The 60,948-nt window shown below is 45.6% G+C and overlaps 2 protein-coding genes across 3 annotated transcripts; one reads left to right on the top strand and one right to left on the bottom strand.

Annotated features, from left to right (window-relative positions):
* Positions 1-6,267: 6,267 nt before the first annotated feature.
* LOC135273962 (melanopsin-like) lies at positions 6,268-16,934 on the bottom strand. 2 transcript variants are annotated; one of them, XM_064373717.1, is made up of 11 exons: positions 16,791-16,934; positions 15,421-15,568; positions 14,590-14,620; positions 13,664-13,797; positions 13,167-13,370; positions 12,402-12,573; positions 11,819-11,983; positions 10,552-10,659; positions 9,524-9,704; positions 8,205-8,348; positions 6,268-6,306 (listed from the first exon to the last, which is right to left on the bottom strand). In XM_064373717.1, exons 1-11 carry the CDS (start codon positions 16,932-16,934, stop codon positions 6,268-6,270), a joined length of 1,470 nt encoding a protein of 489 aa, XP_064229787.1. The 2 variants fall into 2 exon arrangements, with proteins under 2 accessions (XP_064229787.1, XP_064229786.1); XM_064373716.1 differs by lacking the exon at positions 14,590-14,620 and having other exon boundaries at positions 15,423-15,568.
* A 1,922-nt stretch (positions 16,935-18,856) lies between these two features.
* Positions 18,857-58,810, top strand: PTPN20 (protein tyrosine phosphatase non-receptor type 20). Its single transcript, XM_064373648.1, has 8 exons — positions 18,857-19,047; positions 19,868-20,022; positions 20,224-20,325; positions 24,156-24,235; positions 24,685-24,712; positions 39,672-40,027; positions 44,123-44,338; positions 57,440-58,810. The coding sequence occupies exons 1-8, from the start codon at positions 18,857-18,859 to the stop codon at positions 57,503-57,505; spliced, it is 1,194 nt and encodes a 397-aa protein (XP_064229718.1). The 3' UTR covers positions 57,506-58,810.
* Positions 58,811-60,948: the final 2,138 nt, after the last annotated feature.

The raw sequence follows: 60,948 nt of genomic DNA, 5'->3' as shown, positions 1-60,948 counted from the left end.
TCCTACCTCAGTCTCCCGAGTAGCTGGGATTACAGGTGCACACCACCGCACCCGGCTAATTTTTGTATTTTTAGTAGAGACAGGGGTTTCACCATGTTGGCCAGGCTGATCTCGAACTCCTGACCTCAAGTGATCTGCCACCCTTGGCCCCCCAAAGTGCTAGGATTATAAGTATGAGCACCATGCCCAGGCCGCTATCCCCATTTTAAAAGTGAGAAAAACTGAGGCTGAGCAGGTAAATGAGGCGACACAGCTGAGAGCAGCAGAGCCTAACAGAGCATGCTTCTCTCCCCAAAGCCTGGGCATAAGAGGCACAAAGGTGAGACCCTAGACCATGGCTCCACCCTCTGACCAGCTGCCAGGGCAGAGTCGGGGCTGGGCCTTTGGAGCTGCTCCCTCTCTGGGCTGTTCCCCTTCCCCACTTCCTGGAGAACTGGCTGGGGTGGGGTGAGAGGGCAGCTCATGTTGCCGGCCCAGCCACACCTGTCCAGGATAAATAAAGGCATTTTCCCACCACCCTCCGCTCCCACGCTACCTCTTGAACCCCCTTCTCTGTGGGTGGGTCTGCAAGCGGAGACCCTCTGAAGGGAGGCCTTGAGGGGATGCCACTGCCCCAAGGTTGCTGCCCTGGGCCCCTGGGAGCCACCACCCAGCCTGCAGGTGGCCTGTGTCCTTTCAGGAGGAACTGCAGTGCACACCTGCAGCTGAGAGGGGACAGGCCCCCCCAAGTGCTTCTCCAGTAGTCCCAGTCAGAGGGCTGAGCGGGCCAGCATGGGAGTTAGGAGTGACCAGGACACAGGAGATCCACCCATGGCCATCCCTGTCCTGTGAGCAAACTCGAGCCTCAGTTTGCCAGGCTCTGAAGCGAGGTGATGATCCCAGCCTTGCCTGCCTGCCTACCCCACAGGGTCGCAGACTCCTGCCTCCTATGACACAGGGGCCCTATGACACAGGCTCAGGTCCTGGCTGGGGTGGGAGTGGGTTTCCTCCAGAAGGCTCTGGCCCTGCCTCCCCCTTAGGGAGATGTCCCTCGTGCAGAAGGGCCTGGTGAGCCAGGAAATCCTACGGCCCTTGTGGGATGGTAGTGCTGTTTCCACAAGGACTGCCTGGCCAGTGGCAAAACCAGGACACAAGGCCAGGCTACCAGCAGCCCACCACCAGAATTTCTCAACAAGCTTCAAGCCCTGGGGAGGGCTCCAGCACTCAGTCCAGCCTGCTCCATGGTTCAAGTGATTTGGAGTATGCCCCTAAAGGAAGCTGAGATTATGCCCATCCCCCAGTGCCCTGCCTGAACTTCGGGTTCTATTATTAAAAGTCCCCCCAGTCACTGGATCCAGCACATCCCCACACACCCCCTCCCTGCAGTAAGGACATTCCTCCTGCTATCTAGCTTAAGGCCTCTGGACTGCCATTTAAGCCCCTGGCTGGCTGGGGCCAGGTGGCACATAGACCCTGGGTGAGGTCATTGACTATCCTGAGTGCCACTGGGCCTGGTGGCCAATTTGCACCCGTAGGGATAGGGCAGAGAGTGCCAGCAGGAGGCCTCGAGATGGTGGAGCTGGGGCAGATGCAGGCGCAGGCCCAGGCAGGGGAGGCCACAGGACCTGTGAGAGAGGTCCACCTTGTACAGGAACAAGGCCTGCAACCATGCGGGTGGGAGCTGTGCAGGGTAGTGGGGAATCCGCTGGGGCTCACATGCCCACAGGCCACCACATCATGCAAAGTGTGCTAGGCTGTGGGTGTCCAGGACCCTGTGGTCTCCAGGGCAGTCGGTCTGGAGGGGTGGAGTCTCCAGGTTAGCACAAGCCACATCTCCAGCTGAATGACGGAGGGCAGAGCCTGTTCCCTGTGCCAGAGCCAGGCCAGCACCCACCCTGGAAGCATGTGGCCTCTATGGCTATTATGAGGCTCTCACGGCACCCCGTGTGGGGCTTCTACTTCTGGGGTCCCCCCAAGTACCCACAGAACCCAAAGTTCCAAAACAGAGACTACTCCTCCAGTGGGGGTGTTGGCTCCTGACCCTCTGCCCAGGCTCCCTGGCACCTCTGCCAAGCACCTTCAGGCCTTACTCGCTTAAGTGCCTCCCCTCCAACCCCTTCCTCTAGCCCCCAGGCCCCAGCCAAGTCCCTAAGGCCCCGGAGAAGAAACTGTCTTCTTGTTCTCCTGGTAGGCAGTAGCCCTGATATCCCTGCCTACCCACTACCCTCCAGTGACAGCCCGGGGGCCTCCTCTTCCCTCCTCGTGCCCAGGCCAGCACCGCCAGGGGCTCAGCCACCAGGCAGGGTTGTCCTTGCCCTGTATGCCTCACAGTTCACCCTGAGCCTTGGGGCCTTCAGCCCTGTCTTCAGTGTCTACCAGTGCCTTGCTGGGGAGTCTCTGTTTGACAAATACTGACTGAGCGCCTGCTATGGTCTAGGTGCTGGTCTCCCATCAGTTCCTGCTCCTGAGTGCTTCCTCGGGAGCATGGCTAACTTTCTGCCTTTCTGGTGTTGCTGTCTCCAGCCAGGAAGTAGAGTTACTCAGACAATCCCAGTGTTCTGTGTCATCTGCATCAGGCCGTGCTGCTCCCCGTCACAGACATCACAGGACATGGGGCCATCTCCCCAGGCCCCAGTGCATGTGGGGAACAAGACGTGAGAAAGACAAAGCAGCCATGGTGAATGGGGAGGAGCTCAAGCAGGTGAGGGAGGAAGGCCCAGCCCCATGAGCCAGGCAGCTGGCATCTCGAGCTTGGGATGGAGCAGGTGCTGGAGCCCGTACTCAGTCCAGCCCAGCCCCACGCTCTCACAGCAGGGCAACCAAGGTCAACAGTCTGTCTGTCCATCTATCCAACTTACCCACCACCTGCCCTCTTCATGCTGAGAATCCTCCCTTCCCAAAGTGGCTGCCCACCTCTGGGGAAATGTTCCGGGCTTGGGGGCACCCAGAGCCCACCCTAACAGGGAAGGGATTAGGAAGACACTCTGTCCAGCTACCTGCCTGCCTGCCTGAAAACTCAGCATTTTCTTCTCTGCTGAAAACACCTAATACCTGTTCATGATGTCTCACACTCATAACAGGCCGGCAGGCTCCGGTGAGCAAACAGCTGTGGCTGAGAGCATAGGACCAGGCCAGTCCCAGGGGATGGGACATGCTCTGCTTTCTGAGAGCCTCAGAAAGGACAGACAGATAGACAGACGGACACACATGCCTTCCTCCAAGTGTGCCTGCCCCCTCGGGTGCACTCACCCGGGAGATAGTGAGGGGCATGTTGAAGTCCTTGCCCCCCTGCAGACGGAAGCCCCAGGGCCCAGGCCCGGTCAGGGTCACACTGTAAGACATGCTGGTGCTGTCAGCAGTCACCTCTGCGGACAAAAGGTAGAGAGGATTGAGTGAGACGGCACTCACACACTCTGCCTGCCCGGTCCGCACCTCTGTCCCTGCCCCTGCCCCCCGGCCTTGCCTGCTCTGTCCCTTGCTGCCCGGCAGGGCTGTGTGGAGCTCCTGAGAGGCTCCTAAGAATAGCTGGGAGCGAATGCCATCAACACTGATATCTGCCCTCGGCTGTGCCCATAAATGGACTGTAACCCTACACTGTGCCCGCCCGCCTGTGGCCTCCCAGCCGGTCCACCGTGACTCACATGGCTAATATAGCCCCAGGGGAGGGATGTCTGGCACCCAGCACCCCCCAGGGGGCAGGAAGGGGGACTGGCCAGGTTGGTGAGAATGCCCTGGTCTCCTTGCTCCTGTGTCCTCTGAAGAGCGCAGACACTCGCTCTTCCTGCTCTGAGGTACCCATTCTCTTGCTCAGAAGATGGGGGGAGCTGAGCTCTCTTGGGCAGGGCCTTTGCTGCCATGTGGTCCTCGCCCAGGATTCTAAGGTTGTGCTTTATCCAGTGTGGCGCCCTGGAAGTGCCTCAGCCTGAGCTGAGCCTCTAGCTGGTCTGGGACTGGCCCAGGGTTGTCCAGCCATAAAAATGATCGTAATAGTAGCAGCTCTGGGCATGGCCAAGCTCAGCATGGGCCCTTCACTCCCTGGGATCCTGAGAGGCTGCCACCTGGGCCTGCAGGAGACAAGCCTCAGGGAGGTTAAATGACTTCTCCAAGGTCATGCAAGGAGTGGACCCAGGCCACACTGAAGCCTGGGCCGATTCCTACAGGATGCATGCCAGATCATGGGCTCCCAGTGGCCACGGATGCCTCCCAAAGCCCTGGTCCTGGGCAGCTGGCCCTCTGCTTGCACCCCTTGGCACAGGGTCTGAAAGCAGGTCTGAGGCAGGCCCACCCCTTCCAGACCCCCTGGGGGCCCAGCCAGTTATTCCTGGCTCTCCTGTCTCATTTGTACTCTGGAAAACTTGACAGCAGCATGGAAAGCTCCAGCTGCCAGTGCCACACGCCAGGCCCTGTGCCCTTTGCACAGGAATGGCGGGGGCAGGGAGAAGGGAGGAGACGCCATTTGCTCAGCTGCTAGGACACAGGGCCAGGAGGGGCAGGGAAGGGAAGCATGTGTGGTATATTCAGCCTGTACCCCAGAGACGATGTGTTCCGGGTGGGGGCCTTGGTGCCTTGGGACTTCTGCCACTGTGGTCTTTGGGCCAACCCCTTCCCCAAGGAAGACCTCAGGTCCCTATGTGGTCTGGAGATAGATCAAGGCCCACCCCAGCTCCCTGGCTGGGGAAACTGAGGCTCAGGGGAGGCAACTGGATTGGCTGCTTGCTGGCCCTCTTGGAGGGCTCTGGCTTGGACCCTCAGGAGTCAGTGCAGGCCTGGGTATGAGTCATTTCTCAGCTTCCAGCCTTAAACCTGGGGTCTGGCACATGCAAAGCGCAAGGTAGGATCGCCCATATTACTGGGTTGTTTGGTCACTTGCCCGAGGTCACAAAACTATCAAGTGGAAGAAGCCAGGGAAAGACCTCTGTCCCTTCCCCACTTAATCACCTCCTTCACCCTATATCACGCAGCCCAGCCTAGGAGGCCAGCAGTCCATGGCCAGCGTCCCTCCCCCGTACCATTCCCTGACCCTCCCGGTAAAGCCCCATGCCATTCATCCCTAACTCCAGCCTTATTCCCTTTCCTAGGGGTGTCTGTCCATCCTGCCAGGCTGGGGAGGACCCAGCAGCAGGGCATAACCAGTGTGGGAGAAGGAAGGCACCCACCCTGCACAGGGCTGGGGAGCTGGGGGTGGCTGTACCTGGAGGTGCAGGCTCTTTCTCTGGCCTCTGGCTCCTGCCTGATGAAGCTTGCCTCTGGGGAAAGGGAGGGGTGGCAGGAGAATGCTCCTAAAGGCGAAGGCCGGCCTCCCTCCATCTGCCTCCCCCGGGAGACCTGAAGCCAGTCAGAGAGCAGCTGGTACCCATGGGCTGGGCGGAGCTCAGTGGCTCATTGGGGAGTGAGTGGGGATGGGGGCCAGCCTGGCCTTTGTCCCTTCTCTTCGGTGCTCCCTGCAGTTTGAGGTGGGCCTGCAGAGTGAGAGTCCCAAAAATGGGGACAGACGGAGGGGAGGAAGCAAAGTTGCTGGAAGCATCAGAAGCCAGGCCCTGGTTCTCGTTCCCATAACAGCACCAACAGGTAGAGACCATATTTGTCTGAGGACACCTTCTCCACTTTTTATTTTCCTATACCTGTCAGATCCACACAGCCCTGGGAGGAGCTGAGACCACTACACGAAATGAATCACAGATGCAGAGTGCACATGCATGTGCTTGGTGTGCATTCAGATAGGTAGCTACAGGAGAGCATGCTTACAAATGCCCGTATGCACAAGAATGTGAGCCACAGTGAGAACGATACGCTGGGGGAAGAAGCCAGAGGTAAGTAACTGTTCCAGTGTGCAAAGGGAGGTCTGTGCTCGGCTTCAGCTGTTGGCAGTGGGAGATGCGGGCTGGACTTCCTATGCCAGTGACAGGCCCAGCCTGGGTGCAGAGGCTCATAAATAGCTGGTGTGTTCCCTGGAGCCATCACCATTGTCATCAGCTGGACAATTGCAGCACACAGCATTTGAGGAGAGGCAGACAACTTGGGAAGCGGGAGGGCCTGGGCACACACCCTTCAGGCTGAGCCTGGGGTGCAGCTGCTGAGTTGGAAAGTGGGTGCGGAGGACATTGTGGGGCAGGAGTTTTGAAGTGTGGAGAGGGGACATGGGGGTGGGACTTTGAATTCCATGCAGCATGGGTGACAGGGCCCCTTCCAGAGCCTGCAGGCTCACAGGGTAATCCTGGATCTGTGTGTATGAGGGAGATGCTGGGGGGCTGGATGTGTCCCAGAAGAAAGGGAGAGCCAGTGGGCGTCCTACATCCTGGGGTTCAGGCTGTTAAGCAGCCCCTTGGTCTGCAAACAAACAGCACACATCTGTTTAGTGGAGGAGCAGTTCACTGGAGGCAGTCTCTCAATGACCCTCCACACACTGGGTCACCGAGGGCTAGGGGAGGTTGCATGGAAAGGCCAGATTGTGTCCTGGGTCAGGGATGGGCCTTCCCAGAGTCCACATGCCGGAGTAGGAAACAGCAATGCCTAGCGCTGCCTGCAGAGCAGCTCCTGGGATGCTCCTCGGGCTCTTGACTTCCGGGGTCACAACTGAACTCATCCTCACCCCACCAGCAATCCTCTCCTCTCCTCTCCTCCGCCTGCGGAGACTGAAATCACCCTTCACTCCTGCTGCCCTTAAATGTGTCATTCCTTGCCTGCCCTGCAGCACTGGTTTCCTCTGGTCTTCACCCTGCAAAGCTGACCAACCCCCTTCCGGGTCTACCTGTCCCCAGGTCAGGTCTGGAGACACCTCAGCCCAGTCCCTGATGGGGCCTTCCCACTGCTCCTACCACTTCCTGCCCCGCTTCGCTCTCCTTTGTCCCCCACTGCCAATCCCCAGGGTACCTCTGGCTGGTTTCTCCTGGAAAAAGAGACATCCTGTTCCAGGGCATGTTGAGCTCCCTCCCCTGTGCCCCTGTGCCCCTGTGCCCCTGTGTTTGCACAGTCACACAGGCTGTATCCTCATCCTGGACCACTCAGTGCTCCCCACACTCCCCGCCCCGGCTGCCTGCAGATCCCTGCTTCACCTCTACCTTCCTGGGGAGCGTTGGGGACTTGCCCCTGCTTTCAGTACCCTGCGTGCTCACACCTCAATGGCAGCACTTATCACATGTGTTTGGTGACTGCTGATGGCTGCCCAGCACCCCAGCCCAGTCCAGTATCCCTCCAACACAGGCACTGTGTCTTTCATCAGTGCCTGGTCAGCCTGGGGGTCACTGCCAGGCCTTTGTCCTGGTCTTTGTGGCATGCACAGTGCCTGGACTCCAGGACAGGGGGCAGTGCCCTTTGGGGGAATGCTGGGGGAGGCTGAGGTACCCCAACTGCAAGGACAGCCCAGGGCTCTAGTTCTTGGACGCACAGGGCACAGCACTCGGGAAAGAAGAAAGGCAGGAATGTGCCTTTGGCCTTTGACCAGCTAGGGAAGCCTGAGGAGCCCAGGAGCCGAGCTGGGGGTGTTGTGTGGGTGTGACAGGAGGGGCAGATGGGGAGCTGTCAGCTGGGGCGAAGGGCTGCCTGGGAGCCTGTGCACATGGCATTTCCAGTGTTCCAGAATATGGCCTTCTCTAATCGCCATCGACATTCCGTTCCATAGGCACTTGGGCCCACAGCTGGCCTTCTTTTAATAGCCACAAGTGTTCTGAGTGACATCCTGATCTCAGGACATTCATGGTGAGCACATACACAGCTTGCAGCCCCTTCCTCCCCAGGTATGTCCAACCTTGCAGTCACACAGAGAGGTACACATCACCCACACTCGGTCACATGCATAGCTTACAGCAGACACATTGGGGCACGCTCAGTCACGTGTCACTGGGTGTCAGAGTGACAGAGCATGCGCTGGGCACATGGCCACACACATGCTCGAGCTATGCTCTGCCGGCTGCAGACCCCCTATCCTCGTGGACACACGCATGTACACTCACCATGGCACAGCGCAGCCAACAGCACTGTGCAGAGGCAGAGTTACATGATTATACACAGACACGTGCAGACCACATGCAGGCCCTGCTTAGAGCATCTTGGAGTCACAGAAACCCCCCAGGCGGACAAGGAAGAGCTGGGAGGTGCTGGGAGCAGGTGATTCCTGGAGGTCATTGCCTCTGCACACGAGAACAAGGCCCCCTTTCCTGGCCATTCCCTGGGCTACTCGCCCCTAATCCCCACCCCTTTATGGATTGGCAGGTGCCAGGTCCAATCACCTTCCCTGGAGTCTCTGCTTCCTGTCCCTGGGGCCTGGGCGGTGCCTTGGCTTCCAAGTCCTCCAGACCCTGACCGTAGAGGGACCGCCCATTCGTTTGCTGGGCAGCTCCCCACACAGCTGCTGCCTCCATGTGTGTCCAGCCCTGGGGAAGGTGAGAGAGTGACTCTGAGGTGAGAGGGACAGTCCACAGCTTTGGTCCTGCCCCTCCCCCACCAAGCCCTCCTCCATCCTCCCCACAGGTATTCATTGCGGGAGGCCCCTGACACCATTTGCACGGTTGCTGGTCACCAAATAAACCCTGTAAATTGTGCGTGCCTGTGCCAGGGTGTGTGTGGGTGTGTGCGCGTGCGTGCAGGTGTGTTCCCTATCTGCACACCTGCACACTTTCCTAAGCACGTGGCTATTTATATTTGAATAGATGGGTGATCTTCACGAGTGTCTAGGCCTCCATTAACAGACTAGATTTTTCTTTGTTGTTCACTACAGTGGTTTACAGGAGGGACCCCTGACAGCTCCTCTCTCGGTCCCTCAACGGAAACCCCCAGGGTTGCTGGCAGCCCGAGGAGATCACTGGCTGATCAGTCAGCGGCAGTTCTTGCTGAGGCCCATAGAGGGCGCTGTAGGTAGAATTAAGGAGGAGCCCAGGTGTGTCGGGGCCAGGAACTGGTGGCACACGGAGCTTTCCTGGGGGCATCTAGGGGCAGCAGAGCTGCAGGCGCTAAGGAGGGCTGACACCCATCCCTGGGCACACCTGGCCAGCGTTGATGTGAGACGCTGTTTTCCCTTTCAGAGGAGGACGTGGAGCCTCAGAGGGGGTGAGTGACCTGCCCAGGCTCCCACAGCGAGCACGTGGTAAGCTGAGGCTCAAAGCCACGTCTCCCATCTCCAGGGCCCATGCCCATCCTGTGGGCTCTTCAAGGCTCCCAGGAGGGGGGGGCTTACTGCTGAGGAGCAAGGAGCTCCAAGCTAACTCTTGCCTTGTCTCTCTGGAGCCCTATCTAGGGCCAGATGCGCTGATTTCTTCAAGCTGCGGCTCTAGGGAGAGTGTCAGTGTGGAAAAGGACATGGCGTGGAGTTGGAAGACCTGTGTTCAATCCTGGCCCCGCTCCTGGGAACCTCCAAACCATCCCCTCTCTGGCCTTAGTGCTCGTCCTATCAGGGAGGATGATGAACTCCATGGGGGTGTTGGGAGGGGCTCTTCCTGCCAACCATCCTGAGGGTCCCTGAGTCATTGGGACTCATGTCCTTCCCAGAGCCCCAGGGCTGCCTGAGGAAGGGATGGCCAGGTGCAAGCTGGTGAGGGCCCGGGGTCCTTACCACCTCACTCTCTGAGCCCAGGGACTCCTGGTGCCTTCGTCCGGAGATCCAGCTGAGGTTGGAGGGGTGGCTGATCAGCGTGGAGCAGTGGGTGGAGCGGTAGCTGGGGTAGGGGTGACTGTGACGGTGTGATACACCCAGCAGCACCCCCAGGCAGGGCAGGTGCTGGGCAATGGCCACCCTGCAGGGGCCGCACATCTGATTAGGGCCAGGGGATGGGCAGACAGATGCAGGGGAGGAGATGGATGCATAGGCTAATACAGACCTAATGTACTGTTACAAGAGCCTTGGGGAAGTGGGGAGGCTGAGACCCGGGGAACTGTGGCAGGTGATGAGGACAGAAAGACAGACACTGGATGGGGAGATTGACAGGCTCACAGGGCTGGGGGGAGGGACGGACAGACTCTGGGTGGTAGGCATGCAGGGAGAGCCTGGGGATGTCAGTTCCAGCCTTCAAGTGGCTGGCCCAAGCCACATCTCTGGTAATGATGACGAGGGACACTCCTGAGCAGCCTCTGTGCTGGACGGGCTCAGGCCTGCCACTGGCCTGGGGAGGGCAGTGAGTGTCTGACGCCACCAGGCAAAAGGAAGCACGGAGGGAGAAGCGGCCTTGCTGTGTTGCTATCAGCACACACACTGGCCCAGAGCCACCCCAGGCCCCTGCCAGGCCCTGAGAGCAGAGCTGAGCGCTCCCTGCTGTGGTCTCTTCAGGATGACACTATTCGGGGGTGCTTAACTTCACAGGGCTGTCCTGGCTGCCCTACACCCCAGCTCTGAAGTCCCCATAGTTAGGATTGGACACTGCCCAGGGAGCCCTGACCTCCCCTGACACTGTGCCCCTGGGAAACCGGGGCAGGGGAGGGAGGCACACTAACTCCAGACCCCACTCAGTGTTACTGGCTGTTCCCAACTGCTGGTGGCCCCCATCCAACACACATACAAGAGACAGGAAAGGTGGTGGCCCCTGCCCGCATCTGCTGGCCAGGCCCTCAGAGGCCATGATGTGGGGTCCCAGAAAAGAGCCACACCTGTACTTGGGGTGGGTGATGGCATAAATGATGGGGTTGTGTATTGCAGAGGCCTTGGCGATGACGGCTGGCACCGAGCTCATGTAGGGTGTCAGGACGTGTGCGTACCTAGGACAGAGAAGGTGTGGTCCCCAAAGCTAGATGGCCCTCCTGACGTACCTTCTCCTCTGGGCCAGGCCCTGCCAAAGCCCAAATCCTAATCCGGCCCAAACCAGCACAGCTAAGTCAGCCCTACAGGGAAGAATTGACAGTGCCAGGATAATTATTTATTTTATTTTTTTGCTCTGTCACCTGGGCTGGAGTGCAGTGGTGTGATCTCAGCTCACGGCAACCTTTGCTTCCTGGGTTCAAACGATTCTCCTGTCTCAGCCTCCCGAGTAGCTGGAACTACAGGCGCCCACCACCACACTTGGCTAATTTTTGTATTTTTGGTAGAGACGGGTTTTATCATGTTGGCCAGGCTGGTCTTGAACACCTGACCTCAGGTGATCCACCAGCCTTGGCCTCCCAAAGTGTTGGAATTGCAGGCATGAGCCACCACACCCAGCCTGTGCCAGGAGAATTCTAATCTGAGTGAGTGGGATGGAGCAGCGGGTGGTTGAGAGTGCGGCCCTGGAAGGAAGATGTGCCAGGTTTGGGGTGGAGGGCCCCAGGTCCACTGTCCCTTGGAGCCTGTGCTGCTGGCGATACCCTGCTTCCCCCCATTGACTCTTGTCCTTGGAGCCCAGCTCTTCCCACATTCCACCCCAACCATGAGAAACCCCACAGTAGGGCCCCGCGGGGACCAGGCCATTCCTAGAAGGTGTCCTATCTAAACAGTTCCAATGTCTAATAGCCCTCACTTCTCAAAAGCACTTCTGAAGTTGAGCCTGCATCTGTGCTGCTGCAGATGTCACAATTCCCAGACTCTAGACACAAAGGGCTAGAAGGGCAGCTCTCAGGGACCCATTCCTGGAGATGGGCAGCACCTCTGGCTGTGTTGCGACAGCCCAGGCAGAGAGGGAAGAGAGGGAGCTGTGTGTTCCAAAGGGACTGGCAGGCCGTCTGCCCAAAGCTGTGTGGGGCCCAGAGCTCCTCTGCATGTGCCCTGGTGCCTCCAGGAACTAGGTGGCCCCCCACCCACCCCAGGACTGGGCACCTTACCCAGGGAGAGAATAAGCTGTGAGGATGGCTGGCCGGGGTTGGCTGGGAGGGAGAGGCTGCACAGACTTCTTGCTCCTGCCCCCACCCCTTCAGCCTCTTCCTCAACCTTTTAGCCACTGCTCACCCAGCAAAGGCCACCAGGGCCACAGCGGAATAGGGAGCCCAGGAGAGCACAAAGAGGAGGATGACCAGCAGCATGATCTTGGCCATCTTGCATTCGCTCTGCAGCCGCTGCCGCTGCCACAGGGACTCGCCACTGCCCTTGCAGGCCCCGAAGGTCTGGAGAGCCCTAGGAAAGACGCGTAGTCTGGGTCTGACCCCAGCCGGGTGGCAGTGAGCACCAGAGGCACGGCTGTTGTTAGGGAGCCTCCCTGGACTATCCTTGGGGGGCACTCAGGAGAGTGTCATTCTTTCCAGTGCAGGCAGCCCTGACTTCCAGAAAGTTTTCCATGACGTGAGGCCTCAGCTGCCGTCCATGATTCTGTGTGCCTTCTCTGCCCCCTCAGCCATGCCTAAAAGCCATCCCCAGAAGCCCTTGTCTCCTGAGGCTTCCCTAGACATCACTGCCCCATAAGCAGGTGCCCAGCCTGCCTTCACCCACTGGGCATGCTCTGGTGGGCTGGTGCAGGTGTGAGTGGTGGGGCAGGGGCTGCCTGGCCAAGGGGCCAGCCCCCTTCCTGTAGTCCCCCTCCATGCTTGGCTCTTACCGTCCTGTCTCCCGGATGGCCCTGAAGATGAAGATGTAGGAGTAGATGATGATAAGCAGAGGGAGAAAGAACACGAAGCAGCAGAGAAGCATGGTGTAGGCACGCACGGCCGGCGTGAAGCTCATGTAGTCCCAGGAGCAGGATGTCAGCAGCCCCTCAGGCACGTAGGCACCTGAGAGCCAGAGCAGGAGCTCAGCCTTTGGGGTGGCATTGACCTCGGCTCCTTATCTGGCAGGAGCTTTGTATGTGGCATTCGGGTCCCCATACATAGCCCTGGCCCCTGACCTGGCCTTGTCCAGTGCAGTAAGGAAGGAGGGAGTAGGGATGTCCCGCAAAGCCCACTGCCTCCCATTCCTGCTAGATTTGAGCAGAAACCTCACTGTAACTGCAAGACTGTGCTTGCCAGGGCTTTAGCGAAAGGCCTGGTCTTGCCCCAGGAAAGCTACTGCCTTGCTCTCCACCCCTCCACCTGCAGAGGCCTCATACCCCAGGCCCCTGCCTGGTCTGACTCAGCATCAGAAGTACCTGTCACTTTGCCCCATGCAGAAAGCCTCTGTATTTGGGGATCAGCTGCCCAGAAGATCCTCTGGCCCCTAATGGGGCAGTGTCAGTTTCCCTTGCTGAATGTCCATCTGACCTGAGGCTCAGGTGGTTCCTGGACACCCCTGCCCCCCACCAGCTGGCTGACCCAAGCCCACCTACCTCCCTTTGAATGTGCCCCTCCCAGCCTATCTGCCCCTCTTCCAGTTCCACCAGCTCACTTACTCCAGCCAAAGAAGGGTGGCAGACTCCAGGCCAGGGCATAGAGCCAAACGCCCAGCAGGACAAACGCTGCGCGCCTCTTGGACGCCACACCGATGGTGGCCAGTGGGCGTGTGATCACCAGATAGCGGTCCAGGGCGATGGCCATCAGGGTGATCATGGAAGAGATGCCAAAGAGAGCCCCACAGAAGGCATAGAACTCGCAGCCTGTGGGGAGGAGGGTCTGGGGACGGAGTGCACTCTGCTCCGGCCCTCGCCTCGCAGGAAGAGCAGGCCTGAGTGTGCTCCATCCCCTCCACCTGCCACATCTGGCCAAGGCTGGCAGAAGCCTCAGGACCAACACCGCGTTTTCCCTTCTTGCTCATTCACGGGACTGAGGGCAACTACCCATTCTCTGCCCAGGAGCAGCAAATCACCTCCTCTGGGCCACCCTCCGCCGTGGGCATTCCCAGGTCAAAACCATCCTCCTCCCTCCAGAAAAAGGGATCCCCAGTGTCTACCTGTCTCCCCAAAGAGCCACCGCTTATAGAGGCTGCTGGCGAAGAAGACTGGGGCCTGGGTGAAGGACATGAGGAAGTCGCTGACCGCAAGGTTGATAATGAACATGTTGGCAGGTGTCCGGAGGCCTCTGCTCCTGGGAGGGTCGGAAGCTGTTAGGAGGTATTTCCTGACACCTCCGGAGCTATGGGGAGCTTTCTGCACCCCCCAAGTACACATGTGCACACACATGCCAGACACTCACACATGCACACACACGTATGCCTACAGACAGGCATGAGCTGCTGGGCCACAGAGCTAGCCCACTGGCCGGCAGGGACCAGCCGAGCAGCTGGTGAATCCAGCAGTGTGGGCTGAATGAGGACCCCAAGACGGCTCCCTCAGAGTGAAGCAGGGGACAGTTTCTCTCCAAAACCTGAGGAGTGGCCCAGCACAGGCCGGTTCTTGGGTAATGTTCCTTTCCTCTTCTCGCCCTCTAAATCCCTCTTCATGACTCACACCATCTCCTTGGCCAATTTGCTGGTTTCGTTGAGTCCCTCCAGGCCAAGGTCTCCCTAGGGGCTTCTGCTCAGGCTCCTCCTCCTGCGTGCCCTGACTGTGCCTTCCCACGGCTTCTCACGCCTCCCTCCTCCCCCACCCTTTCTCCAGTGTCACGTTCTGCCTGCGCCCTGCCCTGCACACTGTCTCTCCGGTCCTCACCCTTGGGGATGGCAAAGGGCAGAGATGCTGACAGCTGTGCATCACGGCTGGGCCAGGCACGGCCACCAGCCTCAGCTCCTGTTGTCATCCTTCTTTCCATCTACCCTGAGGGAGGCCTTATTGTTCCCATTTTCCAGACAAGACACTGCCACCCATGAAGTGACTTGCTCCAGTGCACAGCACTCAACAAGTGGCTCATTTGCGGGGCAGTGCACATCCGTGAACTTACTGCATCATCGCAGTGACTGCATGAAGCACAGCTCCATTTTGCAGGTAAGAAAAGGCAAGCTCAAGGAGGAAAAATGAGGTGCCCAGTGCTTCAGCCACCGAGCCAGGCAGAGGGGCAGGTGGAGAGAGACACTGGGGATGGGTGTCAGGGGTGTTTGAGAAACTTGAGGATCCTGGTCCCCAGGGCTGCTCTTTTTTTTAGGGGGTGGTATGGAGATTTGCTCTGTTGCCCAGGCTGGAGGGCAGTGGTATGATCTTGGCTCACTGCAAGCTCCACCTCCCAGGTTCAGGCAATTCTCCTGCCTCAGCCTCCCAAGCAGCTTGGATTACAGGCACACGCCACCACACCTGGCTAATTTTTGTATTTTAGTAGAGATGGGGTTTCACCATGTTGGCCAGACTGGTCTCAAACTCCTGACCTCAAGTGATCTGCCCACCTCGGCCTCCCAAAGTGCTGAGATTACAGGCATGACCCATTGTGCCAGGCCTAGGGCTGCTCATCAAGGCAGAGGGAGGATACTCTCTGGGGCAGGTAATGGCAGAGGTGAGCTGAGAGCAGGGCAGAATGGTCAGAGACCCATCTCCACATATTCTGGGCACACACCGCCTCCACAGAGGATGCACCTGGGTCTCAACTGGCACCAGTCAGTCAAGCTTCCCTGGACCATTTTTGGCCCTTTCCCTGACCTTGAAGAAGATGTGGCCCTGCCCTCCCTGCCTACCCTCAACAGTGCCCTGGCCAGAGTTGGAGCCAACAGTCCTGCCAGCATATTCTTCCCTGTCTGCATGGCTGCCACCCTCTATGCCCTGGGCCCAGCACCACCAACCAGGCACCTGCAGAAGGTATAGATGACTGTCAGGTTGCCCAGCATCCCCGTTACTCCCACCAGCAAGATCACTGTGCCCAGGGTATAGTGGGCATGGTCTGGAACATCAACCGTGGGGAAGGGGATCCAGGCAGCAGCCCAAGTCCCAGCTGCCTGCAGAGAGACAGAGAAACAAGGGAATCACATTATTCCTTGTTACCTTCAAGTAGTCCTGAGAAGGAAGAGTTAGGATTCTCAACAGGGCAGGTGGGAAAACTGAGGCTCAGAGCGGCAAAGCCACTTGCACACACAGCGCGTAAGTGGCCAGGCAGAATAGAAGTGCAGGTCCTTTCTAAAGTTGAGCCCAAGCTCCTAGATCATGGCACAGAGGCCTTCCAGGAGTGGGCTCAGATCACCGGCTGGAGACTGGTAGGACAGACAGACATGCACCTGGCAAGCAGGGACGTGGTCTGGGTCACCCTATCTTTCCTTGGGGAGAAGGCAGAGCCAACTCGTGGGTGCATCCCTGCCTGCAGTATGGACTCCAGCCCAAGTGCCCAGGACAGTGTTTTAGGCCTCTAGATGCTGGGCTCGTGGAGTCGGGTGGAGCCCTTCTCAGGAGTCCCGTCCCCTTCTGAGCCTTAGAGGAGAAGCTGCATTGCCCTATAGCGTAACTCAGTACAGCTGACCTTGATGCCTGGCATAAGAATGAAGGGAACTCCCTTTAGAAAGAAAGCTTAGGCCTCCCAGGGTCACTGAAGGGAGGTCCTGACGGTATGAGGTCAGGACAAAGGGATGTAAAGACTCCTCCCACCCTAACCCCTTTCTGGAGAAGAGAGGGTGACTTGGTCTCTATCCTGCCCCAGTGGCCCCTATAGCTACTGGAGCCTTCTCAGCCTGTCCAGCACCTGGGCCAGCATCCCCAGGTCCTGAGGGGTGCCCTCAGCCCTCTCCAGGTAGCAGTGGTGTTGATGGAATGTGGGCCTGGGCTAGGATGATGGAGGTGGCAGAAGGCACCTGACGCTTCACTGTGGGCTGGGCAGATCCAGAGGCCCAGGATGTGCCCTCCTCCCTAGAGGGCTCCATGGGGTATCCGAGCAACCTCTGAAAGGAATGGGTGCAGCCAAGGACAGGTCTGGCCATTCCAGCCCCTTGTCCTCAGGGCTGGCCTTTCTGTTCCTTGAACACTCTTCATGAGGGAGGACATTGCTTGCACCCTCCTCTATCAGCCCGTTTATCAGGGAGTGGGTTTAGAGAGGTCCAGTAATGGCTCAAGGCCCCACAGCAGAGTTCAGACCTTTTCTATCTCCCTGTCAAAGCCCCTGTGTGTGGCCTGGAGGGGACCAGGAAGGGGACAGGGAAGGCTCCATGCATGCACATGCTCGCCCAGGCTTACCGTGGGGCTGATGGATGGAAGTTGGCTCAGGCTGGAGATGCTGCTCTGGGAGCTGTCCCACCGGCTTGGTGGAGCTGGGGTGGTCATGCAGCTAGGCTCCTGGGTTGGGCTCGGCAGGACTCTGGATCCTGTAGGAAGGTTCATCCTGAGCTGGGATAGTCCTTGCTGGAGCACACAGAGAAGTCAAGGGCACAGGGATCTCAGGTCTTCAGCTGTGCTCAGCCTCCCAACTTGCTTCCATCCTCAGCACCCCTGCTCAGCCTGCTGGCTGCTGGCTCCTGTGTCCAGCGCAATCCAGGCCTGGAGCTGCTCTTGGGGCTGGTGGCTGTGTCTGTGTCTGGTGAAGCGCAAAGGAGTGAGTGTCCCAATTATGGTGACTCAGCCATGGAGTTCATCCTCATCTTTATATAGTGGTGTGGGAGCTGCACATGCTCAGTCGCTCATGCCTCCAGCTCACTCGGACAAAGGTCCCTGGGTGTCTGTCTGCGAAGGTCTGATGATGGTGGCGTGAATGTGTGTGTGTTTCAAGGGAGATTTCCGGGATGATGGTGGCATGAATGTGTACGTGAGTGTGTGCAAGTGTTTCAAGAGAAATTTCTCGGATGATGGTGGCATGAATATGTGTGTGTGTATGTGTGTTTCAAGGAAGATTTCTGAGATGACGGTGGCATGAATGTGTATGTGTGTGTGTTTGTGAGAGTGTGTGTGTGAATGTGTGTGTATGTGTTTAGGTGTGTGAATATGTGTGCACATGTATGTGTGTGTGTGTGTGTGTGTATGTAGGGGTTTAACAATTCCTTATAGCTGGGAGCAGTTCTGAGTCAACACAATGTCCCATTCAATGTGGACCCCACTCTCCAACCTGCTAATTAAGAGAGGGTGCAGGTGAAGGAGCAGGCACAGGGGTTCCAGGGGAGAAGTTCTCGTCAGGTGGACACATGGCGGGGGGGTTGTCCACACACCCACAGGCCTCAAAAGAGCACTTCAAAGAAAGGTCAGAGGACTTGAAGCCCCCACCTTGGGGCCTTTGGAAGCCTATGTGTCACCTGACAGCATCCTTTCTCCTTGGCCCATGCACTGCAGCCCTGTGGGTGACACTGAGCTCTCCTCTGGGCCCCTACCCTTCACTCCTGCGCTTCTGTCCCACTGGGAAGGCCCCCCATGGTGCTCGTGCTCTCAACCTTTGCACCCCGTATCCACCTGGCGGCTCGTCTGCCCAGAGCTTGCCATCCAATGGAGCCAGAAGGGTCACGTGGGCAGCCTCAGCTTCCAGGTGTCCCCTGTGACTACTGCTGCCCAAGTTGTCCTGGCTGGAAGCTGCAGTCTGACGTGTGGGAACCCTGGCCTTCCATCACTGTCCTCTGATCAGGTGGCTCCTGCCCTCCCTCCCAGGTGCCCGGCTGTGTTCACCTTCCCTGAGCACTTCTCCTCTTTCACAGGCTTGATGCAGAAGGCGGGGTCGGACAGCCTCTCAAGATCCCTCCTGGTTGCCCACTGACGGTCCCAGGGGCCTGTGCCATCCAAGGCTCTCAACGCAGGGACAAGTGGGGAAGGGGTCCTCATTGTCCTCCCAGTCCCCACTCTGACTGGTGCCCACTCCCTTGGAGATGGTCCTGGGCATCTCCTCCTCCCCCAGTGCCATTCCTGGGGGCAGGCTGACCTCAGCACTTGGTGCCGGGGTTTCCAATGGGGCTGAGGTAGCCACCCACATCTCTCCTCCACGGCCCCACTTTGCTCTGGTTCCTCCCTTACAGCCCTTGCTTCCTGCTGCAGCCCTAAAGGCAGGTAGAAACACAAATTCCAGACAGAGAATCTCACACTTAATCCTTTGATGGCTTCCATAGCTCTTAAGACAGAGACAGAGCCTGAACGTGGCAAGACAGGTGGAAGGAGATACTACATCACCTGGTACGTGGGGATAAGAAGTGGGTTTTAGGGGGAAACACAGACTCTGAGGCTCAGCAAAAACAGGCACGATGTTTCCTCTGTATGTGCATGGGCCAGGCTGCTGTCACTGCATGGGGTTCAGTGTCCCCAGGGACCTGCCCTGTTCCTGCCCCTTTTCCATGCATGCTCCTGAGCAGCCTTGTTTTCGGGACAAGCAGTTGAGCTCAGGCGCCACGCAGTCTGTGTGTGGCTGCCAGCTGATTGGGGAGGTGTCTGAGAGCACCAGCTGCCAGCACCTGGAGACCTTGCTGGAAGCTGGATTAGGCCTTGCAGGAGGAGGAGGCCTGATCCCACAGGGAGCTGAGTTCGGGTGTGGCTTCTCTTGATGAAAGAGGAGGACCCACTGAACCTGCCTAGCTCCGTGCCTGGAGACCAGGCTGGCTTCCTCTCAGACCACCAAAGGCACACAGCCCCTCTGGTCACCCAGCCTCTGCTCACGCACTGCTCCTGGAACCTTCCCCTGTCCCCTGCTCTGGATCTCAGCTCAAATTCCACTCCTCCAGGCTTCTAAGTGCCCAGCTGTTCACCTTCTCCTGTCTGTCCCTCGGCGCATCCACTGATAGTGCCATTTGCAGTGACTGTTGTCTGACCATGTCTGTCTCCCTCCTTGGAATGCAAACAGGTCTGTTTTGTTCATCTTTGAGACCCACTGCCTAGCCGAGCGCCTAACACTTTGTATCAGGAAACCCAAAATCTCCCTGGTCCTTGCTTCTCAAAGTGTGGCTGGAGAACTGGCCGCGGATGTATACCCCTCCTGCAGCTTGTTAGAAACGCAAGGCTTCCCAGACCTGACTCAGCTGTGGTGTGTCCATCCTCACATTAAGTGGGTGAGATGCAGGTATAGGCTCTTAGGAGGACTTCAGGGGTTGGTAACAGGTGGTGAAAGAGCTGATCTGAGGGGACACTGAGGAGACCCAGAAATTAACTCCAGTGGGGCGCATTGCCATGGCCGAGGCTGGAAGGACCACAGGAGGAAGGGGCTGCTGTGATTCCAGGGGCTGGGGCTCTCCAGCTGGGTGCCACCAAGGCAGGACGTTCGCAAGGAGGCATGGCTCCTGGAGAGGTGCGTGGTGAGCAGAGCAGGGACGTGGGGCCCTCACTGCCCCACTCTGGCCTCCCATTTTCTGCAGGAGACTTGCCATGGTCAGGCCTACCCACAAGCCTGGGAAGGAAGCTGGGGTGATGCGATTCCTGCTACAGAGAGCAGAGCAGGGCAAGGTGATGGAGCACACGGCAGCTGTCCCCACACACGTGATGTCCTTCCCTCCACCCACCCCCACCTGCCGTCATAGCCAATAGATGGTGTGTCCCTAGCCCATGGCCTGTAGGTCAGCCTTCCCATGTAACCCACAGGGGCCCTTGGATGGGCAGCATTTGGTGGCTCTCTGCCTGGCCAGTCTCTGGATCAGCCTGAGCCACGCTTCTGCTTGGCCTGGCCTAGGAGTCTATGGCTGATCACCTCTGCTCCTCCCCTCACCGCTCCAAGGAGACCCAGAGGGCCGAGTGTGTGCAGTGGTACATGTAGCCCTGGCCCACAGCTCCACACTGACTGCTGCCTGCTCTTCAAACCTCGCTGGCATGGCTGGAGGTGGGAAAAGCTTTCTAGCCCCTCATCCTCAGGGGAGTAACAGGGCCACAGGAGCAGGAGGCCCGAGAGCTACCCTGGGGCTGCGCAGAGGGTCGAGGGCCAGGCTGGGGCAGCAGAGACAGGAAGTGCGCTATTTAGAAACGACTCAGCAGCAGGCCCTCAGCAGACACATAACCACGCTCTGGGGGACTGGAACCAACCAGCCATGCTGGCTACTGCCCACAACCCCCAACGGATGCTGACTTGACTTATGGGCCTAGGAGCACCATTATTCCTGTCCTCTGTAGGCATTTTCTGAAAGCCCTTGCAAGAAGAGCTGATAGAAAAGCCAGGAGCGCTGGAAGCTCCTGTCCTTTGCATTTCTGTATTTCTGGCCACAGCACCCACTGTCCAGAGAGGAGGCAGGGCTCCCTGCCCTCCGGCCCAGCCCAGTCCAGCCCAGCAAGCAACACTGCTGTGCCCCTCCCATGCCAGGCCCATCCTGTCCACTTCTGGGGATCAGTTTCCTCATCCCACAGCTGGAAGAAACTATTTGGTTATTCAGAGACTCCTGGGAAACTCCCAGGAGCTATTCCCAGGGGAATATTAAATGTCTTATTAAGTACAGTCCTGTAGGCATCTGGCCAACAGCTCACCTGGGGCCTCCCTCCCTCCCTCCCTTGGAAGCTGGCAAACCCCTCCAGGATGGGACCCTCCTCCCCATAGCCTGAGGTGAGGGGTTAGAAACATAGAAACTCAGAAAAACTCTTACTTTTCTGCTGCCTTACACCATAGAACCCTATGTGCAACTCTGACCTTTTACCTGCCCCTGGCCTGGGTTCACCACCCCCACCTCCTAAGTGTGGGCCTTCCTGCTGGGATCCAGCCACGTGACCCCATGGCCCTGCTAACGTTCCGAGGTCCCGTCTGTGGCCAGCCCTGCTCTCCATGGCTCCTCCCTCCCCTCACTCCTACTCAGGAGTGCTCCCACTCCCAACCCTGTGCAGCCTATCCTGGCCAAAGGAAGCTGAAAGAGACAGAGCCAGGGTTTCAAGGAGGACGTGATGATGGATAGAGTCTGCACAGCACAGTGAGGCCATTTCCTGCCCTGACAGGCACACCTGTCATACCACCTGATTTCTCGCTGATGGCACCCACATTTCCTGGCTGGGGTGCTGACCCTGGATGCTCAGTGTCCAGGTTTGCATGTATCATCTCAGCGAGTCCAGTCTGGGGGATTCCAACATCATACCCATCTGAGTGTCATGCATTCATTAAACTCCTACTGCACTGAGCCACACTCCTGTTTGCCTAAGACACCATGCCACCCCAGGCGAGCCTGATGTAGAATGGAGAGGGGTGACACAGCCATGCCCCAGAGTGGCCTGTCCCTCCCTTTGCTGGAGGCTTCTTTTGAGGGGATCAGGCAAGAGAGAAGACTTAGGAAACAGGATGACTGAGGAGAACATGAGGCCGGCTAAAAGAATAAACTTTTATGTGAAAATTTACTACTCCCAAGAGAGGCATGTGGATGTTAAAAAAAAAAAAAAAAAAAACCCAGCCAGTGGGTGGTCCTGTATTTCCCATGCTTTGGGACACACCCAGCAGAAATTGAGAGCTTGCTACCGAATTTTTAAAAAGAAATTCTTTCCTTAGCACCTTTGACATTTCCTTGTTTGCACACAGAGCACTCTAATTGGGTGCAGAGAGAGAGGCACCGAGACTCATGGATTGTACACTTTTCTGTCCTTTTGGTAACTTGTTGGAATGGTACTTTTCTTCCTCAAAATATTATAGCCGATCATAATCAAATGTCTGATTATGATGATAATGCCCCAAAAGTGGGGCATTTTTCTAAGAGAGAGAGTCACCCACTTTGATTTATAATAGCCCAGAGCAATTTCTGACCTCTCAGAGAGGAGAGGTGTAAAAGACAAATGAAGCAGGATGGAAATCCATAGGAAACATCAGAGATATTCTTAGTGAAGACCCATTCTGGCATAAATGTGTCTCTGGGTCTGTTCTGTGACTACCCGACAAGCCCTAGCTGATCTCAGCATTGCATGAGTGGCACTGAAAGACTCTGAATGAAAACCCTGCATCTGGGCTGGACACAGTGGCTCATGCCTATAATGCCAGCATTTTGGGAAGCTGAGGTGGGTGGATCACCTGAGGTCAGGAGTTCGAGACCAGCCTGGCCATCATGGCGAAACCCTGTCTCTCCTAAAAATACAAAAATTAGCCGGATGTGGTGGTGGGCACCTGTAGTCCCAGCTACTTGGGTGGCTGAGGCAGGAGAATCGCTTGAACCCAGGAGGTGGAGGTTGCAGTGAGCCAGGATCACACCACCTAACTCCAGTCTAGGTGACAGAGTAAGACTGTCTCAAAAGAAAAGAAAAGAAAACCCTACATTCCAATTTGTGACTGTAGACATGTCAGGCAAAACCCTAAGCTATAAAAATAGTGAAAATTTCATCTCCCCTCAGGCCCAGCACAATCAGGTCAACCTCGGCTGGCATCCCAGCCTTGCCAGTGTTTGCTACAGGGAGCTGGGAAGTGACGAGGAACTACACAGCTCCGAGACTCAGTTTCCTCACCCATAGAATGGAGATACTAACACCTGTCTGTCAGGGCTTCCGAGTGGCTTTATAAGAAAGCATACAGAGTACCCAGCTTACGCCTCGCCCAGAATCCAGGCTCCAACCTTGCAGGGGCTGCTGAAGTAGGAGAGGCAACATCCTGGCGCCCGTGGGGCTGCCATATTTGTACAGCATACCTCCCAGATGATTACCTGGGAATTAAAAAAGTTATGGCACCTGGATTATTAAGGGTAGCCCATCCCCAGAGACTCCCATTTAGTTGGCCTTGGGTGTAGCTTAAATACTGGGATTTTTAAAAATGCTGTGTAACATGAAGCCGTATTCAGCTTTCAGTCACATACCTGCATGAACCCACATGTGTTTCCCACTCCCCCGCCTCATTTGCTCCAGCTACCCCTGTTCCCAGGTCCATCTCTGCTCTGGAGGCTGCTGTTGTTTTGTGGCTGGGTCAGGGAGCAAACTCTCCTCTCTTCTACGACCAGCAGCATGGGGCTCATGCTGGATTCAGGCCTCTGCCAGGCCTGTCTAAGCCCCTGAAGCATGTGGGGAAGCAGTGATGATGAAAGATGTGGGGATCGCTCCAGCGTTGAGACCACTCGGTGTCCCCGCCATAATGGAGCTTGAGCCCGGACATGTTTCTCACCCCCTGGAGGCAGTCGAGACCAGTGAAAGAGAGATTTAATAGAAGTTTGAGTTTGCAGAAGCCTATTTCTGGTCCACTGACCTAAAAGGCTGGGTGAAGGCTGTGTGGTTTTACTAGGCATTGTTTCTTGAAGTACCTGCTCTGGGCTAGTTTTATGACTTTGTTTACCCTCTATTGATGGGTCCCGTGCTTGTTCCTGTGACTGCTATTTGCAAAGTTAATGGGTCTATCGCCTCTCTGATGACTTGCATAGATCATTAACATTTTAACTATAGGTTTCCTCACCCTGATAATGAGACCCACCTCCGTGACTTGATTGTACCCATTGTGTGACTTGATTGTACCCATTGTGTGTTTTCCGCTGCCTAAGCTTGTAGCCGGATGGCTCTCTCTTCCCTTTATCAAGATAATGGCATCTGTTCTGATAATTGAGATGGGACTAAGAATGCTTATGTAAATGAAGTGGGGCAAAGAATGTTCCTGTAAAATGAGGTAGAAAAAGATATATGTACTAATTCTGTGTACAATAAAGTTGCTGGTTTTAGGGCCAGCCCTCCAGACTCCAGCTGTCCTGTCTTTTCTTTTCTTCCGCGCACTCTCTCTTCCAGGTATTGGGACCCTCTTGCAGGCCAAGAGACCCCGGCAGACGTGCCGCTCTCACCGGCCCCCGACATCTGGCGACCACGACGTGGGGCCTGGACACGAGAGATAAAGTGACGCTCAAAGGTATTTGGAGTGAAGGCTGCAGCAGTAAGTTTTGGTCAATTTATAATCTTGTATATAAGTTTTTGATTTCAATTTAAGTGTTCAATCTGGAGTAAAACATGGGGCAACTAGAGTCTAAGGACAATAAAATGTTTATTCAGCTTTTACAGTCTATGATTAAGTCGCATGGTCATGATGTTAAACTGAAAACTGTGGAGGAATTTGTGCACATAGTTAGAGAAATTTGTCCTTGGGTACCCGAAGGTGGTGTATTGGATGAACCTACTTGGCATGTTATTGGGGAAATAATTGAGTACTTTTGCTTCTATAACAAAGAGTTACCTCAATCTGATGTTTTGCTTTTGGTTTGGTCTAAACTCCGTGGCTATGTTTGCCCTTCTCCCTCTTCTGCACCTCCTTGTACTTCTACAGCTGCTCTCTCCCCTGCGGCGCTACATAGGTATGCTGCATCACCTCCGGTGGCTCAGGAGGAAGAGTCAGAGCGACACTCGGTCGACTCTCATACCGAATACCAGCCTGATCCATTGGAAACTTTGACAGAGGTTGTTGATTCAGCCAGGACTCCCCATACTACTCCACAATGGGTCCCTGGCCCGGTAACTTTTACTTTGCCTCCTGATCTTGCTCGACAGTTTCAGGATTTACTTTTGCTGTGCTCGTATGCTGTCACTAATCAGCAATGCTTTCCTGTAGTACAAGGAAATGAAATGGGTGCAGGAAGCTATTCTACTGGGAGTGTGCCCATAACTTAACGAGCCACAGATGCTGCTCCAATAACTCCCCTAACTCATGCTTTGTTACCTAATAAGAAAGGATTTGCTAATGTAAATAGTATGTTCCCTTCCCTTTTCCCTGTTATAGAAGTTGAAAATGCTCAGGGACAAATAGTCCGTAAATATCAGCCTATCCCACCTGAAACTTTAAAAGAATCAAAAGAGGCTGTTCCTCAATATAACCCTACTGCCCCTTATACTATTTCTCTATTAGAAGGTTTGGCAAAAGAAGCCTTACCTCCACATGATTGGGGCCGCCTTACAAAAGCTTGTCTCTCAGGTGGAGATTATCTCCTTTGGAGAACTAATTATGATAATCATGCTTCTGATCAGGCACAAAGAAATCGTACTCATCAAATTCTAGTTTCTTTTGATATGCTTACTGGCAAAGGTCAGTTTGAAGATCTTAATTTACAAGCACAACTCCTCCAGGTAGCCTATGGGCAGATTAACACGTTAGCCTTGCAGGCTTGGAGGCAGCTCCCGGCAACCGGGGTTAAGACTGACGAGTTGGCAAAAATTAAGCAGGACCTGATGAGCCGTGTCGAGATTTTGTGTCCCGCCTTTTACAGGCAGTAGGCCGATTGGTTCAGGATGGAAAGGCTGGCACTTTGTTAGTTAAACAATTGGCATTTGAAAATGCTAATCCAGCCTGTCAAGCAGCCATACGGCCATGGAAGAATAAAGGCGCTATCGCTGATTATATTCGGCTTTGTGCTGATATTGGGTCCTCTTATCAACAAGGGTTGGCTATGGCCACAGCTCAAGCTGGTATGTCTGTAGCTGCTTATGTTGAAAATCAAATGAGTAATGCTCACTATCAGCGCAGCAACCAAAAATGTTTTCAATGTGGTAATACCTCAAGAATAGAAATTAATTGTTATTAATTTAAAAGACTGTATAAGGTTTGTTTTTAGTATTCCATCTACTAATTATGAACAACCTTGGGATAGATATGTATGGGTAGTGTTGCCTCAGGGCATGGCTAACAGCCCTACCCTTTGTCAGACTTTTGTTGCAAAGGCTATTCTTCCAGTCTGACAACAATATCCTAATATTCTTCTTATTCACTATATGGATGATATTTTAATTCCTGCTTCAACTAATGTTCTTCTGCAATCCGCTTTTGTGCAATAGCAGAAATGTTTGACTAATGCTGGCTTTGTGGTTGCTCCAGAGAAAATCCAATCTTCTGCTCCTTATCTCTATTTAGGACGAGTAATTAATCAAAAAAAACTTATGGAATTTCAAAATTAAATACCTCTCAATTAAAAACTCTCAATGATTTTCAGAAATTTTTAGGTGATTTAAATTGGATCAGACCTAGTCTCAAACTTACCACTGGAGACTTAAAACCCTTATTTGATATTTTAAAGGGACCTTCCGACCCTGCTTCACCATGCCAGCTTACTCCTGGAGTCATGCGAACACTCCAGATTGTTCAAAAAACCTTAACAAAAAAAAAAAAAAAAAATTAAATAGAATTCAAGACTAGACACTCTGGAACTTTTGTGTGCTATATACACAGTACACACCCACAGGTGTTTTCTGGCAGCAGGGGATATTAGAATGGCTACACCTCCCTGCTAGTTGTGGAAAGGTAGTGACTTCTTATTATAATTTAGTTGCAGCTTTGGTTGCTAAATGCAGGACTCGTGCCCTTGCTTTGTTTGAATATGAGCCTCCAGAAATTGTTCCTTATACAGGCCCTCAACAAACTTGGCTTTGGCAATTCTCAGAAACTTGGCAAATTGCTTTTGCTGGATTTCCAGGAAAATTAGTTGTCATCTTCCCGCTGATAAAAGTTTACAATTTTACACTCTTAATTCGCTCATTTTTCCTCAGATCTGTGTCAAGACACCTTTAACACAAGCACACCTGGCTTTCACAGACGGATCTTCATCTGGCATTGCTGCTGGCTCAGTTAATAATCAAACTTTTTCTTTTCAGACTCAGGAAACCTCAGCTCAAAGAGCTGAACTCCTTGCAGTGCAATTTGTTTTATCTCATTGGAATTTTCCTCTTAACATTTACTCTGATAGCCAATACGCTGTTCAACTTGTTCAGCACTTGGAGACTGCTCCCTTGTGCTCAACTGATTCCTCCTTTATCATTCACCTTTTAATCCCTCTGCAGGAATCTCTTCAACGCGCTCTCATCCCTTTTTTATAGGTCACATTCGAGCTTATTCTAATCTTCCAGGACCTCTTAGTAAAGGAAATCAACAGGCTGATCTTCTCACTCATTCTATTTTTCCAGTGTTAACTCCTCTTCAACAGGCACAGGCATCTCATGCTTTGCATCATCAAAATGCTCGCAGTCTTTCTTTACAGTTTAAAATTACTTGAGAACAGACTCAACAAATTGTTAAACAATGCTCTGAATGTCTTCCTCACTTGCCAGTTCCTTTTCATTATGGAGTTAATCCTCAAGGACTATAGAGTGGCTATGTATATCAAATGAATGTCACTCATTTTACACCTTTTGGTAAATTTCAATATATACATGTAACTATTGATACTTTTTCTCATTTTTTAGTGGCTTCTGCTCATACAGGTAAAGCTGTTAAAGATGTTATTGCCCATTGCTTATTGGTCTTTTCTATTTTAGGCCCTCCTAAAATCCTTAAAACAGCTAATGCTCCTGCTTACACCAGCAAAGGATTTAATCATTTTTGCTTTCAGTTTCATATTCATCATAGTACAGGTATACCCTACAATCCACAAGGACAAGTAATTGTAGAACACGCTCATGCAACTTTGAATTTAACTGTACAAAAAAATAAAACAGAGGGAGTCAGCAGCTGATTTACATAAGACTCCTCATACTTGGCTTAGACATGCTCTATATATTTTAAATTTTTTGATTTTTGATGCAGAAGGATGTTCTGCTGCTGAGCGTTTTTGGCACCCTAGTCCCAGAGCACAAGCTGAGGTGCTGTGGAAGGATGTCTTAACTAACAAGTGGAATGGACCTGATCCCGTCCTAATATGGGGGCAAGGACATGTTTGTGTTTTCCCTAGATCTGCTGAAAGCCTGTTGTGGGTACCAGAGTGGTTGATGAAACATGGACCTCCTGTCGATGGGAGAAACCAGAACCTTGATCCCAAGCTTCAAATAGCTGCATCTAACACCACCACCTCCACCTCTTTGACACCGCCAAATGAAAGCATCGCCAGACACAGAACCTCAACATCTTCCCTTGCCTACCTGGGGCCAGATGAAGCGTCTTTGCATTAAAGCAGCCCAACTTGTGAACTCACAGGGAATTTCAAAAACTTTGGCTGTAATGTTCATAGCCATGTTGGCTATTTTGACCTACAAATCATTTATGAACAGGCTTGCGTAGCCTCTCCTTATGGTATTCTGTATGGGAATATATCTATAGATGAGGAAAGTGGACATTATTTTATAATTTGTCCCAACTGTGTTCTTACTAACTGTATTGATTCAACTGTATTTCCTACTCCTGTTATTATGATTGTTCATCAGCCTCCTTATGTTATGCTTCCCGTTAATCTTACAGGTTCTTGGTATGATGAATGCAGTATGCAAATTCTTCATCAAATTCAAGACCTCATAGTCCATCCTAAACGCTTTATTGGTTTGCTTGTTGCTAGTATTTTGGCCATTGTTTCTGTGGTAGCTACTGCTGCTACAGCTGCTGTTAGTCTAGCTCACAGTGTGCAAACTGCTACCTATGTTAATCATTTGGCTCAAAATATTTCTGTCTCTGTGGGTACTCAAATTGATATTGATAAAAAATTGGAAGCTAAACTTAATGTTTTGGAACAAACTGTTACCCTTTTGGGGGATAAAGTGTACAATATGCAATCTCGCATGCTACCAGGCTGTCATGTTGATTTTAAATATATTTGTGTTACCAATACACCTTACAATGACACTGAATGGAGTTGGCCTCTAGTCAAGGCCCATTTGCAAGGTATCTGGAGTCATAATAACTTGTCCCTTGATGTTTTCAGGCTTCAACAACAAATTCATGCCATTGATTTTTCGCGCCAGGATCTTCCACAGGATGATACTGTCGCCCGTGATATTGTTAACGCTTTGTTTTCCTGGACCCACAGTTTTCACCTGCCATCTTTTTCCAGCATTCTGGCCATTGGTGGCTGTGTTCTTCTGCTTCTCATTCTTCTGCCATTTCTCTTTCATCTTGTGTTCTCCTCCCTCCAGCGTTTGCAGCTCAAAATATTTGAACTGCATTTAAAAAAATAAAGGAGTGGGAGATGTGGGGATCGCTCCAGTGTTGAGACCACTCAGTGTCCCTGCCATAATGGAGCTTGAGCCCGGACACATTTCCCACCCCCTGGAGGCAGTCGAGACCAGTGAAAGAGAGATTTAATAGAAGTTTGAGTGTGCAGAAGCCTATTTCTGGTCCACTGACCTAAAGGCTGGGTGAAGGCTGTGTGGTTTTACTAGGCATTGTTTCTTGAAGTACCTGCTCTGGGCTAGTTTTATGACTTTGTTTACCCTCTATTGATGGGTCCTGTGCTTGTTCCTGTGACTGCTATTTGCAAAGTTAATGGGTCTATCGCCTCTCCGATGACTTGCATAGATCATTAACATTTTAACTATAGGTTTCCTCACCCTGATAATGAGACCCACCTGCGTGACTTGATTGTACCCATTGTGTGACTTGATTGTACCCATTGTGTGTTTTCCAGCCAGATGGCTCTCTCTTCCCTTTATCAAGATAATGGCATCTGTTCTGATAATTGAGATGGGACTAAGAATGCTTATGTAAATGAGGTGGGGCAAAGAATGTTCCTGTAAAATGAGGTAGGAAAAGATATATATACGAACTCAGTGTACAATAAAGTTGCTGGTTTTAGGCATTGCTAATTGGGAACTGCCTGGCCAGCCCTCCAGACTCCAGCTGTCCTGTCTTTTCTTTTCTTCCGCGCACTCTCTCTTCCAGGTATTGGGACCCTCTTGCAGGCCAAGAGACCCCGGCAGACCTGGTGCCATTTGAGCCATGGCTGGAGCCAGAGCAGCCAGGATGTGGGGAGCAGCATCCTGAGGTGGCGAAGGGCAGTGATGCTCCAAGCCTGTCCCCAAAAGGCATTCTGTCCTTCTAGGCCTTGGGGCCTGTTAGAGAAGGGATAGCTCCAATTATTTCTGAAGTGCCTTTGGGCACTTTTTCCAGACTTTCCCTCTTCTTGTGTTTTTCTGAGCCTTCCACACACTTCCAACCTCTGCTCATTGCCCAGTTCCAAAGCTACTTCCACATTTTCAGGTATTTTTATAGCAACACTCCAGTACTCAGTACCAATTTTCTGTCTTAGTCCGTTTTGTATGGCTATAAAGGAATTCTGGAGGCTGGTTAATTTATAAAGAAAAGAGGTTTATTTACCTCCTGGTTCTGCTGGCTGGAAGGTTCAAGATTGGGCCTCTGGTGAGGGCCTCAGGCTGCTTCCACTCATGGTGGAAGGTGAAGTGGAATCAGCATGTGCAGAGATCATGTGGTGAAAGAGGAAGCAAGAGAGGGAGAGAAAGAGAGAGAGAGAGAGGTGCCCGGTCCTTTTTAACAGTCAGCTTTTGCAGCAGTGAATAGAGTGAAAACTCACTCAACCCCAAGCAAGGGCATTAATCTGTTCATGAGTGATTTGCCTCCATGAGTCGAACACCTCTCATTAGGCCCTAGTTTCAATGTTGGGAATCAGTTTTTAACAAACAGTTTGGAGAGGACAAACATCCAAACCATAACAATACTGAACTTCCAGCCTCCAGAATGTGAAAATAAATTTCAGCCCCAGAAAACTAATACACTGTATGCTTCCACATATATAAAATGTTAGAAATTTTAAACTAATTTTTATTGACAGAGTGTATCAGTGGTTGCCTTGGGGCAATAAGGATAAATTACAAAGAGGCATGAGGATAGTTTTGCATTGATGGAGATGTTTATCTTTATTGTTGTGGTGGTCTCATAGGTGCACATATATGACAGTTATAGCTCCATAAACTGTGAAGAAAGTGGTTTGTGAGTACAAAAGGTATATAGTTTAAAAATTTTTCATGCAGTTTACCATTATAATGTAGATAGATGGGAAAACAAGCTCTTTAAGGCAGAGATTTAACAAGCTTCTTTCTGTACTTCTTGAGGTTGCCGTATGTTTGTTCCTATTACTACCACCCACTAATAGTAGTAGTAGTTGTTGCAACAGTAATATGTTTATTACTGTTGGTTGTTACTAATTTAAGTCTGTTTTAGGTAGTAGCATTTAATTCCCACAACAGCTTACCTCTGAGGTATCAGTATATTAGTGTCCTTGTTTTACAGAAAAGCTAAAAGAGATTAAGTAATTTTCTCACATTCACACTGCACATAGGAGAGAGAGAGCTGGGATTCAAACCGAGGCTTAACCACCACTGTATTTATTGTGCATTGTTTTGTTTTGTTTTGTTTTGTTTTAAAGAATCAGAATCTACTTGGAGTGCAGTAGCACAATCATAGCTCAGTGAAACCTTGAACTCCTAAGCTCAAGCAGTCCTCCCACCTCAGCTTCCCAAGTAGCTGGGACTATGGGCATGTGCCACCACCCCCAGCTAATTATTTATTTATTTATTTAGAAACAAGGACTCAGTCTTTTGCTTAGGCTGGTCTCAAAAGTCTTGGCTCCATGTGATCCTCCTGCCTTAGCCTCCCAAGTAGCTGGAGTGTCTGTCATCATTCTTCTTAGAGACTTGAAACTATATTTTGTAGTATTTGTTGCTATTATTTTGTTTGCTTCTCTTTTCCCTTAATTTGAAGTTGCTGTTCTGATCTGTTAGTTGTTTGATTGAAGGTGGGTATAAGTAGTTGGTGTAGTCTCAAACTCTACCTTTATCTCTCTTTTTTTTATCCTGATAAATGAATATCTTTGTTGGTTTTAGGAATCTTGGATTTTAGTTCTTTCTCAGTTTTTTTTTTTTTTTTTTTTTTGAGTGTTACTTTTACTGTACTCTACCTTCCAGTGTTTTAGATGAGAACTGTAATGGTCACCTGACTCCTTTTCTTCATGAGAAATATATTTATTTATTTCAAAGTCTTTATTTTACTGGAATCAAATAATGTTACCAGGTGTGCTTCATTTCCATCAGTCTTATCTCTAGACAAATAAACCCTTTAATCGCTCTTCCTTTAGCTGTAATAAGTTCCATCAGTTAGTAATTGCTCCTCTTCGGTCTACTCTTGCCTTTTTTTTTCAAGCTTCTGTGAATTGTAGGGTTGTCTCTTGGTTCTGTCTTGTAAAACCTTTTCTCTTATTACTTCTGCCTCTGTAGTTTTGCATGCACTTTCTCTGTCTTTCTCTCTCATTTTTATTCTTATTTTTTTCTTTTACTTGGTCTTATAGGAAACTAAGTTTTTTAAAAAAATTTCCTCCTTCAAATTATCTACTAAAATTTTTAGCTTGTGTAATGGTTAATTTCATGTGTCAACTATGCTGGACCATGATACTCAGATATTTGGTCAAATATTGGTCTAGAGGTTGCTGTGAAGGTATTTTTTAAAGATGTGATTAATATTTAGATTAGCAGACTTTGAGTAAAGCTGATTAGCCTCCATAATGAGAGTGGGCCTCATTTAGTCAGTTGAAGTCATTAAGAAAAAAAGACTCAAGTTTCCAGAGGAAGAAGGAATTCTATCTTGGGACTGCCTTTGGAATCAAGACTACAATGTCAACTTTTCCCTGGGTTTCTAACCAGCTGGCCTGCCTTGCAGATATTGACTTGCTAGTCCCCACAATTATGAATCAGTTCCTTAAAATAAATATTTCTTACATATATGTACAGCCTATTGATTCTATTTCTCTAGAGAATCTAGAGTAACACAGAATTTGGTACTGAGAGTAATTCTAGAGGAACAGAATTTTAAGGATGAGTTTTGTGAATCTGATAAGATATAAAGGCATCAATGACTTTTCAGTAGTGAATAGAGTATTAGTAATTCATAGTGTAATGTGACAGTAGAGATTACAAAGTATTGCCATTAGATACTCCTATTCAGACAGTTAGAAGAAGCAAGCTTCTGGGTACCTGTATTTGATACCCTAGAACATTTTTGGGTTATCATGAGAACAATGAGATTGACTAGTTACTCCTAATGTAGAGAAGGAAAGGATTATCTCAGGGATTAAATTTCCCAGCTCAAGTGCCACATAAACAACCCAAAAGTTTATCTTTCTGCCCTGAAAGAAACTCTTATATTCTATAACAACAAAACTGAGATTACTGAAAATCAAATCCAAATCTCATCCTAAAAATGGCTGAATTACCATGCAAATTGAATCCTCAACCTTTCAGGGTGTCTGCTGTTAAAATGAGGGCATTGAGTGAGAAGCCATGGGATCTTGAAAATTGGAGTGGAGACATATGGGAAGAGCCTTATAAAGCTGGGTGTATTGAACCCTTGACTCTGATGCGTCTTCCTTGCCAATAAAAGCAGCCATGCCACCCCCATCTGAGGAGATTAATGCTACTTTACCTGAAGCAACTTTTATGACCTCTCCTGAGTTTGTTGCCTTGCAAGACATTGCTGATTCTTCTCAAGACTCACAACCACCATCCTTCATTGCTTCTAGACCTATAGCTAGATTCAAGTCCTAGCAGGCCCTTAAAGGTAAGGTACAAAGTGTGACCCATGGGGAGGTATGTTACAGTACAAAAGTACTACATGATTTTTCCAATTTATACTGACAGAAATCTGAGACATATTTGTGGGGAGGGATTTTAAGGGTATGAGACAATGTTGGAAGGAACTTAATGTTTGATCAGGCTAAATTTATTGAAATGGGACCACTAAGCAGAGATTCTGGACTTACTGTGTGGCTTAGGGAGTTAGAAAGAGCCCTTTCAGTTTATTTGGTTGGTTGGATTAAACGGATCAAAAGCTGGCCCAGTCTAAAAGAAGATAAAATGCCAGAACTGCCTTGATATACTATATACAATGAAGGAAGGGATCCAGAGGATTAGGGAGACTGGAACATTAGATTGGGTTTGTTGTTTAAGACCTGCCCACCCACCCCAGGAGGTCCAGAGGATACACTTTTTCTCATAACTGTGAGAAACATATTTGTGAGGGGAGTCCCAGCGTCCTTGAAGAGTGCTGTGATTATTTTTCTCTGTAGGTCAGATATTACAGTGGAAATTGCTGCCACTGAATTGGGAAACCTGAATGCAGTGGGTATAATTGGATCCCAGAGAGATAAGGGCCAAGTGGTGGCCCTTGATAGCCAAAGGCAAGGTGAGTGTGGTTACGGTAATGGACAGCAGAGTCAAAGCAGCAATCAGAACAGTCTGATCTGTAGAGACCTATGGTGTTGATTGGTTGATCGTAGTGTTCCTAGAAGTGAAGTAGATGGGACGTCTACTAAATTCTTCCTTGATATGTATAAGCAGAAGAGTCCTAGGTCAAGTAAGCAAAATTCTAACTTGAACCATAGAAACAGAGAAGCTCAGCCAGTCAATGATTTCCCAGACTTGAGCCACTTTACACACCCAGAACACCTTGAATGAATGAGAGGACCCTGGTACACTGCCAAAAATGTATACTGTTAATCTTTCAGCCTTCCCCAGAGGAAACTTTGGCCTTTTGCCAGGGTGACTGTACATTTGGAAAAAGAAAATAATCAGACTTTCAGAAACTACTGGACACTGGCTCTGAATTGACACCAATTCCAGGAGACCCAAAACATCACTGTGGTCTACAAGTCAAAGCAGGGGCTAATGGAGGTCAGGTATTCAATGGCGTTTTAGTTCAAGTTCATTTTACAGTGGACTCAGCAGGTCCCTAAACCCATCTTGTGATTATTTTCCAAGCCCTGGAATGTATAATTGGAATAAACATACTCAGCAGCTGATAGGATCCCCACATGACTTCTCTGACCTGTGGAGAGAGGATTATTATGGCAGGAAAGGGCAAGTGGAAGCCACTAGAATTTATTCTACCTAGGAAAATAGTAATACCTAGGAAAATAGTAAAAAAGCAAAAGCAATACTACATTCCTGAAGAGACTGCTGATATTAATGCCTCCATCAAGGACTTTAAAGATGAAGTGATGTTGACATCTGTCACATCCCAACTCACCTATTTGACCTATACAAAAAAAAAGATGGAATTTGGAGAATGACAGTGGATTATTGTAAGCTTCCTCAGATGGTGACTCTAGTTTCAGCTGCTGTACCAGATATGGTTTCGTTGCCTTAGAAAATTAACACATCCCTTCATACCTGCTATGTAGCTATTGATCTGGGAAATGTTTTTTTCTCTATACCTATTAATCAAGAACACCAGAAGCAGTTTACTTTCAACTGGTAGGGCCAGTAATACATCCTCGCTGTCCTACCTCAGGGGTGTATAAACTCTTCAGCCCTATGTTGCATTTAGTTCTCAGGAATCTCAATCACCTTTCCCTTCCACAGGATATTACAGAGGTTTATTACATTGATGACATTGTGCTGATGGGACCTAGTTCACAAGAAGTAGCAAATGCTTTAGTCTTATTTGTCCCCAGAGGGTAGGAAATATATCCAATAAAAATTCAGTGGCCTTCTACTTTAGCGAAATTTCTAGGGGTCCGGTGGTGTGGGGCATGTTGAGATAATCCCTTTAAAGTGAAGGGTAAATTGTATATGGCTCTTTCTACAACCAAAAGAGAGGCACAATGGCTAGTGAGCCTAGGCATTTTGGAGGAGATATTCCTTATTTGGATGTGCTACTCTGGTCCATTTACTAAGTGATGTGAAAACTTTCTAGCTTTGAGTTGGGCCCAGAACAAAAGAAGGCTCCGAAACAGGTTCAGCCTGCCATGCAAGCCTCTCTGCCACGTGGTGGGCTGTATGATGTAGCAGATGCAATGGTGACTGAAGTGTTCATGGCAGATAAGAGTGCTGTTTGGACCTTTGGCAGACCTCTTTAGGTGAGTCACAGTGCAGGGACATAGGATTTTAGAGCAAATTCTTGCCATACTCTGTGGACTCTCTTTTTGAGAAACAACTTTTGGCCTGCTACTGGGCCTCCATAGAGAATGCTTAGCCATGGGCCACCAAGCCATAAAGTCGGGCGTATGCAGCAGCATTCCACCATCAAATGAAAGTGGTAGATACAAGGTTGGGTTTGAGCAGATCCTGAAGGCACAAATAAGTTACATGAAGAAGCTGCCCAAATGCTCACTGTTCCCACACCTGCTACATGACCTGCTCTCTTCAGCCTGTACCTGTTGCCTCATGAAGAGTTCTCTATGATCAGCTGATAGAAGAAGAGAAGACTTTGACCTGGTCTGCAGAAGGTTCTGCATGATATAAAGGTACCACCCAGAAGAGGACAGCTACAGAACTACAACCCCTTTTTTGAGACATCTCTGAAGGACAGTAGTGAAGAGAAATACTCCCAGTGGGCATAGCATAGGGTAGTACACTTAGTAGTTCTTTTTGCTTGGAGAAGTGGCCAGAAGTATAAATCTATACTGATTCATGGGTATGTTTTATGGCTTAGCTGGATGGTCAGGGACTTTTAAGGAACATGATTGGAAAAATTGATAACAAAGTGACAAGAAGGTCTGGGGAAGAGGCATGTGAATAGACCTTGCTAGATGGACACAAAGATATTTGTATCCCACATGAATGCTCACCAAGGGTTGATCTCAGCAGAGGAAGACTTTAATAAACAAATGAATAGAATGACTTGCTGTATAAATGTCAGACTGTTCCCCCTGCCACCCCTGTCATTGTGTCATTGCCCATAGGTCTCATGAACAAAGTGGCCATAGTGGCAGGGATGGAGGTTATGTATGAGCTCAGCAACATAGACTTCCATTCACCAAGGCTGGCCTGGCTACAGCTACTACTGAGTGCTCAGTCTGCCAGCAACAGATACCAATACTGACTACCTGATGGGTACTATTCCATGGGACGATCAGCCAAATATCTGATGGCAGGTCAATTACACTGGGACCACTTCCATCATGGAAGGAGCAGTGCTTTTTTCTTACTAGAATAGACAGTAACTCTGGGTATGGATTTGCCTTCCCTGCACACAGTGCTCCTGCCAATTTACCATCTCTGGACCTACAGAATGCCTTATCCACCATCATGGTATTCCATACAGCATTTCTCTGATCAAGGAATTCACTTTGTAGCAAATACTTTGTGGTAATGGCCTCACTGCCACTGTCTTACCATATTCCTTATCCTCTCAAAGCAGCTGGCTTGATAGAATGGTTGTATGGCCTTTTGAAGACAACTACAGTGAAAGTTAGGTGGCAGTACCTTGCATGGCTAGGGTAATGTTCTCCAGGTTATATATGCCCCAGATCAGCATCCAATATATGATGCTGTTTCTACCATAGCCAGGAGTCAAGAATCAAGGGGCGGAAATGAGAGTGGGACCAGTAGCCATTACCCATAGTGATCCATTAGCATAATTTTTGCTTTCAGTTCCTGTGGCCTTATGCTGCTGGTCTAGGGATCTTAGTGACTCTCTTAATTAATGTTGTCTGACAGTGAGGTCTTTCTGTCTTCAAAGTTGAGTCTTCCTTGATGGACAACAGAGCATGGAATCTAGATTTACCTAGGCTGTGGAGTCTAGAAAATTGCTGCATAACGTGTAACAAGTTACTTTGTACAGGTTTTTTATTTGAAAAGCATGAATACAATAGCACCTCCCGCTAAGTTTTGTTTTGGAGTTGACAGGGTGATACATGTAGCGTATTATGCTGCTTGAACCTGGTATGCATGATTCACTGCCTTCTGTTATTACTCTCACTTCTGTTTATGGAGTTTTCCTGCAATCACTTGAATTATTTCTTTTGTGCAGTGACTTCCATAGTTTGCTTCTGAAATTCCTTTTTTATATTCCTGTTGTATGCTCTGTGTCTTTTAGCATTTTAATCATTATTGTAGGGTTTTTTAATCTTTTGTTTCTGAGTTCTGGGAAAAATTTTAAAGCTGGTTTTCTAAATAATGTATTTGTTTTTCTGTTCAATTCCTTCTTTAGGAGTTTGAGTTGAATGATAGTGACTTTTATATGAAATCAAGCTTTTATTACTTTAGCTTATTGAATTTTCACATATTTAATCTCTTTTCAAAATTAGAAAAATGCTTTTTTTTTTTTTTACTGTGAAGTAATTCATACTGTTTAGATACTATAATAACTACTGCTAACATTGTGATGAACACTTGCCAGGTTTATTATTATTATATGACATATATCATCATATATATACATACATATGATGAATACTGTATATACCATGTATACATATATACATAGTAATATAACATATTTATTATACATACTTAGTAATATATTAGTAAACATAGATATATATTATTGTTTCAAATAATAAAATAATGCTCTCTTGAATTTTATTTAAAATACAAATAGGAGTTTTTAAGGTGTTATCACTTTTTATAGAAAGGAGAACATCTGTCATGATTGTTTAGGATGGACTCCCTTTTTGAAATACTGGGTATCTTTATATATCTAGCAATTTTTTTTTTTTTGAGATGGAGTCTCACTCATTCTGTTGTCCAGGCTGCAGTACAGTGGCATGGTCTCAGCTCGCTGTAGCCTCTGCCTCCCTGGTTCAAGTGATTCTCCTGCCGCAGCCTCCTGAGTAGCTGGGATTATAGGTATGAGCCACTGCAGCTGGCTGTTTTTTCTGTTCACTCATATTTACAAGGGAAAGTTTCTGTGTGCTATGTTAGTATTTGAGAAGAGTTCTGCCAGATATTATGTAAGTGCCTGTTCGGGTCTTGCCAGCATATTTGCTAGATAAGTGGTTCATGTGATTCTGAGTAGCAAGGAGAGGTTATTATTGAGAGAGCTGCATTGCAGAGAAGGGCCTCCTTTGCTGTGAGTGTTTCTGCTCTTAATGTGGGGGTGGGGGTGGAACCAGAGCTTTAGATGTCTATGTCAGATGAAGAAGAAACTCCTGGAGCAGTGAAGCTTACTAGGCCAAATAGCTGTTTTTCTCTCTCATATTTGTTATAACAGTCTGTGTTAGATGAGTCCCATATTACTTGGAGCAAATCCCCTTGGTAGCATCCTTTTGCCACCAAATCTTTGCTTTGAATAACATACCCCATCACCAGATGAAGGCTGAGAATGGACATAAAATATTGCTGTCTAGTTTTGGGGACACTGGTGGAATTCCATTAATCCTGGGATTTGTCTACAGTCAACTATCAGATTTTTTTTTTACCCTGGCCCCTGCTGCTCTGGGTTTGCAGGTTTCACAGATTTGCAGGAGAATGTCATTCATTTGCTTCCACAGAGAGTTTCTCCTCTATTGTGTTCAGTTGCAAACTAGAATATACTTCCCTTGACCTAATCTTGCCTGTGCCATTTCTAGCAGAAATTTCCAAAAGTACTTGGATGCTAATGATATCATTCTCTGTTTATTAAAAACTGATCTAAAAAATAAACCTACCATAATTGTGTATTTATTAGATCATACCAATAGTCTTCAGGGAGGAAAGAATTTAAACTCATGGACTCAACCCTTTTGAAAAGAGACTCCTATGCCAACTTCTCTATTGGTCAAAGAGATATATGAATTTACCTGTGTGAATGCTTTTGTGAAGTCTGAATGTAATGTATCTCCCACCTTTATCTACCAGATGTTTCTGTTTCTGTACTAGATGACCCAACACGTGTTCCTCTTGGAAAAAGCAAGGACTACATCAATGCTAGTTATATTAGAATAGTCAATTGTGGAGAAGAGTATTTTTATATTGCTACTCAAGGACCACTGCTGAGCACCATAGATGACTTTTGGCAAATGGTGTTGGAAAATAATTCTAATGTTATTGCCATGATAACCAGAGAGATAGAAGGTGGAGTTATCAAATGCTACCATTACTGGCCCATTTCTCTGAAGAAGCCATTGGAATTGAAACACTTCTGTGTATCCCTGGAGAACTACCAGATACTTAAGTATTTCATCATTCGAATGTTTCAAGTTGTGGAGAAGTCCGTAAGTTTTTAAAGATGAGTATTAGATATATATTTTACCATACAAGCAGATGTCTTAGAAATAGAAGGCAGGAGTAGGATGGAAAATAAACTGATGAAACTTCTTAAAGTAACTTTTTACTTGTCCCTGGTGCCAGAAGCCACTACCATTTCTACTTCTCCTTATCCAGATCCTGGAGAAAAGAAAAAATTGGAAAGGAGAGGTGGGGCAGGGAGTGAGTGTTGAAGTTGTCTGATTCAGGGTTATACCTGCTTCTGCCAAGTGTGGCAGATATGTGTTGAGTCCTTGAGGTATGCTCATCACTGGGCCAGGCACTATCAGTACTTACTGAGTAGTGGAGAGGTTGGTATACTCACTGACAGATACCTCACTTACTGTGTTCAGTGATAATGTCGAGATATGTCTTGGGTACTTTGGGGCTCAGAAGGTAAATACTTAGCTTTACTTGGGGTTTGGGGGACAGTTTACTGGAGGAGGCGACATCTGTTTGAGAATTATCCAAATGAGAAAAATGGAAGGAGGAAGTAGATGATCAAAATATAAAATAGCATGGGGTATGTATAGAGACAAACGTAAGTAGTTAAGTGTTTCTGGAATATAAAAGTTCAATGCCGGGGAGTAGCAAAAGATGAGATGAGGCTATCAAAAGTAAGCAGGGGCCAGCTAGAACGTGAAATGTCTTAAATTTCAGCTAAGTAGCATGAACTTTATTATGAAGATAATTGACAGACATTTAAGAATTTTAGTGACATGATCAGCTAGGGCTGTTGCCATGGTGATGGAAAGCACAGACACAAGTGCTTTGCAGATAAAATTGGCAGACTTATATGTGATGTATGACTTATGATTTATAAGTGACGATGAGGGGTTGAAAATACATTCAATACAGTAACTACATGTGGCTATTCAAGTTTAAATTTATTTAAATTTATGTAAAATAACAAATTGAGTTCCTCACCTGCAGTAGCCACATTTCTGGTGCTTATTAGTCTCATGTTGATAGTGGCTACTATATTGCCACTATTTAAGACATTTGCTTCAGTGTAGAAAGTTCTGTTGAGAAGCATGGGTCTAGAATAATTCATGGATTTGTTGGTCTAATAGATTTAGGAAATAGAAAAGGAATGGTTTATAGGAGAAAATGATGACTTAGCTTGCTCCAGTGGATTCAGTTGACAGGTAGGTGATACATGTGTTTGCAGGAGTGAAGGGAATAGGATGAACAGGAAACTTGTAGAGAGTGGTGAATTTTGGAGTCATCACCAAAGAAGTTGACTGGAGCACAATCACCAGGAAAAGGGTTGCTGAGTGGTGCTGAGGTTTGACCCATAAATTTGCAATAGCAACAAAATATGTGGCTCTGTGTTTTTTTCCAGCAGTATAACATTGAGATCCCTGAATACAGGTTGCAGGATTGACCCAGGGTGGGATGTTTTCTAGTATTGTGGCAGGAAGCAAAGGATCAAAGGATTAGAGAGTTTGGTACACGAATTCGTATAATCAGCCATGAAGTCTAAATTGTCTAGGAATATGAATGGGATCATGGGGCCAGCTAGGGGTAAATGGAGGATGCAAAGGAGTAGAAAGCTCCATTTGGTCACATGTTGAAGAGAATCACAAATGAGGTGGTAGCCTAACAGCTTCGGGTCAGAAATTGATGTTGGAGTTGTAGAACTGGGAAATTGACACTAGTTATTATAGATGATGGTAAATCCAAAGAGTGGTCATCGTGGTGAGGACTAAAAGAAGGGAATTATTTTCCCCTGCAAGAGAAAAATAAACCTGTTGTGAGGTTTAGTGTCTGTTGGGCTATGGAGACACTGAATTTGCCCTGGATGATGCCAGAATCTTTGGTAGGGAGAAGATAAGAATCTTCAGTGAATGTGGGGCTTGACCAGGAGGTTTAGCCACTGGGTTATAGCAATGGGAAGATGAAGTTAAGAGGTATGAAACTCACAAGTAAGAGGGGTTTTATATAGGGGAAAGGAATAAGGAATTGGAAAACAGTAAGCAGCAAGGAGTGTCTTGAATTCTTCCTTTTGCTTTTTTGGGGATGGAAAAACAGATACAGTCTTAACTCTTAGAGCACTTAGGGTCTAGTGGGGAAGGAAGGCACTAAACAAGTCCATTCCAAATGATGTGTGACCTGGAGAACGTAGGCCGGATGGGAGTCACAGAGCAATTATCTGCCTGCAGAGCGGACCTGTGCAGCCTTGGCGAGAAGGTCTGGGGGTGGCCTTTGGGCCAAGGCTCACAAGACTCAGAAGCATGGTGTTCATGTTAGAAAGTCTGCCTCATCTTTATCTTCATGGCACTGGGTAAGGAAATCAATGAGACCCACCCTTGTGTGGATTCCCAGTGGTCAATGCTAGTAGGAGGGATTTAACCCCTGAAACATGTGGTCTGGTGACAGCAGTCCTCAACTTAGTGCCTTCACAATATTTTCAAGTATTGTTTTTCTTATTTAATTTCAAGTTATTAATGATTCAAACCTGAGTTTTCTATTTGGTATTAAGTTAACAGAGGTTTTAAATATAACCCTTTCTGCCTACTGCCGTTTATAGATCTCAGGTCATTTCTGCCTCTGTCGAGTGCTATGTAATACAGAAGTCATCAATAACCAAAGTGACTTGAGGGTTTCTGTATTTATGATTCTACGTAAAAAATTGTATTAAATAAATCAGTGGAGTCATCTGTATTAGCTAGGGTTCTCCAGAGAAACATAACAAACAAGATATGTATATACTTATTGAGCGCTCACGCGCGCAAGAGAGAAATTAATTTTAAGGAATTAGTTCAAGTGATTGTGGAGAGTTGACAAATCTGCAGGAAGGGACAGTAAGCTGAAGACCCAGGGAAGAATTGCAGTTTGAGTCCAAAAGCAATCTGCTGGTAGAATTCCTTCTTGCTCATGGGAAGTCAGTTTTTGTTCTTTTAAGGCCTTCAGCTGATTAGATGAAGCCAACCCACTTTATGGAGAATAATCTGCTTTACTAAAATTCTTTCAATTTAAATGTTAATCTCGTCTTAAAAATACCTTCACAGAAACACAGAATAATATTTGGCCTAATAATCTGGGTACAGAGGCTCAGCCAAGTTGACACATAAAATTAACTATCACTAATTTCAGTAGACACTGTGGATTAAAATAGAGCTCTGAACACCAGCACCTTTATTCAGGAAGCTGAGGAAAAAGAGTTAAACTAGGGAGAAACAGAGGAGAAGTGCTAAACTCATTCTGGGTTTTTCCATTAAGGTCCTATGCGTGGTAAAATAAGGGCCTCACACTGAGGAAAGGGTCATGATCCCCTTGGATGAGATATAGGTAAATTTAAAATGCTTTGTCTGACAACCCTGGGAAGAGTTTCATGACTGCATTCAAGGGGGCTCAGCACAATAGTGGGGCCCACAATCTACTCTCCTGGTCATTGACTGCCCTGTCCGCATCGCTGGAAGAGATTGGTTCCTCTTGTCAGACACCTACATGTCTTAATTAAATTTCTTATGCCATTTCTAAACTAAGATAGAGTGCCTTTTAGTCTTATTCCCAACATGACAGTTCAACTTTCACTCTAAGTATTTTGAAATCTTGCCCCTCGTGGTACAGAATGATGGTAGATTAGAATTCGAGACACCTACATTACAGTTCCAACTCTAACCACGTGAGCCTTCTGACCTAGCGTACATCTCTCAGTCCCCACATTCTTACACTTGCGTCTGTAAAATGGAGGTAAAATGGTGCTTACCTCACATGGTCGCTGTGAGGATTAAAGGAGAGAATTCATGTGAAGCCCCTGGCACAGTACCTGGTACATAGCAAGTGCTTGATTTTGTTACCTGTTAGTACTGGTATTTTTATTATTGTTACTGTGCTCTTCTTTGTAAAATGCAGAAAACCTCCATTCCTAGCAACTTCCAGAATTCTTATAAGCATCAAAATGAATTTGAGCACATTTTGAAAGCTCTATATAACATCCAGGTAATACCATATAGCCATTATTATTATTATCATTTGAATATTAGAAGTTGCCATGAGGCTTCTAATATAAGAAATCAATAAATATCTTTCTTGCTCTGTTTCTTTTTCTCTAATAGACGGGAAATAGTCACTCTGTAAAACAGTTGCAGTTCACCAAATGGCCAGACGATGGCACTCCTGCCTCAGCAGATAGCTTTATCAAGTATGTTCGTTATGCAAGGAAGAGCCACCTGACGGGACCCATGATTGTTCACTGCAGTGCTGGCATAGGCCGGACAGGGGTGTTCCTATGTGCAGATGTCGTATTCTGTGCCATCGTAAAGAACTGTTCAGTAAGTGTGTGAATCAAGCAAATCAATGCTGTTGGCAAACACACTACATTTAACAGCCTGATCATTTGGGAGACTAATATTTGATCTTCAGAAACAACTTAGTAAATCAAAAGCACATGAGCTTTGGATACGTCATTCTCACTGAACTTGCTGCAGGTTCCTGAGGGTGTCCGTGAGGTTTAAAGTATGTAATGTAAATAATGCTTTAGGACAGTGTCTGGAACATAATAGATACACAGAAAATGTGAGTTCCATTTCATTTTCCTTCCCTGTATCTTTTACATATGGTGTTTAGACTCTTACTAGCGAATGTTGATGAAGTATGCCTGTTTTAAATGAATATAAGTAACAAGCACATGAGAATATGAGAAATGTAGACTTCAGAGTTAATGAGAGGTCCCTGTTTGACTGCTGGTTTCCCACATGCTTTAGATTTTGGTGACTTTGTGTAAATTGCTCATCTTCTCTCAAACCTAGTTTTCTCATTTGCAAAATAAATATAATAATGTAATTGCGTTTGAGTCAATAATTAACAATCCTTTTCCTTTTAATTTGGAACCAGCTAAGAGACAGACATAGGAATCAGACGTGATGATTACAATATTTCCTTTATGATCATTTTTATTACCAAGTTTTGTTTGTTAAAATAGATTCCATCTGTGTTCTTTGTTTTTCCTTTTATTTTTAGTTGACATGTAACAATTGTACATATTTGTGGGGTACAGAGTGATATATAGATACATGTATATAATGTGTAGTAATCAGATCAGGGTAGTTAACATATTTATTACCTCAAACATTTATAATTTGTGTTGTGAACCCTGAAAATCTCTCCGACCTTTTTGAATATATACAATAAATTATAGTTAACCATATTCGCCCTACAGTGATTCAGAACACAAGAGCTCATTCCTCCTATCTAGCTGTTATTTTGTGTTTGTTAGCCAACCTCTCCTTATCATCTTTAATACCCACAGCTCTACTCTCTACTTCCATGAGCTCGATTTTTTAGCTCTCATATATGAAAGGGAACATGCAGTATTTATCTTTCTGTGCCTGACTTGTTTTCTTTAGTATAATGTTCTCTAACTTAGCCATGTGGCTGTGAATGGCAGATGTCACTCTTTTTTATGGCTGCATAGTACTCCATTTTCCAATCCATTAGCATGGGATTATTTCCATTTGTTTTGGCCCTCTCCACTTTCTTTCAGCAGTGTTTTATGGTTTTCCTTATGGAGGTCTTTTACTTTTTTGGTTAAATTTATCGTAGGTGTTGTTTTATAGCTATTGTAAATAAGATCGCCTTCTTTATTTCCTTTCAGCTAGTTCGTTATTGGTGTCTAGAAATACCACTAACTTTTTGCATGTCAATTTTGTATCTTGCAACTTTACTGAATTAGTTTATTAGTTCTAAGGATGTTTTGGTAGAGCCATACTTTTGGGTGATGTGTGTGTGTGTGTGTGTGTGTGTGTGTGTGTGTGTAAAGTCATGTTGTCTGCAAAGAGGGACAATTTAATTTCTTTTTTTCCAGTTTGGATGTCTTTTCTTTCTTTCTCATGACTAATTGCACTAACTAGGGCATCAAACATTATATTGAATAAGAATGGTAAAAGTGGGCATTCTTGTCTTGTTTTCCAGTTCTTAGAAGAAAGGCTTTAAGCTCTTCTCCATTCAGTATGATGTTAGCTGTGTGTTTGTCATATATGGTCTTTATTGTGTTTACATATGTTCCTTCTATGCCTCACTTGTTGAGAGTTGTTTTTTTTTAATCCTGAAAGCATGTTGAATTTTATCAAATGCTTTTTCTGCATCTATTAAGATTCTTATATGATTTTTGTTATTCATTCCGTTGATTTGATGTATCACATTTGTTGATTTGCATATGTCAAATCATCCTTGCATTCTGGCAATAAATCCCACTTTATTATAGTGCATTATCTTTTTGATGTGTTGTTGCATTTGTTTTGCTAGTATTTTGTTGAGAATATTTTTGCATCTATGTTCATCAGAGATATTGGTTGGAACATTTTTTTCATTGTGTCCCTTCCAGAATTTGGTGTCAGGATGATAATGGCTTCATAGAATGAGTTAGGGAGGAGTCCTTCCTCCTTGAATTTTTTGGAATAGTTTCAGTAGGATTAGTATCAGTTCTTTGTACATGTGGTAGAATTTAGCTGTGAATTCATGTGATCCAGGGCCTTTTTTTGGTAGGTAGGATTTTTATTACTGATTTACTTTTGGAATTCATTATTGGTCTGTTCAGGTTTTCAATTTCTTCCTGGTTCAATCTTAGGAGGTTGTGTGTTTCCAGGAATTTACTCATTTCCTCTAGATTTTCTAATTTTTGTGTGTAGAGATATTTATAATAATCTCTGAGGATCTTTTGTATTTCTGTAGGATTAGTTGTAATGTCATCTTTGTCATTTCTGATTGTGCTTAGATTTTCTTTTTTTGTTGTTTAGCTAGCAGCCTATCAATTTTGTTTATTCTTTAAAAAAACAGGCCAGGTGCGGTGGCTCATGCCTGTAATCCCAGCACTTTGGGAATCTGAGGCAGGTGGATCACCTGAGGTCAGGAGTTCAAGACCAGCCTGATCAACATGGTGAAACCCTGTCTCTACTAAAAATATAAAAATTAGCCAGATGTGGTAGTGTGTGCCTATAGTTTTAGCTGCTCGGGAGGCTGAGACAGGAGAATTGCTTGAACTCAAGAGGCAGAGGTTGCAGTGAGCTGAGATCTTGCCACTACATTCCAGCCTGGGTGAAAAAATGAGACTCTGTCTAAAAAAAAAAAAAAATTTGTTGATCTTTTGTATGGATTTTTGCATCTCAAGTTCATTCAGTTCTGCTCTGATTTTGATTATTTTGGTTATTTGTTTTCTTCTGCTAGTTTGGGATTGATCCATCCTTTTGTTCTAGTTTCTCTAGGTGTGACATCAGATTGTTCATTTAAGGTCTTCCTAACTTATTTCATGTAGGCATTTATCACTATAAAATTTCCTCTTAGCACTACTTTAGCTGCATCCCAAAGATTTTGATTTATTTTGTCTCTGTTTTTGTTAATTTCGAAGAATATTTTTCTGATTTCTGAATTCATTTCATTGTTTACCCAGAAGTTGTTTAATTTCCATGTAATTGTGTAGTTTTGAGAGATCTTCTTGGTAGTAATTTCTATTTTTATTGTATTATGGTCTGAGAGTATGCTTGAGATGATTTCACTGTTTTTAAACTTTTTCAGACTTGCTGTATGGCTGAGCATGTAGTTGATCTTAGAGTATATTCCATGTGCAGATATGAAGAATGTATATTCTATGGTTTTAGAGTAGTCTATAGATGTCTGCTATATAGTCCAATTTATCAAGTGTTGAATTTAAGTCCAGAATTTCTCTGTTAATTTTTTTGCTTTGATGATCTCTCTAATCCTGTCACTTGGGTGTTGAAGTCCCCCCATATTATTGTGTGGCTAAGTCTCTTCATAGGTCTAGAGGAACTTGTTTTATGAATCTGGGTGCTCCAATGTTGGCCATGTGTATATTTAAGATAGTTGTCTTCTTTTTGAATTGTTCCATTTGTCATTGTGTAATGTCCTTTTTTGTCCTTTTAGATCATTGTTGGTATAAAGTCTGTTTTATCTGATATAACAATAGTGACCCCTGCTTTCTTTGTGTTTTCCATTTGCGTGATAAATCCTTCTCCATCCCTTTACTTTGATCCTGTGGGTGTTCTTACATGTGAAATGGGTCTCTTGAAGACAGAAGATGGTTGGGCCTTGTTTTTTCAATGCAGTTTGTCATTCTAAGCCTTTTAAGTGGGGTATTTAGACAATTTACCTTCAAGGTTTATGTTGATACGTGAGATTTTGATGCTGTAATCATGTTGTTAGCTGGTTGCTTTGCAGACTTGATTGTGTATTCGCTTTGTAGACTTGATTGTGTATTTGCTTTATAGTGTCGGTGGGCCATGCACTTGTGTGTTTGTGGTGCCAGATACTCTTTTTTCATTTCCACGTTTAGCACTTTTTAAAGGACCTCTCGTAAGGCTGGTCTAGTGTTCATGAATTTCCTTAGCTTTGCTTGTCTGAAAAGAATTTTATTTCTCCTTTTCTTATGAAACTTAGTTTGGCAGGATATCAAATTATTGTTTGGAGTTTCTTTTATTTAATAATGTTGAAAATAGGTCCACAGTTTCTTTTCCCTTGTAAGTTTCTACTGCGAGGTCCTCTCCTAGCCTGATGGGATTTTCTTTGTAAATGATCTGACCCTTCTCTCTAGCTGCCTTTAGGATTTTTTCTTTTGCATTGACCTTGGTGAATGTGTTAACTTTAGAATGGTCGTCTTGTATGGTATCTCACAGGACTTTTCTGAATTTCTTAAATTTGCCTGTTGACTTCTGCTGAGATTGAGAAAAGTTTTGTGCACTATATTTTCAAATGTTTTCCAAGTTGTTTTCTCGTCTTCTCTTTCAGAAATGCCAGTGAGTCACAGGTTTGGTCTCTTTACATAATCTCTTATTTCTTGGGGATTTTGTTCATTTTCAAAGTTCCTTTCCTCTCCTTTTTCCTCTCCTTTCCTTCTTCCCTTTCCTTTCCTTTTTTTCTTTTCTTTCTCAGACTCTTGCTCTGTGACCCAGGCTGGAGGGCAGTGGTGTGATCTCAGCTGACTGAGATCTCCTCCGCCTCTCAGGTTCAAGCAATTCTTGTGCCTAAGTCTCCTGAGTAACTGGGACTACAGGTGTATGCCACCATTCTTGGCTAGTTTTTGTATTTTTAGTAGAGATGGGGTTTCACCATATTGGCCAGGCAGGTCTCGAACTCCTGGCCTTAAGTGATCCACCCACCTCAACTTCCCAAAGTGCTGGGATTATAGGCATCAGCCACCATACCTGACCTGAAATTCTTTTTTCTTTATGTTTGTCTGACTGAATTGATTTGAAGGACCAGTCTTCAAGTTCTGAGATTCTTTTCTCATCTTGGTCTATTCTGTTGTTAATGCTTCCAACTGTATTATGAAATTTCTGTAGTGAATTTTTCAATTCCCCAAGGTCAGTTTGTTTGTTTCTTAAGATGGCTTTGTCAACTTTTAACTCTTGGATCATTATACTGAATTCCTTAGATTGGGTTTCAGCTGTCTCATGAAACTCATTAAACTTCCCATCCATATTCTGAATTCTATGTTTGTCATTTCAGCCATTTCAATATAGTCAAGAACAATTTCTAGTGAGCCAGTACAATTATTTGGAGATAAGGAGGCATTGACTTTTTGAATTACCAAAGTTCTTGCACTAAATTTTTTCTCTTCTGAGAAGGCTGGTGTTCTGTTATCTTTTTGAATTTGCTGTCATTTCGATGGGGCTTTTTGTTTTTATATTCTTTATATCCCTTAAGGTTTTGACTGTCATGTAAGCTGAGTATAGTCAGTTGGCTTTATTTCTGGGTGCTTTCAGAGGGCCAAGGCTCTGTATGGGATATTTATTAATATTTGTGGATAGATTCTGGCACTGGATTTCACAGGCAATGTATACTAGAAGAGTTTTTGGTGTTGTAATTTAGGCTTCACTCCAGTAGATGGTGCTTGATAGTAGGTGGTGCTTGATAGTAAGACTCTTCTTCAGCCATACAGCTCTTTTCTATTTCAGTGCATTTGTAGCAGTAGGGGTGGGGAGAGGTAGTGATGATTCTGTGCCAGGTCCATTTCCAGGCCTTAGGGGAGCCCCCTCCAGTCACTGGCACCATGCCTACGTCTCCTTAACCTCAAGGGGGACCATGGTGGCCTGTGCTCTCCCCTCTCTTGGGGCACCTTGAGCCAAAGATTAGGTCACCAGGAGATCCACAGCACGTTGGAGGTCTGCTGGTCCTCTGTGCTTGGGAGGTCAGAGCTAATTATGTAGTATGTCTACAGGTGGTTTGTTGATACAGTAGGTTAAGGGTGTGAGGTCTCCAGGCAGGGCCATGTTGCCATGGGTGTACAGCTGATGTGGCACCCATGGCCCAGGGTCTTCTGCTCAGCAGACAGTCATAGGAACTTCCCAGTTCTTTTTGCCTTGACTGGATCTCAAGAAGCTATTTTTAGAAAGTGATAACTTATATCACAAAGTAAAGAATAGAAACAAAGAAAATTTTTTTTAAAAAAATTATCTATACTTTAACTCCATATCTACCACATTATATTTGCTTGTTGTCTAAATTTGTGTTTTTTTTTTTTTTGAGACGGAGTCTCGCTCTTGTTACCCAGGCCGGAGTGCAATGGCGCGATCTCGGCTCACCGCAACCTCCGCCTCCTGGGTTCAGGCAATTCTCCTGCCTCAGCCTCCTGAGTAGCTGGGATTACAGGCACGCGCCACCGTGCCCAGCTAATTTTTTTGTATTAATAGAGACGGGGTTTCACAATGTTGACCAGGATGGTCTCGATCTCTCGACCTCGTGATCCACCCGCCTCGGCCTCCCAAAGTGCTGGGATTACAGGCTTGAGCCACCGCGCCCGGCCTAAATTTATGTATTTTTATATTACCTTTCTCTTAATAGGTTGCTATAGCTATTATAGCTTTTCATGAATTTATCTTTCAGCTTCATACCAGAGTTAGGTGTGGATTGCATACCATCATCACAGTAATAGAGTATTCTGGCTTTGTCCATATTGTTAATGTTACCAGTAGATTTTATGCCTTGAAAAGTTTTCTTTTTGAACGTTTATTTATTTATTTATTTTTCATTCTGAAGAACTTCTTTTAGCATTAGCATTTCCTGCAACTCAGGTCTGGTTGTAGTGAATCCTGATTTTGCCTATCTGAAAAATACTTTATCACTCCTTCATATTTGAAAGTACCTTTGCTGAATACAGTATTCTTGGATAACAGGTTTTTTTTTGTTTTGTTTTTTTTTTACTTCACTACTTGGAAAATTTATCACACTTCCTCTTGGCCTGTATGATTTCTGTTGAGAGTCAATTGCCAGATAAATTGGAGCTCTTTTACATGTTAATTGCCTCTTTTCTCCTGCTACTTTTTAGGATCCTCTCTGTAACCTTGAGCTTTGATAGTTTTATTGTTATATGCTTTGGTGTGACCTTATTTGGGTTGAATCTGTTTTGTGTTCTCTGACCCTCTTATACCTGAATATTTACATATGTCACATTTTGGAAATTTTTGTCATTATTTCTTTGAGTAAGCCTTCTACCCCTTGCTTTTGTTCAACTCCATCTTGAACACCAGTAATTTGTGTATTTGGTCTTTTGAGGTAATTTTCTATATCTGGTGGTGATCTTCATTCCTTTTTATTTTTTCTCCTATGGATGTATTTTCAAATATCCTATTTTCAAGCTCACTAATTCTTTTTTCTGCTTGATTCATTCTACTATTGTGAGGCTGTGATAAATTTTTCAGTTCAGCTAATATATTTCTCAGCTCCAAAGTTTCTATTTGATTTTAAATTATTTCAATCTCTTTTTAAAATTTGTCTAATAAATTTGTGGATTTCTTTTCTGTTACCTTGGAGATCTTTGAATTTCCTCAATGCTATTAATACTAGTTTGAATTACTGATTATAGAGCTCTCATAGAGCCATCTCATTAGGGTTAGTCACTGGTTCCTTGCTTTATCTAACTGGGGAGGTCATGGTTTCCTGTTGGCTGCAGTTTTTTGTGGATGTGCAAGAAATATATATCTTGTATTGATGTCTTTGGATGAAGGATTAGTTATTTATTCCAGTGTTCTCTGTCTAGCTTGTTTTTGTTTTTTAATGAATATGTTTGCTTATAGATTCTTTGTAATGCACCTGTCGATTTTTTTTTGGGGGGGGGGCTAAATTACTGCCTTCTTTTTGGCACTAGATGTCACTTTATGACCAATTGTGCCTTGGTTCCAGTAAAAAATCAGAGAGCAGCTCATTCCAAATAGGGAAGGTCTCAAAGGGGATATCATGGCAATGTGGGAAAAGTGGCTAGGGATTCATGCCCAGGGGACCTGTGCAACATATCTTTTACAACGTGATGATACTAAACAATGACTCTGGTTTGGCAGCTGAGTTACAGACCAGAGTTTCCAGGGCTGGGGATGGTAGTCCCACCTCACCCGTTGTCTCTGACTGTTCTCAGGATATTTCTTTCTTCAGGCATGTCTAGTGCTTCCTGTGGGTTGAGGTAGGGACAGGTGTCCTGCCAGGGAACACAGATGGTGGGAAACCTGGTTTTCCACTTTAATGCCGTCACTTTTTCTAGTATAGAAATCATGAGTCAGGTGGAGATTTTTTGCACACTTGGTGCTGGGCAAGTTGGACGGATAGTGATTGTAGATGTGGAAACCCAATTCCCTTACTGTCTACTTAAGAATTTTTTCTCCATCTCTGTGAACCCAGGTGTCTTCTCCTTGTATTTGATTTCCGGGATATTGTTGGTGATACTTTCAATGCTGTATATTTGGTTTTGGTTTTCTTTGTAAAAATGTGAAGCCAGCTTGCTTCTACACTATTATTTTGGAACAAGAAGTCCTCTGTTGGCTTTTTAAGCTAATTCTGTTTAAGAAAATTATTTTATCTTTGAATTAATTATTTTTATGTAAATTACAAGTAAGTCTTAATGGTTCCTTTGCTTTGTTAACCAGTACATCTTTGCAAATAACACAAGTGTAGTTTTAGAGCTTCACAATCAATAATGACTACAAAACTCAATATATGAGGAATCACAACTCTAAGTGAAAATAATATAACTCTTGATCTTCATTTATTTGCAGTCACTTCCATTTTCATTATTTCGTTAACCACTATAGCCACATTCAGAAAGCTGTGTCTTAACTAAATAGTCCAGTGATGCCTATTTTATAGTCAGCAAATTGATTAAAAATTAATAATTTAAATGTGTTTCCATAATTTGCCTAATCTTAAATTATAATTTTTTAAAATAATGCTTTTAAAGAAGTCACAGTTTTTAATTCTGATAGATTGTATTTTATTAGTTTTTCTTTTTATGGATCATGCTTTTGATGTCAAGTCTAACAGCTCATCACTTAGCTGAAGGCCTGAATAATTTTTCATGTTCTTTTATGAGAATTCTATAATTTCATATTTGACGTAGTCATATATGACATAGTCATAGTCTATTTGAGTTAATAAATTATGAAATTTAGGGGAAGATTCATTTTTTTGGCCTATTGATGGCCAGTTGTTTCAATATTATTTATTGAAAATTCTATTCTCCTTCCATCGAATTATTGTTGTACCTTTGCCAAAAATCATTGGGCATATTTGTATGGGCTTGTTTTTGGTTCTGTACTCTGTTCTGTTGATCAATATGTCTGTCCTTCTGCTAATACCTTACTGTGGTGATACAGTAAGCTTTAACATCAGATAGAATGATTCCTCTGACTTTATTCTTTTCCTTCAAAATTGTTTGAGTTAACCTAGAGTCTGTGCCTTCCCTAATATTTTTAGAATTAGTTTGGCTACATCTATAAAACACTTTCTGGGATTTGGATGGAAATTGCTTTAAATCTGTAGATAAGTTGGAGACAACTGACATTTTTACTGTATTGAATCTTCCAATCCATGAACATTATAAGTATCTCTATTTATTTAGGTCTTCAAATTCTTTCATCAGCATTTTATCATTTTCAATGTATAGATCTTGTATGTTTTGTTAATTATTGTATTTCATTTTCTTTGGAGCAAATGTAAATGGTATTGTGTTTTTACTTTCAGTTTCCACATATTCATTGCTAGTATGTACAAATTCAGTTGATTTTTGTTTGTTGATCTTGTACCCTGTGACCTTGTTGAACTCACTTATTAGTTCTTAGAGGTTTTGTGGGGTTTTTTTTTTTTTTTAGATTCTTTGGTATTATCTTATATAAACAGCCATGCTATTTGCATATAGATTTTTCACTTTCTTTTTGATATGTATACATCTTACTTATTTTTCTGGTCTTATTGCTGTACTAAAATGTCAAGTGCTATGTTGAATAAGAGTGGTGAGAACAGGCATTGTTGCCATCACTGATCTTAGAGGGAAAGCAAACTAAAATCTTATTTTCTGTGAAAAACCCTATGAAGAAGATGAAAAACAAAAAACAAGCAAGAGAGAAGCTATATGCAGGGCACATGGCCAACAAAGTCCTTGGATCTAGAATATATAAGGAACCCTCAAAAATCAATAGTTAAAAAAAAGAAAAACAGAAATAGGTAAAAGAGATGAACAGACAATTCACCAAAGAATATACAGATGACAAGCACATAAGAAGATGTCCATCTTCATTTGCCTTTGGGGAACTGCTAATTAAAACCTGGATGAGTAGCATTACACACCTATCGGAAAGGCTTACGTAAAAATAGTGACAGCACCCCATGCTGATGAAAATTTCCAGAAATGCTGGTGAGGATTTGGAGAATTACATGAAGATTTGGAGGAACTGAATTGCTCATACATTACCCATACTCATCCACTGGGAATGTAGACTGGTACAGCCACTGTGGAAAACAATTTATCATTTTCTTGAAAAAAAAAAAAGTTTCCATATTATCCAGCAATAGCACTCTTGGGGCATTTATACCAGAGAAATCAAAATTTATGTTCACACAGAAACCTGTATGTAAATGTTCAGAGCAGATTGTATTCACAGTAGCCAAAAACTGGAACAACCCAGATGTCCTTCAACTAATTGATGGTTAAATAAACTGGCACACATCCACATCCTGGAATATTATTTAGCAATAAAAAGAAGCAAATTATTGTTACACCAACAACTTGGATAGATCTCCAAGTTATTCTGAGTGGGAAAAAAGTCAATCACAAAAGGTTAGATATTGTGTGATTTTATTCATAAAATGAATTTTTTCTGTTTCTTCTCGAAATAGCAAAAGTATAGAGAAGAAGAACTGATTACCGTTTGCCAAGGGTTAGAGATTGGAGTGGGTGAGTCTGACTTTATAGGGATAGCAGGAGGAAGTCATGTGGTGGAACAGCTCTGTATCTCGACTATGGTTATAGTTACATGAATCTTCACATATGATACAATTGCATGGAGCTGTGCGCACGCGTGCACACACACACACTCTCTCACACTGACAGCTGAACGTAAAACTGGTGAAATCTGAATTAAGCTTTGTGGATTGTCCCAATGTCGGTTTCCAGGTTTTGATTTATGTATGTTTAAACAAGATGACATCATGGGAGGCAAACTGGGTGAAAGATACACAGGGCCACCCACCCTGTACAACTTCCTGTATATCTATAATATAAAATAAAATGTTTTTATGGTAGACATGGTGGCTCATGCCTATAATCCCAACACTTTAGGAGGCTAAGGCTGAGGATCACTTTTGGTCAGGAGTTTGGGACCAGCCTGGGCAACATGGTGAGACCCCCATCTCTACAAAAACAAAAATAAAAAAGTTAGCTGGGCATGGTGGCACGTACCTATAATTCTTGCTACTCAAGGGGTTGAGGAGGGAGGATTGGAGTTTGATATTGCAGGGAGATACGATGGCACTACTGCACTCTAGCAGCCGAGACAACAGAGCAAGACCCTGTCTCTAAAAAGCAAAAAAGTTTTTTAAAAAAGGCTTAAAAATTTTAAGTATAAAAATGACATGAAAAGTTATGAAAATAAAGGAATGCTAATTTTTTCTGTTTTTATATGCTTTGGAGTTACAGTTGACAAAACTTACATGTGTCCACAATGTCTTGCTGAAATGACTCATACTCAGCTTGTACCACATGTGACTCTCCAAGCAAGTTCAGCAACACCTGAGCTGGTTTATATCCTGTTCAGCTGAGCACACTTCTCAGTGCTCTGACAGTATCAAACTGCCATAAGAGTTTCTGAGCACTTACTCCCAGTTTCTCGACTCATTGTGGACCAGCAACAGACCTTTGTAGGCCTGCACCAACTCAATGACCACAGCCAGCTGTACTGGTGTCCATGCACAGTGAGGAATCTGGTGTCGGGCTGAGTGTTGCTCCTGGTCTCCCTGTGAGCCGACAGGGCTCGGCTCTTCATATAAGAAACAGATACGCTTTTGCTGAGGCCACAAAGTCTTCTGTGCCTTTCCAGAATTACAGTGCTGCTTTAAGTTCTGCCTTTGGATAACAAACAGGGACACACAAGGACAAATCTGTTACTTCTTTTGGAGAGCATTTCTTATTATCAATGATTGCTTCCTGCTTTCTCCGGGAAACCTATTAAAACAAGTCTTCCTTATCTATTGGACTAGGTTAAAAATAGTACATTTTCTTGTGACTGAAAATGAGATCTTTCTGGTTAAATCTTGACATCTCTTTTACTCTTTTGGCAATCTGTGGGTTTGTTTTTCCACCTATGTGGATCATACAAAATTGCTGTCATCTTCTTACAGTTCAACATCACAAATATAGTGGCCCAAATGAGAGAACAACGTTCTGGCATGGTTCAAACGAAGGTTAGCTTTCACCACATACATTATAGTAAGAATAATGAATATAAAGATTGACATTGCATGACACTTTACTGCTTATAAACGTCTTTTTTGACATAATCTCATTGAATTTCCTACTGTTTGAGGTAAACATTAGTTTTGCTCTGGTGCTCTGGTATTCCTGACCAAGTACTTCAAATTCAGAGCAAGGAAGGTGGTCTATGGGGTCACTCAGATAGAAGGGGAGGAGCCGAGCCTGAAGCTGAGGTCTCCTGGTGTCCAAACACATGCCTTGTCCATAATGCTGTGCTATTTCAGTAACATTTAAAGTTATTTTAAAAACATTTCTAGATAGCACTTTTAGATATTTACTTGCCACTAAACTGTCAAGGTTATTGGGATATCATAAAAATACATCATTTATGTCACAGATCAGTTAGTAATCAGTGGGAGAGCGGATTAATAGAGTATAGATAATAATAAAAAACAGTTGTGTTAAGCCTTCAGGTAACTAGTTCTAGGCCAAGAACTATATTATGATCATTTATCTTCCTCATAGTTTTAAAAATGTATTCGCATAAAGTTCTTAAGTGCTTATAGTTAAATGTTTGCTCTTTGTAGGAACTTTCCAGTGTGGTTGAAAATTACAAATCTGTTTTCTGAAAGTGCATCCTGATAATTCGATTACTTAACATTCTGTTGTTTTTTCATATATACGTATGTAGGAGCAGTATCACTTTTGTTACAGTCTTGTGCTTGAAGTTCTTCGGAAACTTCTGACTTTGGATTAAGAAAAAACTTCTGTTGCCTCTCATTTGAAATTACCAAGCGGCTTGGCTTTGAGCCTCCTCATAAAGAACATGTTCGCACTGTGCTGAAGGGCTTTCTATGCATACAATTTGCTTTCTTGGTTTATCAATTTATTTTCTTTCTAAAAAATCCCTGAAGGGCAACATCGTTTGGCTTGGGGTGAGCAGTGTTTACTCATTGATCTTGCTAGCCGATATAAAAATATCTTCCCACGTTTTCCAGTGAAACAGATGTTACATAAAATAATGGCAGCTTGGCCGTTTGGTTGAAGGGATTACAGAGCCCAATAAAGGATTTAAACTATATTCATTAAGATTTTATTTGGAAAGGTGGCTGGAGAGAGCTGAGAATTTCCGAGACTTTATAAATCCTTGTTCTGGGAGAACATAAGGCCAATAAACTACAGGATCACATCATGACCTCTTCCAGGCATTTTTAAGACAGATATCTATTCATGTTCTTTAGCTAGAGTCTGTACTTCTAGCTGGCATTTGAATAACCCAATTTAAAAAGAGTCCAGTTAGGGTGGACTAACTTTGGACACAAATTGGCTTCCATTTCCTACATTTTCACGCTGCTGCCCTCCTACAGCAGCTAGACCAGGACCTGTTGGTCTGGGAAGCATTTCATAGATGGGCAGAGCTCCTTTTGGTGAACAGTCCAAAACTAAAATAGATGTTTATATAGAAAGTCCAAGAGGAAATTTTTGCCAGGCCTGAGTTCTTTCCTATCCCACCCTAACACTTAACGTATTACTCAGTCTGCTTTGTTAAAAGCAAGTATTATATTTAACTTCCCTCTTACTCTTTGCCCTTTAACTAACTAATAAAGTCTGATATAGGCATTATTATATAATTCTGAGTCATTCATGGTATCTCTCATGCCTGATGTATTTTTCAAACTCAGATCTATGGTAGTTTTTTCTCCAGAGTTCCATGAAATCATTTATTTCCATTACTGTCTCACCTCTGCTGAAACATTTAGAAACTAGATTTGGGAACCAGATTTTGGAAAACCAGATTCATAGTCATGAAAATGGAAACTTCCATATTCTGTTTTTGAAAAGATTGTGGCCATTATTACATTAATTTTCTCATACAATTAATAGTGATATTTTGTACGAGGAGTTTTGGTGATGTTATACCTAATTATAAGCTATAAAACAATTGATATGTGTGTTTTACAGTTTAACTTTGAAGATCAGACTGTTCTATTATTGAGAAAATGTTTAATATTAATCTATAAATCTTGAACTTCTAAGAGGCTTGTTTTGTTCTTTTGGCTGAAGGAGTATATTTGAATTGGTTGAATAATTGATAATTCTCATTTAAAAAATAATTATATGCCAGAAATATATTTGATATGAAATCAAATAGATGATTCTGTTTACATTGTTCATATAAATAATAGTCTGTTAAACATTAATTTCATTTTGATAATTGGCCTTTAATATTTGTATCTAATTTTATTTTCTGTTACTGTAAAATAATAGATATAATGTCTAACAGTTTTCTTGAGAAGAATTCTTGCTGTTATTTAAATAAAATATTTACTATGTATTGCCTGAAGCATTTTTATTTATCTGGGCCTTGAAATAGTCTTGTAAAGAAAAATCCCACAATGCTTGATGTTAAACATGTCTCTTCTTTAATGTGTGCCTCATATTTTTACAGCTGGACTAATTTTCAGTTTTCCAGGGAAATTAAAGGAGTGACTATGGAAATACTAATTGCACTTGTTTTCACTTCATTCTTGGAAGGTGAATGCCAAACTGAAAACTTTTGACTAATTGAAATAATTTTATATCAATAATGAATCAGTTTCTGCCTGTGATATGAATACAAAACTCTGATCGACACCTTTGTGAGTATATGAATGGTAAAGGAAGTTTTAAAGTACTTTTAAACATGTCCAGATAATGCTTACATCTAAATGAACAGTAAATGTATGAAAAGAGCCAAGATGTTTTTGAGAAAGAAAAATTAACTGGAGGAAAGGGAAATTTAAATATAAACATATATACATTTATTAACTTTCAATTTTAAATACATATTTTTAAAGTTATATGTTCTTGAGGCTGACATGTTAGACCAAAGCTTTTCAGAAATAAACATTGTATATTTTTTTCTTTAATTAGAGTTAGTAATTTATTTTTCTTTGGACTTTTTACCCCAATCTCCCTAGAACATTATTGAATTTTCAGCTAAGTTTACCTTTATTACTCAAAAGTTATTTTAGTGATTTATTTTTATTGAAAAAAAACCTCAAAGGAAAACACCTTTAAAAATTCTAAAGCCAAAAACTTTTATTTTCTACTTAATTTTTTCTCATTCCTGGAAAAAATTCATTTTCTTCTATGCTGTCTTAAGGTTCATGTAATTGAAAAAGAAGATTCAGAAGATCTCTATTAAGTGAAATCAAATCATTAGTATTCAATGAGGGTGATGGATTGCACACTGGAACACTCATTTGTCTATAGCCACAATCAAAAAACATTACCTCATAGTTAAACAACTGGAATTAGAAGGGATCTTAAAAGATTGAATACAACTGTGGTATCTGAAACTTGAATGTGACAAAGAACATTTTTTAGAAACCAACAGCAACATCAAATTTGTAGGTGAAAAAATAGAGCCCTCCTATTAACAAAACAATACCTCCTGTTAGCACGGTAGCTGAGTATTGCTCCAGAGTTATCTAGCCAATGCAGTAAGACTACAAAAGTGGAATAATTGCTGTAAAAATTGGAAAGCTAGGACAAAATTATCTTTTGATTGTATGTTGTTTACATAGAAACAATAGACTCAACTCCAAACTAGTATTAGCACATTTATTATGAAGTTAAGATACAAGATAACTATGTAAAAATTAATCTTTCTATATATCTATTATCTGTCTCTTCATCTATAGCCAGCAAACTATGGCCCACAGGCCATATCTGACTTGTTCCTTTTTTTGTAAATAAAGTTTTATGCCCATTTGTTTACATATTGTCTATGGCTGCTTTTGTATTATGGCAATGGCTGAGTGATAGTATCAGCAGAGATCACATGGCTTATAAAGCCTACAGTCTTTACCACCTGGCCCTTTAAAGGAAATGTTTGCCAACCCCTGTTCTAGATCTTCAACAGGAAAAATATCTCTGCACAACAAGCATTTATAAAATATATATTTTATAAAATATATGAAATACTTAAGATTAAACTTAACAAAAACGTTAACAGATGATGCTTACATTCTAAATGAACAGTAAATGTATGAAAAGAGCCAAGATATTTTTGAGAAAGAAAAATTAACTGGAGGAAAGGAAAAGGGTTTCCTTTAGCAATAATCAAAGTATTATCTAAAGTCACAGTAATTAAAACAATGTGATTCTGGTACATGGATATATAGATAGATAAATGGAACAAAATAGAGTTGAGCA

The sequence above is a fragment of the Aotus nancymaae genome, unplaced genomic scaffold, assembly GCF_030222135.1.
Source record: "Aotus nancymaae isolate 86718 unplaced genomic scaffold, 86718_ANA_hifiasm-v0.15.2.pri h1tg000010l, whole genome shotgun sequence".
In the NCBI taxonomy this organism is placed as follows: domain Eukaryota; kingdom Metazoa; phylum Chordata; class Mammalia; order Primates; family Aotidae; genus Aotus; species Aotus nancymaae.
The sequence above is the reverse complement of the archived record's forward strand: the minus strand, read 5'-3'. Positions and strand labels throughout refer to the sequence as shown.

What these genes read in the sequence shown, in the direction of transcription:
- PTPN20 (XM_064373648.1), top strand. Translation starts at nt 18,857, where the DNA reads ATGCATGCTCCTGAGCAGCCTTGTTTTCGGGACAAGCAGTTGAGCTCA. An exon ending in TCCACCCACCCCCACCTGCC is followed by an intron (nt 20,023 to 20,223) that starts GTCATAGCCAAT and finishes CACCGCTCCAAG; the next exon opens with GAGACCCAGAGGGCCGAGTG. An exon ending in CCTCGCTGGCATGGCTGGAG is followed by an intron (nt 20,326 to 24,155) that starts GTGGGAAAAGCT and finishes TCTCTCTTCCAG; the next exon opens with GTATTGGGACCCTCTTGCAG.
- LOC135273962 (XM_064373717.1), bottom strand. Translation starts at nt 16,934, where the DNA reads ATGAACCTTCCTACAGGATCCAGAGTCCTGCCGAGCCCAACCCAGGAG. An exon ending in TTCCATCCATCAGCCCCACG is followed by an intron (nt 15,569 to 16,790) that starts GTAAGCCTGGGC and finishes GTCTCTCTGCAG; the next exon opens with GCAGCTGGGACTTGGGCTGC. An exon ending in GTGGCTCTTTGGGGAGACAG is followed by an intron (nt 13,371 to 13,663) that starts GTAGACACTGGG and finishes TCCTCCCCACAG; the next exon opens with GCTGCGAGTTCTATGCCTTC.